Consider the following 69,923-nt stretch of genomic DNA (forward strand, 5'->3'; position numbering starts at 1 on the left):
TGCTATAGGGGCCAGCAGTTGTGATGGCCGAGCAGTTGTGATGGTCCGGCAGTTGTGATGGCCCAGCAGTTGTGATGGCCCAGCAGTTGTGATGGCCCAGCAGTTGTGATGGCCCAGCAGTTGTGATGGCCCAGCAGTTGTGATGGCCCTGCAGTTGTGATGGCCCAGCAGTTGTGACGGCCCAGCAGTTGTGATGGCCCAGCAGTTGTGATGGCCCAGCAGTTGTGATGGCCCAGCAGTTGTGATGGCCCAGCAGTTGTGATGGCCCAGCAGTTGTGATGGCCCAGCAGTTGTGATGGCCCAGCAGTTGTGATGGCCCAGCAGTTGTGATGGCCCAGCAGTTGTGATGGCCCAGCAGTTGTGATGGCCCAGCAGTTGTGANTCCCCTTCTCTTCCCCTTCTATTCCCCTTCTCTTCCCCTTCTCTTCCCGTTCTCTTCCCCTTCTATTCCCCTTCTCTACCCGTTCTCTTCCCCTTCTCTTCCCCTTCTCTTCCCGTTCTCTTCCCCTTCTATTCCCCTTCTCTTCCTATTTATTTCCCCTTCTCTTTCTCTTCTCTTCCCCTTCCCTTCCCCTTCTTTTCGCCTTCTCTTCCCCTTCTATTCCTCTTCTCTTCCCCTTCTCTTCCCCTTCTCTTCCCCTTCTCTTCCCCTTCTATTCCCCTTCTCTTTCTATTTATTTCCCCTTCTCTTTCTCTTCTCTTCTCTTCTCTTCCCTTCTCTTCCCCTTCTCTTCCCCTTCTATTCCCCTTCTCTTCCCTTTCTCTTCCCCTTCTCTTCCCCTTCTCTTCCCCTTCTCTTCCCCTTCTCTCCCCCTTCTCTTCCCCTTTCCTTCCTCTTTTCTTCCCCTTCTCTTCCCCTTTTCTTCCCCCTTCTCTTCTCTGTCTAGCTTTTAAACTTCACTACACAAAATTTTTCGACCTTCAAAATCGCAGTCATATCGCAATCCAAACTTTTCGCATCCTTCACCCGTTGCTCCTTGCATTTCTAACCCCCAATCAAATAAAATTTAATCGTCCCGCGTCCACGCAAAAGTTAAAAAAAAAATTCATAAAGGAAGAATTCAACAAAATTCGCTTGTTAGAACAAAAATTTTGTTGAAAAACTGCAAAAATCTACTGTGTCCCTGGCCAGAAAGTTATTAAAGGCTAACATTAAGAAAAAAAGACGGTTGTGTAAAATTTTATTAGCAAACCGGAAAGACTAGGAACACACGTGACGCTTTTTATCTGGAAAAATTAAATTCATTATATTCATATTCATTAACGTTTTCATTGTTCAGAGGCTCGAGACATCGCTCTTGTTTTCTTAAATCTGATGACCGAATCTTTCTTAGATCAACAGAATAAACTATACGGGGATTTACAAACTATAAAACCGCGACCCTATCGGAAAAATAAACGTTTAATGGAGAAAGCTTTGTGGCTGATGATGTGGCCGAGTTTTAAGTCTTTGTTCTTCCTTACATTAAAAAAGTTTTCTTTTTAGACATCTCTTGCAGACGTCAATTGACTTCATAAAAGAACTCAATAAAAGTCGTCTTTTTTCCAGCTCCCACACACACAAAACACACCCAAAAAAATAACAAAACATATCGAGGATTCACCTCCATTTGAGCAATGAACACAAATTACAAGTTTTAACACTATTCATAAAATATCCCTAATTTTATTTACAAAATTGTATGAAGACATTTCATGTCGCTCGATTACTTTGTTCGCAATATCGAAGGCTATAATTTGTATATTCATTACCTGAGACCATGCAGTTATTTTTAAAAAATGTATATAATTTTCGCATTAACTTTTCAAACTTTATTCTCAATTGTCACCGACAGCTCGTATATTATCTTCGAGACTCATTTGTATTAGATTCGATTCAAATTCTGTAAATGCGTTATGATTTGTGAATACATATATTTTTCATTTAATTTTCAGAACACAATTCAACATAACATTTCTCTTAGAGCAAAAACTTTAGTAGCTTCTTAACTGAAAATTTCTTATAATGTCTCTCATAATCTGATGGCCCGCTGTGTGCCGAGTTAAATAGCAAACTCCCCATTCAAGCTTCATAACAAACAAATTTACAACTCGAAAATATTTTCTTGGACTAGATTTTATTATTGAACCAACTCGAAATTGCCTTAATTATCTCTATGAGCGACAACATATTTGAACACTGCTACAACATTCTTGATTAGAGAAGAACTCTTTGAATTCGTAAAAAACTACATACGATTGGGTGAACATGAACAATTGCTTTTAAAATAATTATCTTGAGCTTAGCTTCAGTTAGTATGGCTTGAAACAATTTTAAAAAGTTCATACAGTATTTTCTTTAAATTTTTATCCATTATTCATTGCTGAACGTAAATAAAACAAAAAATTTTATTCATTTTTCGTTCACGAGTCACAAATACGCAGATATTTGCCGAGATTTCCGTTTCATCTCAAGTTCCACGCCAATATAATTAGAGAACACATAATAAGCTGGTGAACTTTACTCCAGTCCGCACTATACCAGTTAGACCAAATTTTCTACCCACGCTGGCAGCTCGGAAGTTTTTTTTCTGTCAAAACTCTCAGTTGGGAAAAAATTTCCAGTCCACTCACCCAGCTGAGGAAAAATGTTCCAGTCTACACCTTCTACTTTGGATCATTTATCCAGTCCAATTCTCAAGTGGTTTGTCCCCCAGTGAAATTCAGTCCTCCGGATGGATAAAACGAAGGAGCGGCCATCATTTGAGAGAAATTTGAGCCATTTTCATCCAAACCGTGCGGTTGTCCCAAAACTTGGTTGCTATAAAAAGATCCTTGGTAGGGTTGACTGTAGGACACCGTTGGGTGGAAGTTCGATGTGAAGCTCGAATGGTTGAACCCAGCGTGAGACTGAGAACCACGAGCCTGGTTCGAGCACTCCATGGACTGGTGGGAATATTCCAAGAACTGGGAATAATTCCCGACGTTTTGAACGGGCCCCAGCGACCCGTTGAGTCCCGACGATGAGTTGAGTCCCGCTGACCCACCGATTCCAGATGGCCCGTTGACGCCCGTTGACCCGTTTATTGCAGACGTACCGTTCATGGAGGTATTTTGAGTGGGATGGAGACCGGACACGGACGGGTTAACTGGCTGACCGTCCCGTACGAGCACGGGCACGGGAACTCGTCTTGGAGACGTCATGTGTGATAACGGGCCCATCATTCCCCCTAAACATGGCCCGTTAGAGTCCGTTCTTTGTTTCTTTGTTTTGTAGCGGTGGTTTTGGAACCATATCTTTACCTGTCAAATTCAAAGGTAAAAATTATATCAAATGCTGGTGATTCCAATTGAAAATCAATGCAAAACAGTCGAGAAGAACCCAAACAATAAAAAAATTCAATGCAGCTAACAATATGAGCTGAGAAAATTTTGTCGATTTCAAACTTGTATTCAATTTTTATAGATTTTTAAAAAACCATAAGCTGACCATAACAATTTTCGAAATTAATGTTTTGCACTCTATTAGTATTATTCCACAGAAAAATCACTTGAAGACCGCTAATTTCATTCAGTTCATTGATGGTACACATAAGATCTAATCAAATATTATATAATGTAATTGAAAGTAAATAGCATCATTAATGTGAATTGATGGTATGAGCATGTACACTCAAAAAATGAGTGAAACTGCGTCCTAATACAGATTATAGGTTTGTTTCTGTGTAGATAATCGTGACCCAGTTTTGCTCGGCAAATGGAAGCATCAGCACCATGTGCAGCACGTGTATCGCGTGTTGGACAATAGTATCCATTCATTTTCTGGGTGTAAATATCTGCCATTTGATAACTGTGTATGCTAGTGAATGTGGGGGTGAGGGGGGGGGGGGCTTATAGGAGGTGAGGGTAATGAGGGGATGAAGGGGTGAGGGAGACTTATGGGAGGTGAGGGTAGTGAGGGGGTTAAGGGGTGAGGGAGTTACCTGTGTGGGGGTGAGGCTAATTAGCGCTGCTAGGTGCTCCCGCTCGGGCGCCGACAGGTAGCGCTGCTGTCGGAACCTGCACGCCAATTTGCATATCAAAATGAAAATTGATTTACTACGAAATTTATGAAATTCGAAGTCATCAATACAAACAAAATTATTCAAGACAATCAAAAACTGTTCGAAAGTTACGCCTGCCCTGACTTTTGAATGCACTAAGCCTGATCTATTGTCCTGGACTTGGCTCCTCTACATTAACTTCACTATGAATATATCAGGATTAAAGTAATATATAGTTCCAGTGTAACAATCTAGTTACAGCTGCCTAACAATCAACCTCAACTAAAATATTTTTACGGTTTCATTTGACGCTGCAGAATTTTCGAAGCGATACTGCAAGTTACGGTATAGGTAAAGTTTTAATTATGCAAATTTTGTAAATGCAAACGTAGAATTTATAACAGCTCCATACCAATTTGAGTGCGTCTTACTAATCACATATAAATTATGTTGTGTCGTCATTATGATGTAATAATGGTGTAAACTTCTAACTCCCACAGGACAGTGCCAGCCATTGTTCCGTTACTTAATTTTGTTGTATATACAAAAATTTTAAAAGCAAAGAAAACGTCAAGTAAATTTTATCATGTCGTCATTGATCACGTATTGTAGTCTCTGTTTTAGCACAGAATTTTTGTTATCGCTTCTTCACGCTCTGACTTTCACTGTCAGTCACTCCGCATCTGTCACGAGTCATCGAATGGACGTAATATTAATTCATATTCACTATCGTATTTAAATATTCCATAATTCACTACTTGACGAATACCATATTTTAGTTGATGGACCGGCCAGCTTATTGTCGACCGACCAGTGGGGATTTCGGTCGATGGATCGCAATTTAGACATAAGCGTCAAATCGAATATTGGTAATTCTCAAATGCAAATCAGATAAATGTAAGTGTCATACTCGATTTGTATATATTATTTTCTATAGGTTCTTTACGTTGATATATATCACCTCCTCTCGAGCTCGTTGGTCTGTGCCTTGCTGAAGAGGATCCGGCGCTTGCGTTTCTTGCTCGGCGGGTCCGCGTCGCCGTCCGCTGCTTCTTCTGCCTCGCCGTCCGACAGCGCGTCTGTCCGCACAATAATTAATATTGAATATATTGCCCATGAATATTATGCAATTAATATTATTAACATTAACGTCTGTCCGCACATTAATTAAAATTCAATATATTGCCATGAATATAATGCAATTAATATTATTAACATCGGTACCATGATATTCAGCACTGGTCTTATCTAATGTAAGTGGACTGACAATAAGTGTTCAACACATATTTTCCCGAATCCCTTCATGAGGCGAAATGTGAGTATTTTACTCGTACGTAGCACTAGTTTTACTAGAAAATGTGTATTAAGCTCTAAATTTCAGCATGATTTGATTTTTTAGTATTTTGTTTAATTAGTGCGGTGCTTGCGGCAACAGTGCAACGCGGCAAGCTCATAACAGTGCAACGACATTGTTTGTTGCTTCTAGCATTGCTGAAGGAAATATTATTTTATTCATAATTGTTAAGATTGATATCGATAATATCACAATAATATATTTCTATGAGTCTACTTTCTACTTTGTTTATTATTATCCATTTGTAGCTGGTAAGTCTTCTACCAAACATCTGTCGCATTAACAATTAATAGCTATTAATAAACCCCATACAGCACTATATCGGGGAATTTCATGGGATTGCTAAAGTAAAATATTATGTCTACATAATGTAACTTACGCAAATAATATAGCTAATAATGTATTTTAAATAATTATCTACGTAGATTAATGCGAAGCCTATTATTACCTCTTCATCGCGTAAAAAGGACATGTATATAGGGTTAATCGTTTCTGATGATATACCTACTAGAGTATCGGGATATAGACGGTCCTTACAAAGATCAAACTAACAGCTATATTTCTTTACAATTAAATATATTACGAGTACAATAAATAAAGACTAACAACAATAGGTAAGAGAGGCTTATTAATTACTTAAATGGGTTTTTCAACTCAAACATACCCTCCAACTTGGATTGAGTTGAGTCTGGTTGCGAATGTTGTTGATGCTCAGGGGACGTCTTCGGATCAAGATATGTCATAGGTCTATGTTGTTCACCGTCCCTATGTTGATCTACCACTGAACTATTAGCATGGTACTGGCCTACATAGTTGTAAGCTGGTAAATGGTGCGATGGTTTACTACTCAGATGGTTACTACCACTCCTGAACAGCTGGTCGTGATACGATTGGTAGGTTGAATCGTAGGTTGGAAATGGGTTGGGTTGAGGTAATAGGTTCTCTTGGTGTGGTAGAGAGAGGTTAGGAGATGTGATGTGAGCTGGGTTAGGTAGAGAGTGCTGATGTATTTGATGTGGTTGGGTGGTTGAAATTTGGTTGGATATTTGGGTGTAGTTTGGCAGGTTGGACTGCAGGTTGAGATTTGGTTGAGTTGAAGTAAGCATTGAAGCCTGGTGAAGCGGGCGCGATTCACCTGTAGAAGGACTGCAGCCTGCGTGGCAGATGTACTTAGGTTAGTGAATAATTCATTGATTTATCACAATGCAATCGAATTAATAGAATTTTTAATCCAGTAATAAAAAACCTTTGAAATTTATCGTCGAATCAAATAACTATCATTTGAAAATATTTGTTCATTTGTTCATATAAATTAATCATCCCTACTTTCTAGTGGCTTATAATTGATGAAAAAAGGATTCTTAATTCTGGCTATCCTACTCCAGTAATAAGCATCGTGGTTAAATCAATGAATTCATGGTTAACAAACCCGAGTCTAAATACTTATAGAAGTCTTCCACCAAACCGAGCTTCAATAAAATACGCATTTCAAGTGTGGTCGTCCTATTGTAATTCAATAATATCTCAAATGCCTAATATTTGGATAAGAAGATAGTAACTTGTATTAACACAACGCATACTCTGAACAAACCTGGGCTGGGGTCAATGGGTACGCCGACCGAAGAACCAATTCCTGTCTCGACGTTCCGAAAATTTGCACTTGAACTGAAAAAAAGCTCGTTTTGATACGCAGTTTCTCCTGGCTTGACGTCGCTTGCATATAACGAAGATCTGAGTAGACTTGAGGGTAGACTGGAAGTAGATATTGTAGGAGGATCGCTGACGGAAGGAGTAGACGGGACAGACTGTGGTTGAAAAGTTGGGGTGAAAGTAGTTGAGGTGAGTGTGGGAGAGTAAGAAGAAAGAAGGTCTGACTTGGAGAAGGAGATTGAAGAAGGGCACGATGAAGGCGTTAGTGGATTTAAAGGTGAAGTCGAGGATTGAATGGATTGAAGGGGGGAAGGGAAAGGAATTTGCAAAGGTGAGAAGCTGGGATCTGACGTAGGTACGGCCACCGGTCGGCAATCTGGGGAAGCAGAGTTTTGTTAAAGAATCTCTTGATTTTCAGTGTATATTTACATTTTTACAAGAGATTTTTATCTCTTGTAAAACAATTAAACTTTCAGGCATTTACCAATGATCTAGATACTCTAATATTCAATCTTACGATAATACAATAAAGGGTACACTAAAACGAATAACCTGGTCAAGTCATATCATTGGAAGGGTAACTACAAATAAGCTGAAGAAGTATCAGGAGATATTTAAATAAAGGACAAGGGTACTGAAGACGTCTGGAAACCAAAAAGATCGAAGCAAATCGATTCAGTAAAGTTAATACTTCCTTCCTTGCTAAATCATTTCCATGCGCTAACTACTTAAAATTGTGGTTAAGACCATGCAAGCATTCAGAGAAATCAGTGAGAAATTGTCCAAACAGCTAAGCACTTATGCCCTTGTGTGGGTCACCTTGATTCAGTTTTCCCGATAAAAGAACGTATCAGTGCTACATGGAGAAATTGAGTCACGATTTGGACAATATGACTCGTTAATTTTTTTTAATATGTATAAATTCAGCTTATAAGGAAAGGCCGCAGAAGCCACTAATTTCGTACAATTATTAATTTACGTACAAGAAAAAGCCCAAAATATGGCAAACTATTCCAAATGCAGCCAAAATCAGAAAAAAATGGCTGAACTCAATTTTTATCTATTTCAAAATGTTTTCATTCATCATTATCAGAAATTGAATGACATGGAGAAAAATAATCCAGTTATTGTTTTTTATTGAATGCGACAAATTCCTTGTTTAACTTTCATGCATCCCAAAAACCCAAAACAAAGGTAAAATTTCGAGCCTTGGCAATAAATGTTGTTAGAGAAGTGATCGGAAAATTCGAACGAATATAGGTAAAAAAAAATCCGATTTGGTGAAATTATATATCACCGCATATCCCATATTGTGTACTTCATTGTATCATCTAATTCTCTATCTTCGGTCTGTTTCAACAGACCGAAGTCTGTTGAAACAGACTGTTGTTGTTCTTCGGTCTCACTTTTATTCAACATATCGACGATATAGTAAAGATAAGAGATAACGCAACGCTAAATATTCGCTTCATTTCGAATTAATTCAAATACAAATTCCTTCAGAATTAAAACGTCACTTAAATTATGCAATATCATTCAGCAAAGTGTCTTTTCAGTGACACGTTCATTCACTTCATTCTTTATCCTGCCCTAGAGAATGTATATCAATATAAATATCAATATTATTAACTAATAATAGTGATAATAAATACCAATATTATTATTAATATTCAGCAAAAATATTGATAAACAAAAATTAGTTCAAAACACATTGCCTTTTTGCCTCATCTACTACATGATCTTCATTGCCTTATTTCTTCTATATTATCCCGCAAAAATAAACCAAACTCAGGATAAACTATGAAACAAAAAAATCCGCGCTGTTTGTAGCTTATGTTTTAAGTGTAGGAATATTTCAGTGTCCCTCAGTTCCGTCTCGTAGGATATCTTCATCAGAGGACCGAGGACATCCTTCCCTTCTCAACAAAAAGAGAAAGCAATAATATAAAAAAGACGCAGCCCCTCGGTCGGAAAAGACAATTTTGTCGCATGCAGGTCTGTACGTTTCCCTCGGGCGACCCTCATTAAGTAAAAAAGCGTCTTCCCTTTAGCGACTTTATGACCTGGAATTAACTGACCCTCATCCGACACCGGTATTTATTGCGAGGGTCGCATCCTGCGCGCCCGGCCTGACTGTCGTCTGCTGTCTGTACTGTTTGTACTGTCTGTACTGTCTGTACTGTCTGTACTGTCTGTACTGTCTGTACTGTCTGTACCGTCTGTACTGTCTGTACTGTCTGTACTGTCTGCACTGTCTGTACTGTCTGTACTGTCTTTACTGTCTTTACTGTCTTTACTGTCTTTACTGTCTGTACTGGCTGTATACTGTCTGTATAATGCCAGTATACTGTCTGCTATGTACTGTCTGTTGTATACTGTCTGCTGTATACTGTCTGCTGGCTGTGGTCTGCAGTCTGATGTCTGACACTCACTGTTTGCTAAATGTTCATCAAGTTTGGCTTCTTACTCTGTATGGTCTTCTGTTTGCTGTCTTCCTTCAGTTTCTTGTCTATATTACTGTTTCCGGGCTACTGTTAACAACCTACTGTCTACTTGTTATTGTCTGCCGTCAACTATCTGCTGTGTACTGTGATTTACTGTTAACATTTCACTCTATACTGTATACATTGGAACAAGTCATTGCTTACTGTACAACAAAAACGGTTTATTGTTTACTATTTTTTCACAGATGTCAAGAATAATTGCTCAATGTCTGTGTTCTGCAGTGGCGTGTATAATGTTATTATGCCAGTTGTATACCGTCTACTGTCTGCTGTACCGTCCACTGTCTGCTGTACCGTCTACTGTCTGCTGTACCGTCTACTGTCTGCTGTACCGTCTACTGTCTGCTGTACCGTCTACTGGCTGCTGTACCGTCTACTGTCTGCTGTACCGTCTACTGTCTGCTGTACCGTCTACTGTCTGATGTACCGTCTACTGCCTGATGTACCGTCTACTGTCTGCTGTACCGTCTACTACCTGATGTACCGTCTACTGCCTGATGTACCGTCTACTGCCTGATGTACCGTCTACTGTCTGATGTACCGTCTACTGTCTGATGTACCGTCTACTGTCTGCTGTACCGTCTACTACCTGATGTACCGTCTACTGCCTGATGTACCGTCTACTGCCTGATGTACCGTCTACTGCCTGATGTACTGTCTACTACTGTCTGCTGTAGTTTGCTTGTCGTATTATGGCGGTTGGATGCTGCGTCCTGGTTTCTTTATGCATGCATATCTTATTTTTATGTTAGATTATCTATGTACATTCTACGGTGCAATTATCTGCTTTACTACACATTACAGAAATGTTACCCTGTTACTCGAGTAATAACAAACAATTACCCAACGTATATTCAATGTATGAGATGTATATACAGGACGTAAAAATACAATTTATACATGCGCACGAAAATATAATATCCCACCATGCACATGTGATTCGTTATTTCCGGTGCTGCGACACACTCGCCACACATTTACTTCAGTCTCCACTAACAAATTTTCTGTGTGTAGAAGAGCTTGAGGAAAAATCTACGGAATTTGTTACTCATGTTTGGTTTAAATGAGTGGCTTATGCAATTTTTCCCTAACTTGTCCAGAGTCGCGACTGCTCTGCAGAGTCAGCATTAGTTGTTTGTGAAGTCTCAAACTAATAATCCTTAGTTTACACATTAATTATTTAGCAGAGGGGAGAGCAAAGCTACAGTTGCTAGAGAAAGGTAAATTGGATATAAAGTATATGGATTTATCTATTCGAATTATTAAAACTCTTCGTTCACGTTGAATTGTTCATGAAGTTTCATCAATACCCGAAATTGAAGCCCAGTTTTTAGATATGTCATATATTTCAAAATTTTAAACTCGTGTTATGTTGAAGTCCTTTGCGCTCAACGTACGGCGAAACTTTAGAGAAAGTATCCTGGAGGCAACGAATATTGCTTCTGAGTTTTAATTATTATTACGAGTATTACGCAATAAATATAAATATCTCGATTAAGCATGAATATTACGCATTAACTTGGAATATCACGTATTAAGGATGAATATTATGTCTGAATTGCACCTGAAATTTTGTAGGCAATAAGTTCATAATAGCAATAAGTCTGGTGAATGTCAGTAGAAAATGATATTAATTATCAAGTAACTAATAATAGTGATTTAATACTAATTACAATGGAAGTGAATTAGTTTCAAGTCCGGTACCTGTACAAATGAGTGGGTTCAAAATAAGGTAAATATAGAAAATAACAAATATTGACACCGGGTGATATCAAGACTGATTTGAGCAAGTTTTGAAGCATATTAGTTCTGATAAACGATGAATAAATATAAAAATCTATATTTATTGCGTATGTTCAATGCTAATTGGCCTTTTGATAAATAATTATAACATAAAATAGAGCTGATGAACATCAAACCTGATAAACTTCAAGTCTGATAAACTGCTAGTGAACGTCAAAGCCTGATAAACGTCAAACCTGATAAACGTCAAGCCTGATAAACATCAAGCCTGACAAACATCAAGCCTGATAAACATCAAGCCTGATAAACATCAAGCCTGATAAACATCAAGCCTGATAACCGTCAAGCCTGATAAACATCAAGCCTGTTAAACATCAAGCCTGATAATCATCATGCCCAAGTAAAGAAATAATTAACATGCATACGAACCACTGGACGCTGCCGACGAGCCGTCACTGCCAGACGTAAGACAGGACGCTGGGCTGGTTCTGTTGAAAACTTCTGTTGTGTTGTGGTTCCTGTTGTTGATTCTACTGTTGGTGTCGTACACTTCTGTTGTGGTGTTGTTCCTGTTGTTGATTCTGCTGTGAGTGTCGTCACCGTTTTCGGCTTTACTGACCTCAAAGTTGGGGTCAACACAACTCGAGTTCTCATTCAAGTTTAATTCACTTTGAACTTCGGTTTTCACGATGGATTTGGACCACAAATCCGGTGTGACTGCAGAGAAGTTATCATAAAAGCTTCCGTATTTATCACCTTGAGTTTCTAGAAGTTTTATATCCAACTTATTGTCTTTTAATTCAGAAAATATAATGTTTTTCAGAGGGTCTGAACATTCAATAAAGTTTTCTTTGAGGAATTCGGGAGTTTGTGTCGCCTCTATTTTGACTTGGACGTCGGGGGCAGCGAGCTCCGCGGGGACGATCAGAGCAGCGTCAGAGCTGGTGCAGAGCAGCTCTGAGTCTGTGTAGGCGCCATGTCTGCACATCACAATTATGTCAACTGCGACAATAACAATGCTAGCAACAACAACAATGCTAGGAATACCCTTCCGTAATCTTCTTGATATGGCTACAATACAATAGATCGTATTTAAAAATTAATCATTCGCAGAAAAAAAATTAACATGTAAAAAATTTCTTCTCGTGAGAATCTTCACTGAAAATATTGTAATTATTCTGCAATTGCCACACCAATTAATTTTAGATAAAAATCTCCTTATAGGAACTTAGTATTGCCAACTGTCATCACTGGCAACCAATCACAATAACCGACGTTAGCTCCATGTTAACAATCATTATTAGACAATCATTAGCACATGTCTATGTCTAAAATTGTCAGATCGAAATATTAAAGCGAGATGAGAATAACCAAAAATATTTACAATTTTCAATCTCCATTATCTATACTCATTCAGTTCTATAATTTATATTGAATGTTGCTAAGGAGAAATGAACCAAAATGAACCAATTAGTTCATTCTTGCCAACATCATCGAAGTTCCTTGAAACAATAACTTGGCGAAAAGTTTCTCCTAAATTTTGAAGAACTTTTAGAAAATGAAATTGTGGTCGGTCGCTCAACCATACATTTTTGGGATCAAGTCGAATTGAAAAAAAATAGTGTAAAATATATTATATTTATGTTGATAGGCCTTTTGTGCACGGCATTAAAAGTACTGATCGAATTGTAAAAATGGGCACAACTTGATCATAGGTTGTGCACGCCTGTCATGTTGATGTGTTGCTGGTATGTCAACCAACATACACGCACCTGCCATGTTGATGTGTTGCTGGTATATCAACATCTACGCACCTGTCATGTTGATGTGTTGCTGGTATATCAACATCTACGCACCTGTCATGTTGATGTGTTGCTGGTATATCAACATACACGCACCTGTCATGTTGATGTGGTGTTGCTGGTATATCAACATCTTCTACATACCTGTCATGTTGATGTGGTGCTGGTATATCAACATCTACACCCCTGCCATGTTGATGTGGTGTTGCTGGTATGTCAACATTCACGCACCTGTCATGTTGATGTGGTGTTGGTATGTCAACATACACGCACCTGTCATGTTGAGGGGAAAGTTGAGGTGAACTCAGCAGGTTAGTCCAGCCTTGGTCTTGCCCAGGGCTGGCATGTACACTTTTCTGTACACTGAACGAACTGTTCTCACCTCCACTGTACATTACACGACCAACTAATGCTCCACAATTAGAGCATTAATCTAACAAGCGATTAACTAATATTCATTCCAACTTAATTAAAAGTAAATGAACAAGAGTTAATGATGTTCTTGAATAAGACGATAATTTCCATCATGCTTCATCAATAAATTAACATCATGTCAATCCGTGGCAAATATCATCATTAATTTGTCATCACTAATTTTAATTTAATCACTTGAGCATCTCGCTAAAATTTATGACACTTTTCCATCACGCGAGTTCACACATGAATGTTTTGATAGTGTGTTTAGAATGATCAATTCAACACGAGCGAAAAACTGCTAGACTCGTCAGGCCTTAAATCTCACTTTATTTTGCAAGAAAATTCATTTATTATTATTTTTATTTTTTTTAAACAGCGGTAGAAAATACTGCCAAATTCCTGAGCCTGCTAATTATTGTTCATATTGAAACATAAAAATATCTCTCAAGGTTGATGAGTAGCAACTTTTGGATATAAATGTATGAATACACAATAAATTTTTGAGCAAATTAAAGATGAGATGGAGAGCACGCAGCTGGTACAGCCCCTGGGTACACTGTGAGCCGCTGCCGTCAGCCTGATCTCAGAGGCAGTATCTCTGTTATCTGGTCTATTGGAGGCCTTATCTCTGCCTTATCTCTGGCACTATGAGCCCTAGAGTTCGGCTCTGATCTCAATACTACATTCAAGGATCGTTACAGATCTGCGATCGGCAATACAGGATCACGACGATTGCCCAACTCTAGATAAAACAGCCGCCCAGACCTCTTTAAAATATAATGGATAATAGAAGTTTTTTAAAGCTGTTTTACGTGATTAAGTTGATGATAATGCTGATGTTTTTTTAAAGGGTTCAAACTGTTTCATTTGAACTTTTTGATGACTATTAAGCCATTATTGTCTTTACTAAAACACTTGACAAGTCTTGAAATTTTTAGTGTTACTGTGAACGCTTGTAATGTTTTTTGAGACTATATAACATTTATTTCCGATGACTCTCAGCTTATTACAAAACCGTTTCAAATCTACATTACGAATGAGCTTGATCATACAACAAAAGTTTAAATGATATTTTTCAAATATAATTTAAGTGCAAACCTTGGCAATATACAAACTCTCACAAAACGCCTAGATATGTCAAAATTATCAACGAGCCCCAAAAAATATACGCTATATATCTTTTAATTTGTGTTTTTGTTTAAAATACTCAAGGAACAATATGCAGAAACCAGTTTATTTTATTTCCAATATCATCGCCTACGAACCATGAATTTCATTTTTTTAATCAACCGCATTGAAAGTAATAATTAATATTGAATATACTACCATTTTTCCTATTCTGTTTTACTTTTCATGTTGTGCATTTGCTATTCACTGCATTTTTATAATGAGACAAAAGTTTTGTATTCATCTCCTTGTAACATTTGTTCAAAAAATTTGAATAGGAAAACATTCGAACTTTTAGCGCATTTTCTCATTTATGGAAAAAAGGCGCTATTGTGCTCGTCATGTCCGTCTGTCTGTCCGTCCGTGACCACGCTTTAGTCGACGAGAAAATGCGCTCTCTGTCACTCACTGCAGTGAGTACTGAGTTATATTTTTTTTCTTGCTCGTGACGAATTGCGCGTGGCGCCATAGAAGCTAGAGGCGCGTGTGGCGCGTATGGCGCGTGTGGCGCGTGTGGCGCGTATGGCGCGTGTGGCGCGTGTGGCGCGTATGGCGCGTGTGGCGCGTGTGGCGCGTGAGGCGTGTGTGGCGCGTATGGCGCGTGTGGCGCGTGTGGCGCGTGTGGCGCGTGAGGCGTGTGTGGCGCGTATGGCGCGTGTGGCGCGTGTGGCGCGTGTGGCGCGTGTGGCGCGTGTGGCGCGTGTGGCGCGTGTGGCGCGTGAGGCGCGTGTGGCGCGTATGGCGCGTGTGGCGCGTGTGGCGCGTGTGGCGCGTGTGGCGCGTGTGGCGCGTGAGGCGTGTGTGGCGCGTATGGCGCGTGTGGCGCGTGTGGCGCGTGTGGCGCGTGTGGCGCGTGTGGCGCGTGAGGCGTGTGTGGCGCGTATGGCGCGTGTGGCGCGTGTGGCGCGTGTGGCGCGTGTGGCGCGTGTGGCGCGTGAGGCGTGTGTGGCGCGTATGGCGCGTGTGGCGCGTGTGGCGCGTGTGGCGCGTGTGGCGCGTGTGGCGCGTGAGGCGCGTGTGGCGCGTATGGCGCGTGTGGCGCGTGTGGCGCGTGTGGCGCGTGTGGCGCGTGTGGCGCGTGAGGCGCGTGTGGCGCGTATGGCGCGTGTGGCGCGTGTGGCGCGTGTGGCGCGTGTGGCGCGTGAGGCGCGTGTGGCGCGTATGGCGCGTGTGGCGCGTGTGGCGCGTGTGGCGCGTGTGGCGCGTGAGGCGCATGAAGCGCGTGTGGCGCGTGAGGTGCGTGTGGCGCGTGTGGCGCGTGTGGAGGACGTGCATAGAAGCAGTGATCCTTCAGGACTTAAGCACATGTGCTTAGGAGTGCAAGTGCTGGTGCTCGTAACTGTACAAGTCTGCACTCATGTGCTATCTGACCAGCACACGCGATATGCAGTGCCCTTATGGCGATGGACATGACGAGCCATGACAATCAAACATGACAAGCAAAAACAATTAAACATGACATGCAACAACAATCCAACATGACAAGCAACAGCAATCCAACATGACAAGCAACGACAAGCAACAACAATCCAACATGACAAGCAACAACAATACAACATGACAAGCAACAACAATCAAACATGACAAGCAACAACAATCAAACATGACAAGCAACAACAATCAAACATGACAAGCAACAACAATCAAAATGACAAGCAACAACAATCAAACATGACAAGCAACAGCAATCCAACATGACAAGCAACGACAAGCAACAACAATCAAACATGACCAGCAAGAACAATAAACATGACAGGCAACAACAACCATAGTCAATTTAACCGAAAATGACGACCAACACGATAAATGTCCGTGAAAATGTCGATGTTGATCGCTACTGTGCGAGATTATCACGATAACTTCAAGTGTTTATTGATCACGAGAGCCTATCGCGGCGTCGGCTCCAATGATCGCCATTTATCATGTCCAGGACGTGCAAGGGAATTTCTTTATGATAAATAGACATAAAAATTATCTTACTAGATGTTCTGCTTATCTTGATTGCTTATGTTGCGACAGTGATAGTATTTTCTAGATGTACTATTTATTTCGATTGTGTTATGTGATTAGTTATTCAATTTGAAATATTGACAAGCTTTGATATTCCTTGAATTTTTCAATCTTGATTTGCTTTTTATTTTATGACGTGACTGTCTACGTAACGTCGCATCAGTTACAACTTCAACGTTTCATATACAGCGTAATGTATAGCGTTGTATATTGCCTTGCGTATAGCGGAATGTACAGTGACGTGGCTCCTTCATTGTCACGTCAGTCACGACGTACGACGTTTCCATGCTACGTCGCCATGTCAGTCACGACGTTCTCATGCTACGTCGCCATGTCAGTCACGACGTTCTCATGCTACGTCGCCATGTCAGTCACGACGTTCTCATGCTACGTCGCCATGTCAGTCACGACGTTCTCATGCTACGTCGCCATGTCAGTCACGACGTTCTAATGCTACGTCGCCCTGTCAGTCACTACATTCCCATGCTACGTCGCCATGTCAGTCACGACGTTCTCATGCTACGTCGCCATGTCAGTCACTACATTCTCATGCTACGTCGCCATGTCAGTCACTACATTCCCATGCTACGTCGCCATGCTGTCTCTTATACACATCTAGATGTGTATAAGAGACAGGTTTAGAGGTTCTGGATTTGCTCAGCTGAAATTCTCAGAGTTTGGTGTGTTTGATGTTGTCGGTCCAGAGGTTCTGGATTTGCCCAGCAGAGGTTCTCAGAGTTTGGTGTGTTTGATGTTGTCGGTCCAGAGGTTCTGGATGGTCATAGACTCGAGGCTGTTAAGGAAGGAGTCGTTGTCGAGGCTGATGACATCGTCCGAGCAGCCCTGCAATAAAACTTCCATCAAAACCAAGAACTTTTGAGTGAAATGGGAACTTGCATTTCTACTCAACTTAGAATTCACAGTTAAAGGGATTGAAATTGAAATAAATAAATTGCTTATTTTATTTTTCATGTTAAGATGATAATTAGAAAAAAGGAAGATAATGAATAGATTAAATTAAAATCCACAAAATAAAAGGTCATGAAGCAAGCAAAAAATAATAAAGCGTTCAATTTTTAATTATTGTGCACTGAATTGGGGTACTCCAGCCATTAAAAAATCTTGTTCAATTAGCCTATGAAAGAAAAATAATTAATAAAGTTTCAATAACTAACAAAAGCCACAAACAATGATCACGATAGGTAGCGGAATGACTACAAATTAATAATTTCTCTAAATTATCCATGATTAAAAATTATTTTTACTAACTTCAATGAATTACTTGAAATACATTGAAAAGAAGATTATGTTTGCATTCCTGGCCACTGGTCAATATCAATATTCGTAACAGATACAAAATTAAGGTCCTGAATTCAAACTACTAAATAATATATTTTGAGATAAATATTCCAATCAGTTTTAACATATGATGAAGTACGGGTCACCAACAGTCGTCCAGAAGTCAAAGTCACTTTCGATTTGAAAAAATCAGCGCCTACAAGGTTTTTTTTAACAAGCCGAACCGTTTGGGTGTATGTACATTTTACAAAAGATACACCGATGAAGTACAACGTACACTTGAGGCTAGCAATCAACAGTGGCTGACTCAGAGCAAGATTGTACTACGCAAGCGTAGCAAAGTATGGGCCCATCGCCAGTTTTAGCCAAGCTATACGCAATACTACAGAGCGGCTTACGCATGAGATTACGCTGCGCTATACTTCGTTTTCATGAGCAAGTGATACAAATACGAGCACACGAGGACCTATTAATTATTATACAGGCGTACAAATGTTCGAGCTGAGTCAGGGGCTACTTGCGTGGCGGCCGATGAGGCATTAAAAAATAATAAAATACCGAGCTGTTAGTAATTATGCCTCAACTAAATTACTGCAACTGTGGCAAATGTGTGCAGACTACCTTATTGAAAACTCAAGGCGGATTATTGGTGGCCGCATGAATGTCAGTTGCCAATAATTTGCCATGGTTTTCAAGAAAGGTCAACACAAAGCTCGCCCACCTGGTCTCGCTAAGGACACGATGTTCATGGCGTAGTTTTGAACGTCTTAATCGACGTTACTCCGAGCTTTGCATCTTTTACCGAGCTTTTGATCGCGTCAAATTTTCCAGCGCCCGCTTCTAGACTTGTAGTTTTGACGACATTTTTGGGAACCTCTGATTCAGCAGCGGAAGTTTCGAAACGTTTAAGGATATGAGATGTTTTCGGTGAGTTTTTCAGTGCGCCAAAAGGAAAATTTTTAGATTCTGGACGACGTAAATAAATGAAAGATTTTTCAGCTCTTGCATTTCCTTCTGCGGTTTCACGATCGCTTGATTTTTCGAGGACGGCACCTTGACTGCCACGACATTCGTGCGGATCGTTATCGACACTACGGAAAATGTTTTCCGAGTCTTCAGCCTCCTTTTCGGCGCTCGTAGCGATGTTTTCAACGACTTTGCAAGCAGTTTTGACATCTTTAGTCACGTTTTTAACGTCAATTGAACATTTCTCGTCTGTCGTAGGACTGTTACCTTCTTTGAAAATGCTTCTGACGTTCGAGGAAACGTTTTCAACGTCTTTGGCTAGTTTAGAAGCTTTCATACCAGAGTATTTAGACTGTTTGATAGCTTCTGCGTCGGCGCGTCTACCAGAGACGACGTCAGCGACGACGCTTCGTCTACTCACAGCGACTACATCGTCCCGTACGTCACTCATGCGAATGACGTCACTCGCACAGAAATCAAAGTCGTATTCCGGAACATGAATAACGCTTTCAACGTCATGGTCGTTCTTCACAACATTTTTCGTAGGGACGCTTGTGTTCTCTTCGTCTATTTTACGTAACGGAAAAACGTTATGAATGTTAGCCTTGAAGTTAACTTCTTTAAAGGCTCGACCTAAATTGTTGACAGAAGCCATAACCCGCCCGGCCGAAAGTCGGCTTTTAGATTTCGAAAAGAATTCCGTTGTAGGCGCGTAAACAACGCGCGGTGTACTCATTGGCCGATTCTTCTGGCCAATTGCAGCCCTGCAATGTGATATAAAAGGCGGATCTGCGCAATCATCGTCTCTGAGGTTTACGGAATCCAAAGACGGAACAGCGGAGAGGGTGAAAACTGCGGAGGCGCAGCTGCTTGAGGGCGAATCGCAGCGCCGGGTGATTGTCCGTGAAGGTGAATTCTGAAGACAATCACCATCGCACATGGCAATTATTTTCGCACGTGCTTTGAGGTATCAACAAAATTATTTCGCACCCTATAACAAAGGCCCAAGAAACTGTTGATCACACGATGTTAATTCCCAAACCTCAAACGCATATTTCATCGTTTACGAATGGTAATAAGCAACGCTTAGGTTATCTGTATTAAAGGCGTGTTACATCGTAGCGGTTAAATAAATGGATAATTATAACTGCTTGTTTAATCTTCCACTAATTAATATTTCACATCATTATTTTGATGTTAAAAGCAGGAGAACAACATATACGGTTAAGGTTAATCACGGTTTGGGTTCAGCCACACAACACCAACGTGTATGTCTGTCATATAATAATTAATTATCATTTAGTGGGGGCCGATATATTGTTCAGATTAATTACTATTTCACAGCCCAGAATGCGCTCCAGTTAGCCGCGCATAAAAATGAAAAAGCAAAAAAAAATTCTTTCATGGAGTTGGCAAAATAAAATTGAATTAAATGCGTTTACAGATCGATCCGTCGCCTTATCAATGCTGATATCATATCAAAATAGTGACATTGTAATGTCACTTTCATTTCTATACGTCATAACAAAATAGTGACATTGTCCGCACGTAGCACTGATACGCAATCTTTGGCGGGCCAAAATGGGTCAGGATGACCCACTCAAGGGCAAGAAGTGCATCGCTATTTGGATAAATCTCACTAATTTCTATTTACAATTGGACGACGCGGGCCCATACAATATTGGGGATAGCATAATTTACACGAACAAACTATCCGCGAGATTTTTATACGTAGAAAAAAATTGTTTTCCTAGACTGGGGCGAAACATTGGTTTGTTTTGATGTAGGATAAGCTTGGGGATGTCCAGGTGGGAGGTGGTGTAGGATGACTGACTGTCATGAGACTAGGATCACCTTAGGGATGTCCAGGTGGGAGGTGGTGTAGGAGGACTGGCTGTCATGAGACTAGGATCACCTTAGGGATGTCCAGGTGGGAGGTGGTGTAGGAGGACTGGCACTGGTCGTCCAAGTATCCCCCCGAGTCTGAGTTGGCGTAGCCGCGGTCGCAGCCCAGGGCTTTGGGGCGGTTGAGGCTGCGGCGCTGGTTGAACACAAACAACCCCAACCCTGGCCACGGTTGATAAGTTAATGCCTTGGTTAGATCTTGAGAATAAATTAATGAAGAAGTGAAAGATGAAGACAAAATAAGCGCAAGTCTTGCGTGCTGCCCTGCTCTTGTTCTATTTTATGAGAGACAATAAGTTCAGTAAGTAGTAGGTACTAAGGGTGCATATATGAGGCCAGCTCATCTGAATATTGGCCTCATCGTTAATTGGATTTACCGAGTTCAGAATCAAGAATTAAGCTATTAAAACTCATAAACAGGTGACAGAATTTAACCACTTCCAACAATTTATTGTATTAGTAAGCTAGCGATAGGTAGTAGGCAATAATTTTATTTATCTTTTTATGATATTGGCTAGTCACAGCTTTTTTGATAGGCTCTATCATTAGGTCCAGACGGCGACGATTTCATGCTGTAGTTCAATAACTAGCGTCAAATAAAACGATCTCGAATTTATATATTTTGTCGAAATCTTTGTATTTGTGAATTTGAAAGTTTTACGCTTCATGTGGGAGCTAAGCGAAAATCTGTCGCTTATTCCCATAGTTACTGAAATGGTTAATATCTTACCGACTATTTCAGCACACTATGTCTATTGACTGTATGACTATGTCTTAGCATATGACTATGTCTTACCGACTATTAGCAGCACGGCTACTACCACGCCACTGATGATGGCCGCCACAACGCCGACGCCGAGGTCGACCTCCGCTCTGGCCGCCGAAACGCCGCCCGACAATTTGGGACCGCCGCTGGCCACGTCGGGTGAGGCCGACGGCGCCTGTATGGCGTGGATCTGCTTGTCGGCTGTCAGTCGGGAGTCCAGCGACCTGTAATGTCGGCAGTGTTACGGTACGTCGGCAGTGTTACGTGTGTGGGATATATGAGCATCTCTGAGGAATGTAAACACAAAGTACCGAAAACACTGAGGGTTTCAACGCCAGCCAACCCTCACATTAATGTCGGAAATGTGTGCTTACGCCGGCAATGTATCAATAATACGGTGTGTAATGCCGGCATGTTACACATGTCATTATATGCAAGGTTTGAATCGTGCAAATGCAACATTTATACGATTCATAAATCATTTGAGTTTAAATAAATAAGGATATATCATTGGCATCACAATTAACCTGGCATCCTTGGAGCGATCCACCGACGAGTGAGTGAGGACCGCCGCCTCCGCCACGGCGGCGGCGCTGGGCGGCGAGACGAGGTCTTCCTCCGACGATGAGGAGATCTCGGGATGACTGCCTGATGATCGGGGATCCGCCAAGTCAGGGGATCCCGTATCTTGAATGAGGTCAGGTGAATCTGGACCTAGGGATTCATTGAAGTCCGATACTGCAGGCTCCGAATCGGCTGTGGTTTCAGCGAATGGGGGTTCAGGTACTTCTGATTCATTGATTGGGGATGGGGATAGACTCGGGGAGATTAGTTTGGTATTCGGACTAGAAATTGAGGGTTGGGGGTTAAGGCTCGCCGAGTTAGTCTCAGAATTTATTTCTGGCTGCGGATCTGGTTCTAATAAATCGTCATCGCCTGTTTCTGCTCGCTCGGTATTCGTGGATTCCTCCTCCAAGTCTAAGCTCCTTTGAAGCAAAGCCACGTCTTGCGCCTCAGTAGAAGTTGACTGCGCTGCACCCGTACGAAGAAAAGGATTTTCCACTGGCATCTCGAGTCCCGTGCGAGATGCCATAATGCTATGTCCTTCTTGGGGAATGTCTTCAATGTTTTTATTCGTCAATGATGGCAGCGACGACAGTGTTTCGTCGTCACCATCAGCCTTTGAAGCAATTTCTTTCAAAATTGTTCGGTTAAACTTCTCCTTCATTGTTAAATCTGATGTATCTAAAGTTGCAGGTGTTTGAACAGGATCACCATTAGGCGTGAATAATTTGATTTCATCGTTTTTAACTTCATTATTGTTATTTTCCACGACGTTTGTCTTATTTATTTTTAGAATAGAATCACGGATAATAGGATTATTTTTCTCTGCGATAGGATGACTCACAGGAATTTTGACTGGTTTCGCTACATCTCCATCAAATATAACAGTTTCGTAGGTTCCTGCAGTTTCGTTGTGTTTCTTCAGCTTGTTCGATACTGGAGGTTCTTGTGTATAGGGCTCAATCTCGGTGAGCCTTGAAAGCGGTTTGGAAAGTTTGCCGTGGCCTTTTTTCTGTTTAGCCAATTCTGCCTCAATTTCACTATAGTCGATATAAATTCTTGGATCCCTACTAGGTGGATCAAAAGAAAACAGGTTTACATCTTCTTTTTCATAATCGGCATAGGATAAAGCATCTGAGATACCCACGTTATTCAAGGGCTTGTCAACGGCCTCTCTCTTGAAGGGATTCTCGTGAAGAACCAGACTTGCTTTTTTCTCTAAACTAGGAGCCGTCGTACCAAATTTCCCTATTGTTTGCACATTTCCACGCTCGCTAATTTTGGAAGACGAATGAACCTCGGTGTTGGTGGTCGACGTTGATGACGGTGTGGTAGATGGAATGTACCGGTATGCTTCTGTATTATTCCTAACATCAACCGGAGGCTTTGAAATCAAGGATTCAATAACACGTTCGTCCCCCACCAGATCCAAAATCGTGTCGTTAGTTTCATCTTCTGGCTCTGATTCTTTCTGAGGATCAGAGAAGGGATCTTTGAGATCAGATTTTCTCTTCGACAAATGTGACTTATCTATGATTGAATGCGAACTCTTTAATGAGTTGCTCTCATTTTTTGCACTGGTTTGAGTGTTTACTCGTGACGGCAGCGAGGCAGTGACATGGTCGTCAGCCAAGTAAGGATCATCAGTATTGCTCTGCTGGTTTGGTCCAAAAGCCATCGAAGAATAACCACTGACCACCTTGAGGGATGCAGTTTCCTCTCCCGTTGGATCCGCAGGCATAACCGTCGGTATTGGTCTTCTTTCGTCGTCGATGTCATAACTTTTCTTCTCCGGCAGAGGCCGACCATCAACGGATATTCGAGGCTGAAAGACTGGAGATAAAGGAGTAGTTTTCGTGTTCTTAACAACGACAGGTATTGGCTGGGTGGCCTCCATGATGACTGTTGGGAGAGGTAAAGTGGATCGACTTGGCCCTACCTCACTCACCTCAGCAATCACATGACTCACCTGATGAGTTACTTTAGTTTGGGCAAATGGAATTAGGTCCTGTAAATGCTCAGAGCTTTTGCTGTAATTTTGTTCGATAATGGAACTGGAATCAAGCCCCCGCTGATTTCTCCCTCCATTTCTCACACCCAAGCTTGAGGGCGAGATCTCGCGCTGTTTTGTCGGTAGTTGACTGATGTTATCTTGATTAAAATTATCTATATAGGTAGTCTTTTGATGATAATCGCCGTCTTCTTGGGTTTGTGAAGTGAACAGATCCTTGACAACAAAGATGCCACTGGCATCAGGGCCCCGCGTCGCTGGCACCTCAGGTCGAGGGGTCCCCAGCTCGATGGTCCTCAGGGGGGTGGGCTCTCCGTGTGGGGGGATGGTGGTGGGGGGCAGGGCCCCCGGCTCGATGGCCCTCAGGGGGGTGGGACCCCTATAAGGGGGGACGGTGGTAGGGGGCAGGGGCGTCCCAGAGACCACTGCCACTAGCACCACAAGCGCCAACACTGAAAATAAACAATTTCGATGAAATCATTGAAACATCAAATTATTCAATATGCTTTTAAAATGGTGAATTTAAACCGTATATAATTATCTGGTGGGATGACGTCATTCCTGCACGTTGCTACTGGCAAGACTCCTTCATCAGCGCCTCAAATACAGCAAGCTATTATCGTATTTTCCATTACAAAACACATTTCAAATGTTCTCAGTTATAGTGGCTATCGACGTCGTTAATATCATCAACGCTTCATCCGCATGCCTTGCATCCGCAGCAGTAAAATAACACTTAAAAATAACGGCATCAATCATATTAGGCATCGCAAGACGGGACGGTCGGTTTCCGGTTAAACTCGCATTAAACATTTCTAAACTTGCCTAATCTCCAGCCTTATGAGAGAAACATAATAATGTGAAGGTAATTATTATACATAACCATAAATGTAAATATTCATATCCTCACTACTTTACAGCGATACGTGGAATAATTCAGTTCGTTATAATTTCCTGGGCCGTCTTGAGGTAAAGCTAAGCAGGCAACCACATCTTCGAAGGGAACTTCAAGGAACGCTGCATCGTGTCATGTGAAGGCATTACATGAAATTTATGAGCGGTCGTTAGACTGGGTATATTGGGGGAGCAGTGCGAGATATTCACGCTGCAGATCAGCCCGTTAGATCACTAATCACTCTCAAGATCACGCAGCAAATCAACCCGTTAGATCACTAATCACTCTCAAGATCACGCTGCAGATCAACCCGTTAGATCACTAATCACTCTCAAGATCACGCAGCAAATCAACCCGTTAGATCACTAATCACTCTCAAGATCACGCTGCAGATCAACCCGTTAGATCACTAATCACTCTCAAGATCACGCAGCAAATCAACCCGTTAGATCACTAATCACTCTCAAGATCACGCTGCAGATCAAAAGCCAAAGGTTGAGGTCGTCACACAAGAAGCAGCAGTCTATTTGACCCTCCAAGACCTTGTATGGAAACTCATCGCCGGTTTATGAGCGGCCATCCTTCCCCGTCCTCCGACATCATCACTGCCGACAAGAAGAGCAGTTTTTTCCCGTTTTTACTCGCCTGAAAACCGTCATTGTGTTGGTGCAACTGTTACACGGTGACTTAATTTGCGTGTGGCGCCTGTGGAGAAATAATATTTATGCCTAAAATGAAAAATGGATCTGTATTTTACGGATAATAAAAGAATAAATAATACGGATGTTCTCATACAAGAATATTTGTCGCCATAATATAGTAAAAGAAAGTCAGATCGGCATCGTAGGACAGGTGATGTAATTTTCTCAAAATTAGCACGCACAATTACGACTTCATTGGAACTAGACATAATTAGCAGTCGACGCGATCCACGTAACTTTTATAATCAAACGCCGCTGCTCTGTTCCGTTCATCCGCCACTATTTGAGGCTAGACTGCTGCGTTACTCTGTTGCTTTATAAACGTTTTTATAACGTTCTACTTTTTTGTGTTTCATGTGATATATAGAGAGCTCTAAGTTACAATTATTCGGAAGTCGCAGCACCACAGCGAACAGAAAAACGTCAACCAATAAATCATCTCCATGCCTCCCTCGAACTTATCCCACTTAATGGACCAGAAAACACTCGTTGAATCCTAGCAATGAAGATGGGTTCTGTAACAATATGGATGTTTTGGTCTTCAAGTTAAACTTTTTTCGTGATGATCACTTATTAGCAATAGAAGTCAGTAACTAAACATCTATAAAAAAATTCCGTTCCGTTCTTAAGGTCGTATTGCTGTTCGTTTGATCATAAGATGACATTCATTAGGCTCGCTGGACTGCATGACATATAAGTGATCGTTTACGACATGAATGCATGGCACTAATTTAATCTACTGAAAGAAAAGAGACTGTTATAATTTGGTCTTAATCTTAACAATAAACTATAGGTATCTAAGCCAGCCACCAGAAAATATTAAAAATTTCGAACTCGATTGTCCGTGAAATTTTTAATCCTATTTTAAGTCTTAAACAATCGTTGAATTTCACAACCATGATAACTGTTACCACTTGATTGTTTCCCGTCAGCAATTACCTTGAACAAGCAAGAATTGGTTGCAAAGAACCTGCGGCAGGGAGTGACAAGGCTCGATGTTTTACGAACGGATGCTTCCGTTTTTCATTGAGCTTTCGTCTCGCGGTTTGAGGTGCAGGCGTTGCTGTCCTTCACCTCGACTACGGAGATCCTGACGTAGGATTTCCCACACTCCCAATTGCTTCAGATACTGACGTGTACGTGACGATAACGTGTGCGTGACGGTGGCGTGTACGTGACGGTGACGTGAACGTGACGGTGACGTGTACGTGACGGTGACGTGTACGTGACGGTGACGTGTACGTGACGGTGACGTGTACGTGACGGTGACGTGTACATACGTGAACACGACGTTCTCATGCTACGTCGCCATGTCAGTCACGACGTTCCCATGCTACGTCGCCATGTCAGCCACGACGTTCCCAAGCTACGTCGCCATGTCAGCCACGATGTTCGACGTTCCCATGCTACGTCGCCACGTCAGCCGTCGATCAAGCGTCCTTATCACGTCAATTGACCGGCATGACTGATACCGATAGCCGCGCTATCGTATCGTGCTTGATAGCTCATAGTCCTGTCACTCATATATTATATACCGTTTATACGGGCCTCTATTGCTAGCTCAGAGTATGTATCATGACAACGACACTTTTATTATATTCTGTCTGCGTATTTTTATTAATAACTTTGTGTGTCATTGCAAAAACACTTGTATATTATATTCCATAGAGGTGTCTCCATTGTGAACCCTGAGTATGCAAGGACTTCGAGATGTTAATTAAGCCTTCTCTGCACAAGCCTCAGTTTTATTAATTTGAAGAGTGTCTCTGCAGCTTTGAGTCATCTAACAAAATTCCTTCAAATCACTCAAACATGAGTTTGAGTGATGTGGTGTGGCTGGGTGATGTGGTGTTGCTGGTTTATGTGACGTTGCTGAATGATGTGGTGTTGCTGGTATTATATTCGTGTTTGACTTTAACACCAGCAATAATTATAGTTCGCTAAATAATTCTTGATTACTTGAATCCTATTTCAGCTTCCGAATCTCCTTCTGTTCTTCCTTATACTCTGTTTAAAGCATACACCAAATACAAATTTTTTTATTCAGATATGTCTTATCTTCAAAGTACGTTAGCACATTGAGTGACAACTGGAACTTGAATTAATTCACATGAATGAATTTTGCGGTATTTTGAATTTTCCATTTATGAAAGATTGATCGTTTTCGTGTAACGAAACGCAAGACTGGTGCTTAGCTTTCGGCGACGACGCCACTCACAGAGATGAATAGGTCATATTGTCTAAATAATGACACACTTCTATACGTGGCACTGATACGTCCTTTTGCCAGGGCAATCTGGGTCAACATGACACATACAAGGGGAAAAAGTACATCGTTATTTGGACACCGTCTCACTCATTTCATTGAGTATCTTGAGATGATGTTTGGAACTAACTCGAAATGAACTGCCTAATTTCGAGCTGCCATGTCAAAGTTGCAAAGAGGCGGAACCAAAAATCTGAAGTCTAATTTTGTGCCATTCTGGTCATAAAGGCGTAACTTATCTTCCACCTTGACACTCAGAGATAAAAGTGAGACTGTCCAGGTAGCGATGCACATTTGGCCTTTTTGTGAGTCATTCTGATCCAGTTGGGCGACAAGAAGGTGTATCAATGCTACGCACAAAGTGTGTCACTGCTTGAATAATATGACCAACTTATTTGCCTGAATAGATACTTAGGAATTACCTGGGTTCTCAGAGTTCGCGGGGTTCTCAGAGTTCGCGGGGTTCTCAGAGTTCGCGGGTTTCTCAGCTTTCACGGGGTTCTCAGAGTTCGTGAGGTTCTCATCAGAGTCCGCGAGATTTTCAGAATTCGCGGGGTTCTCAGAGTTCGCGGGGTTCTTAGAGTTCGTGGGGTTCTCAGAGTTCGCGGGGTTCACAGAGTTCGCGAGGTTCACAGAGTTCGCGGGGTTCTCAGAGTTCGCGGGGTTCTCAGAGTTCGCAGGGTTCTCAGAGTTCGCGGGGTTCTCAGAGTTCGCGAGGCTCAAAGTTAGACTACTAGTGTTGTTTTATCAGCAGCGCTAGTAAATGGAAATATGCTCGGCTGAACGCTGGTCGTATGATGAATTTTTTTAATCTTTTAACGGTCAGAAAAAAGAGCTAATATTATATCAACTCGACTGATATTTGAATGAATCAAATTTGAATTAAAAACTTCTACTTGTAATGAGCAGCAAGGCAATATTTTTCAAGACGATATATTTTTTTTCTCCGCTATATTTTTCAAGAAGATTATTGACACCGATAATTAGGGTATAGAAAGGCATGAAGCATATAACGGCTTAATGCCCTTTATTCTAAGAGAGAAGGAATGCTGTTACCGACTTACCATCGAAGAGGAAATGTCTTTGGCTTGATGCACGTTTAGTGTGTTACACTCAGAAAAAAATGAGTGAGGCGTTGTCCATATAGCGATGCAGTTGTTGCCTTTATGTGGGCCATCCTTCATAAAGACCTTTTCATTTCATTTTTTTCATAAAGACCTTCATTTGACCTTCATCCTTCATGGTCAGGCAACAGGACATATCAGGGGCAAGTCCCTAAGAAAATGTACACGTTTCGCTATTTGGACAATATAAGCCACTCATTTTTCTGCGCACAAACAGTGCCAGCCATCAGCCCACACTAGGAATATTGCATTAGATTAATTTTTATTATCAAAATGTTTGTTGATTATTTGCTTAGGAATTTATGAACAACTTCCTATCAACAATTCAAATAATATAATTAATAGAAAACGAGTCGCTCCTCCACAGGAAATTTAATCAAAAATTTACCGAAATATGTAAGATCAAACAAGTTTACATTCAAAACTAGAAGTGTTGCGAGATTATGCCTGCGTAAAATATTCTATAGATGGAAAATAAATACATAACCAATTAAGATTAAATTTTGCGTTACACAACAGACAAGAATTCAACACAAATTATGCAATAAAAGTCAACACAGAAGCTCTGGGTTAAACTCATCGCTTCAATAATAGGAATGATTGACTTAGTCTATATCCGGTATATATTTGTATAAACTACGACGAACATGAAATACTTAATATCTTGATAAATATAAGATAATGATACCTAATGAGCCGCAGCAATTATCCTACTAAGTAGCCCGTATCATCGTACCTGCCGAGTCATCATTCGTCATTTATTACTTATCATTTCTCATCATTCCGACCAATTTAAGTAGATTATTTCACTATACTTCTATTAAATTAAAAAAATTTCGCTTTATCCACACGAGTGGGTCATCCTGACACAGTTAGGCCCGGCAAATAGACGGATCTGTGCTACGAGCAGAAAATGTGTCATGATTGTGACAATATAACACATTCATTTTTCTGAATGCAGCAGGATCATAAATACAATGACATTCATTGTTCTGAATACAAGTTCATGGATATTGCATGACAGAAATGTGAAGAATTACATTTAAAATCACGATATAACGATTGTTAATAACAAATTATTGGCCAGATGTTAAGATTATGAACCGATTAGACAAATTTTGCACGAATTTGGGGCTTTGAAGAAGGAACCCCATAGATATAACCCCATGGACTGAATTGAAGCTTATTCATGTAAATCATTTACAGATATAATCATCTAGACTCCAGATACAAAAAAAAATTATTTCGAATCACAGATTAATGGGTTACGGATAACCATAAGACAAGCTATACAACAGAGACAAGATAATATTGTTGATAGAATTAACCTGAGAAATCATTTCACAATTATACACATTTTCAACACATATGTGATGGTTAACTAAATAGGCTGCCAGTGAACTATATACAAACTAATGTACTATATATGTACACGCTGTGAACTGTACAAACTACTTTGTATAATATGCCTCACTATCATAATGAGACTGAAGCAATAAGCTACACAAATATAAAGAAACGTGGGTCAAAATATACACAAAAAGTGGGTCAAATGAGTCACATAACATGGGTCAAATGGATGCACTTGTAGTGGCCATGACAAGCAACCTTTCAATGGCATAAATTTGACGCACACGTTTTGTAAGCTGCTTTTGTAATTGATTTTATAATTTGGTTACAAAGAATCATATTAATTTATTGATAAAATAATGTATGTACAAATTGAATTAACTTTATTTTAATTTCAATAAAGCCTTAAATACGCCATATGGCCTAACGTTTCAATGTGAACAGAGAGATTCTGTTACCAGAAAATATTTTTCATGATAAGCATAGAATTATGGGCGAAACATCGGCTGATGCTCATAGTAGATTTGGAGGCCGCTGATACGGCGCCTATAATTTTATGGCGGTGTTGTAGCTGGTGCTGGTGTTACTAGCAGGACTAGTGATCTGGCTAGTGTTTGTTGTAGATGTAGTGGCAAGTTACTGTGTTGGTTAGTGGCTGTACTGTAAAGTGAGTTATTGTACTGGCTAGTGACTGCAAATGTACTCATCTGTGGCTCACTGTACATGACTGTACTGGCTAGTGGTTGCACTGGAAAGTGACTGTTATGGCGATTGACACTACTGGCTTAGTGACTGTACTTGCAAGTAACTAAAGTGACTGCACTGGCTAGCAAGTATTATCGCTAGTGACAAAAATTAACTGTTACTCAGCACAGTTTCATCAATTACGAAAGAGTTTTGGCATCAAGAAAGTTGTTTATCATCTCATTAATTATAATTTCGTACTAGAAGAGTTAATGTTATTAATGGTTTAACGCTGCCACTGTCGGAGCATAGCATCGTGCGTCAAGACACGCGTCGTGCACAGAAGTATGATGATATAATTGCGGTTATTAATGGTATGCGCTTGAAGGATATGGATAACATGAGAAGATTACGGATAAAAATTTTAAATAAAATATCCAAGAATTAGCAATAAATCAAATGACTTCTGAACTTCAAGAATTATGAACGTCAATCGGTAAATTATATGTTTACTTGATAAAAGAAATTACACTTGTTGTTTATTTATTGAAACATTCAAAGAATAGCATAAGATTTGTATATAAATAACCACATTTCTCGGTCTTAACTAAGTCACGATCTCAAGTCTTCATGTTTATTCTTTGGCATAGCATCAGCTGTTCAGAAAACATCAATGACCAAGCGAAGAGAGAGGAAAACTCTCTCTAATTATATAGTCTTCTTAATATATTAATTCATAGATAGATCAAAATAGAAATAAATTATATACACAATGAATAAGAATGGAACTAATATTTGCACAAGTAGCTGGTATATTAATGGGAGAAAAATAGAAATAGTGATGTGAATTTGATGAGCCACTGTCGGGGTCATGGAGGACACGAGCCACCGTCGGGGTCATGGAGGACACGAGCCACCGTCGGGGTCATGGGGGACACGAGCCACCGTCGGGGTCATGGGGGACACGAGCCACCGTCGGGTTCATGGGGGACACGAGCCGTCGTCGGGGTCATGGGGGACACGAGCCGTCGTCGGGGTCATGGGGGACACGAGCCGCCGTCAGGGTCATGGGGGACACGAGCCGCCGTCGGGGTCATGGGGGACACGAGCCGCCGTCGGGGTCATGGGGAACACGAGTCGCTTGGCAAGATCACTTAAGTAAAACATTTAGTAATAAAATACGATGCCTCTTCAAATTATCCAGGTTAAAATTCTTCCCGATTTCATCAGGAATAAAATAGATTAACTTATATTGAGTAACTTGTAGTGAATAGTGAGTGCGACAAACGAGGAAACGATCAACAAAAAATATGAAAGTTACACCGATGCCAATTCGTTACCGGTACTTTACTCAATTATAAATCAGCACTATATTTATTTGTAAAAAATTAAATTTCAGTGAAAATTTTCTGGCACGCGCCACCCGCGCGCCAGTGTGATTATAAAGAGCCTTCACAAAAATGTATATCCAGTACGGGAGGGTAGCGATCATATTACTTTTTACTTTTGACAGAAATAAATTTCTATCAATAAAAAACCTAGCCATCTACATTCAGAAGATCAATTTTAAAAACATAATAAAATATGGTGATTTGTACGCGATAATTTTTGGATCTAGGAATGTTCATCAAGCTTATAAAAAACTTAATTAAGATAAAATTGTAAATAATACACCTCAGATAAAATGCATGAAACATAAACGCAATTATTGACAAACGCTTCAGATAAATAATGAATGAAACAATTCAACTTTCTTACGGTGCCCAACGATGCCCCTGTTGACCGCCAGCTCTTAAATCCAGTTGGGGGTGCGAACACTACCCAATATTTTAATTAAAGTTCAGCCTCAGTTGAAGCCTTCCCGTCCATTCCCAGATCCAGAGGTTCTGGATTTGCCCAGCAGAGGTTCTCAGAGTTTGGTGTGTTTGATGTTGTCGGTCCAGAGGTTCTGGATTTGCCCAGCAAGTGACGTGTACGTGACGGTGACAGGATTGTGATAATCAATTTCTAGGCTTATATATCCCAACCTAGATATATAAACATACACGAAACATGTAGGAACTATAAAGATATACTCATGGCTCGCTACGACCAGCACAAGACTCGCCCCAAGCCACAATTACGCGAGAATGAAAATGTCATTTTTAATGACGACTAATCGGCCTTCGAAACGCCGCGGATGATTTTCAGTAGGGGACTCGTACAGGGAGCAAGGATCAGCATCAGCGGCGCGTCGAGGTCACCAATAAGAATCGGTGCCTTTGATTGCAAAATACAATTACATGACAACTGATTGAGATTGTGACGGCATCTGATTGATACGGTAAAAAATTACAGCCGTTGTTCCTCCATATGATGCCATGAGCTCCCTCTGATGATGCCATGAGCTCCCTCTGATGATGCCATGAGCTCCCTCTGATGATGCCATGAGCTCCCTCTGATGATCCCGCGATGGTTGGTTGAGTTCCCCAAATACTCACTCAAGAATATAAGTGTAAGACTGTCCAAATAGCGATGAAATTTTTCACCTAAGCGGGTCATCCTGACTCAGTTAGGCCCATAAAGAAGGCTTATCAGTACAACGTCCGCTCTCTGCTCGTGTTATGGCTAAGGAAGTGAGTCTTTATTTGCACAACATTACCCATTAATTTTGCTGAGTATACACACTCTGCCCTGGGGCATGTGGGGATGTACAGCAGCGTGCTTATCTTAATTAATATATTTAATTAAGATATAAAATCTATGAGATATGAAAACACTTGCGATTTGTGATTTACAATTATAATGAAAGTATGGTGAAAGTTATATAAGCAGCGTGTAGCGTGTCACTGGTGCATGCAGGGGGTCACTGGTGCGTGTAGCGTGTCACTGGTGCGTGTAGCGTGTCACTGGTGCGTGTAGCGTGTCACTGGTGCGTGTAGCGTGTCACTGGTGCGTGTAGCGTGTCACTGGTGCGTGTAGCGTGTCACTGGTGCGTGTAGCGTGTCACTGGTGCGTGTAGCGTGTCACTGGTGCGTGTAGCGTGTCACTGGTGCGTGTAGCGTGTCACTGGTGCGTGTAGCGTGTCACTGGTGCGTGTAGCGTGTCACTGGTGCGTGTAGCGTGTCACTGGTGCGTGTAGCGTGTCACTGGTGCGTGTAGCGTGTCACTGGTGCGTGTAGCGTGTCACTGGTGCGTGTAGCGTGTCACTGGTGCGTGTAGCGTGTCACTGGTGCGTGTAGCGTGTCACTGGTGCGTGTAGCGTGTCACTGGTGCGTGTAGCGTGTCACTGGTGCGTGTAGCGTGTCACTGGTGCGTGTAGCGTGTCACTGGTGCGTGTAGCGTGTCACTGGTGCGTGTAGCGTGTCACTGGTGCGTGTAGCGTGTCACTGGTGCGTGTAGCGTGTCACTGGTGCGTGTAGCGTGTCACTGGTGCGTGTAGCGTGTCACTGGTGCGTGTAGCGTGTCACTGGTGCGTGTAGCGTGTCACTGGTGCGTGTAGCGTGTCACTGGTGCGTGTAGCGTGTCACTGGTGCGTGTAGCGTGTCACTGGTGCGTGTAGCGTGTCACTGGTGCATGTAGCATGTCACTGGTACATGTAGCGTGTCACTGGTGCGTGTAGCGTGTCACTGGTGCGTGTAGCGTGTCACTGGTGCGTTTAGCGCGTCACTGGTGCGTGTAGTATGTCAGTGGTGCGTGTAGCGTGTGACTGATGGCAGTATCAGTATCAAGTTTTTAAACATGTAGCGTTTTTACACGACATGTAGCAGCAAGCAATGTAGTTCGTCTCGGGAGCGCGGGCTGAGGAAGTGAAAGTGACGGATCGTCTCCAGTGTAATTGAAAGTTATAGGGTGCGCGCTGAGACAGGGTGAGACTTCGATAACTTAATTAACAACTTCCGTCTCTTGGTGTCTGGTTTGGGCTAAATGAAAGAGATCAATGAAGTGATCAAATGAGATCAATGACGTGATGAATGAAGAGAGGAATAAAGAGATAAATAAAGTGATCAATGAGAAATGGAAGCAGATTTGAATAAAGAGATGAATGGAGGGTTAAATGAAGAGATCAATGAAGAGGATGATAAACGGTGCTATTGTTTCATTATAGATGACACGGCTTGATTCATGTTCAGAGCAGGATTATGGCCAAGTCAAGGCCGGCAAAGCGCAAGACCTTTGCAGGCAGGGCAATGTCGTCGCACGCACTCTTATCGAGCTGACATCGAGCTGACATGCCGCTGAAGTCGAGCTGACATGCTACTGATACCCAGCTGACATGCCGCTGACATCGAGCTGACATGCCGCTGACATGCCGCTGACATCGAGTGGACATGCCGCTGACACCGAGCTGACATGCTCCTGGCACCGAGCTGACATGCCTCTGACATGCCGCTGACACCGAGCTGACATGCCGCTGAAACTTCGGCAGAATCAGGGTGAAACTGCGCTGAAAAAAAACACAGATCAGATACTTCGTAGCGAGTGCGCCGAAACGGCCTCATGCAATGAACGCCTGCAATGACGAAACAGCGGCAGAACTGCGTGCCGAACTATTTCTAACCCACCACCACACAATGATTTACCAGAGATCCTATCACCAAACAAGGATATCTACCACCCCCACAGGATCTATCAGGATTTAGGTGCCTGCCGACAAGCGGCGGTAAACATAGCGGATAACGCCGCCGCCGGGCGCCGTTACGGAGGCGGACGCTTCCGCCATCGCGGCGGATCGCTGATCATCGCCGCGCCATCGACGGCCATCGGCGCGGCATTGGCAGCCATCGGCGCGACATTGGCGGATACCGGCGCGGCATCGACGGCCATCGGCGCGACATCGACGGCAATCGGCGCAACATCGACGGCAATCGGCGCGACATCGACGGCAATCGGCGCGGCATCGACGGCAATCGGCGCGACATCGACGGCAATCGGCGCGACATCGACGGCCATCGGCGCGACATTGGCGGATACCGGCGCGTCATCGACGGCCATCGGCGCGGCATCGACGGTCATCGGCGCGACATCGGTGGCCATCGGCGCGACATCGGCAGCCAATACGTGGCCTACCGCCGGCCACGGATTATTACAACATTCCTATAGGATCCCCAAGTGACTCCTGTCATAAATAAAAAATAACCCAGAGGAAAAGATAATGGTGAGGATATTTGCGCTAATACCGACAGGAATGCGACAGAACACAAGGACAACTTGCCAGCAACAATACGGCAAAGATAAATATTTGCGTGCTATTTATTTAGGAGTACTATTTATATAGGCGGGCTATATAGGCAGACTATTTATATAGGCGTACTATTTATATAGGCAGACTATTTTTATAGGCGTACTATTTATATAGGCGGGCTATTATAAGGCATGCGTGTCATATATTACGTTATATATAAGCGTGTTTTTGTGTATTGCTTGGTATTGTCGGTGAGATCCTGCCTGCCGCTAGACGCTAGGTGTGACAGACACGTGTAGTGTTGCATGCATACGTTGCGTGTAGTGTGCATGTTGTGCGTGTAGTGTTGCATGCATACGTTGCGTGTAGTGTGCATGTTGTGCGTGTAGTGTTGCATGCATACGTTGCGTGTAGTGTGCATGTTTTGCGTGTAGTGCTGCATGCATACGCACACACTAGCAGGACGTGTAGCTGCAAGCGCACGCAGCGTGCGTGTAGCTTCGTATACGCATCGATGCGTGCAGCATGATGTGCGTTGAGGCCGTCGTGGCCTCGAGGGAAGAAGGCGGCCACGAAGGACGCGATGGTCAAGCGTGACCATCAGAGATCAAGCGTGATGACCATCTCGTTGTCTGAGATCAGCTCGTCCATGACAGATCCCGCGGATCAGAGATACGCGAGGCTTAAGAGTCCCGAGGATAATTTTAAAACATTTTAAAGATTTATAATTATATAAAGATTATTTTATTTTAAAAACATTTTAAATATCTTACCCTTTCAAAACCTGCAGTACCGATTGAATATTTGTGATCACTCGGATTAAAGATTGTCCATTAGGCGCTTCGACATCTGCAATATGGAGTTTGTACGGCAAAGATTTAGACTTGTGCGTCAAATTTTCGGTGTTTGTACGTTGAAGATTTTGCGTTGGGTCATCAAAGAGGCGGAAGGATCGCGTAGGAGCGCAAACGCGTATTGCTTCCTTGGCTGCAGTTTGCGCGAAACATTAAAACTGTCATCAACCACATCACCCCCCCTCCCCCACCCCGCCCCCTGCTTCTCAGCCCCTACCTCCCACGAGCTCTTCCTCAAATCCCCTGATGAACCCACCCTGCTGTGTAATACCCCCACATCCCTCCCACATGACTCACAGGTGATGACATTACCACCTCCCGCCACCCAATTACATTCCTCCTAAAATACCCCGACACTCTCTTTTCCTCCTTCCCTTCAGACTTTTCCTCCTTCCCTTCCCACTTTTCCTTCTTTACTTCCCACTTCTCTTCTTCACATTCCACTTTCTTCCCTACTCCTTCAGCCAATTTATAAGTTTACCACCACTACCTTCTGTCCCTCCAATGCACCCCCCCTCTCTCTCTCCTTCGAGTCCCCCCAGCCGATGACGTCACCAGCTTCCTGGCGTCAAGGTCGCCAGGCGCTGCGTCGTCTTCCCGTCAACCGCAGGTGCGCTGGCAACCGCCATGTCTTGTCCGTATTGAAATTATCGCTGGAATATCGGTGGCCAGGCCGTGGCAACGGTAGAGACGGTAGGCATTATTACATACATTACCTATATAATAATGTGTATATATAGAATGTTACTAGCAGTTAAGCCAGGCATTATACGGGGCCAATAATCTCGACAATTTTATAATGCCGTTATATCGCATCCGGGTCTTACGAATAGAGCTAATGTATGGTGATTAAAAGCCAATCCGTTCAAACTCACGTTCTTCATTAGAACATAGAATTCCAATATGACTCCTTTTTTCGATGCAGCTCAAGCATTGCGGTGTATCAAGTTGTCAACATTGAAAATAGAAGAATAGAACAGGTCTAAGTAATATCTTGATATTGTGGACGCGCGCTCCAATAGCTCATGTATATTTATGGCAGCTTTCAACGACCACCCAAACAAACAAGCGAAGCCATGGACACCGTTAAATTTTTTATATTTATAATAGAACACAGCAAGTAAGTTTGTCGCATAATATAATTCTGCACAAGCCGCGGGACGACCTCGGCAGCATCCTATGTCCATCCCATGTTCATCCTATTTTCATCCTAGGGTTCATCGTATATTCATCCTTAGTTCATTCTATCTCCATCCAATGTTCATTCTATGTCAATCCAATGTTCATTCTATGTCCATCCTATGTCCATCCCATGTTCATCCTATGTTAATCCTATTTTCATACTAGGGTTCATCGTATATTCATCATATGTTCATCCAATCTTCACCCTATGTTCATCTTATGTTCACCCTATGTTCATCGCATGTTCCTCCAATGGATGCTCACACGCCCATACAGGATAACCCAAGAGCTGGACGTCGAGCAACAGTAGAATCCTTTCTCTATTTTCGACAGCACCTCGTCTATATTTGCAAACGTGTTTACTCTCTCTAGTCAATTGCGTTCACTCGCAGAGCTTACCTTGTCATCTTGAAGAGACCTCGAGTTGTTATTACCAAAGCCCAGACTGTTGACGTCATCGCAGACAACAGCGTCACGGTTTCTTTAACAAACTCACACAGTGATTAGGCCGCAGTCATGTCTGCTCTGTGCGAATAATGAATCGTAAAAAGTCAGTTAACACAATAGCCAACAATAAATTCCGCGTCAGCAATCGTGTTAAAAACGTGTCGACGTTACACGGTTGAAATCTCATTCGCAAGCCACTTGTATAATTGTATAAAGCAATTGATATTTGTATAAAGCAAGTTGATAAGATTTCTATTCAAGGATTTAATATAACACTGAGTTTTCATTGACAAATATTGAAGACCAGTTCTCACCAGAATCTCAAAAGACACACCTTGGAGTTTTTATTATAAAATAGGTACGTGTAAGTTAATTTATACAAAGAATGAGTACCACTTAAGTCATTCACTGGAGCTCTAAGTTCAGTAGGCACGTTACGTGTCTTGTAACCCAAGTGTCCAAATAAATGAAGCAATCTATTGCAACAAGTCAGTACTGCAACTGAAAGTGCACTCACTGCTTCACACAGTGATTACTCACTGCATTCATTGCCGTGACTCATTAAGTCACGAGCAGCGCTGCCGTGCAAGTTAGTGCACGTCGCGGTCATGGACACAAACGTCGTGGATTGTTCTTAGTTGCACTTCGGCAATTGTTGCGGTTGTCTTCAGTTCACGAATGTTTGTTTGCTGGTAAGTAACGGCCAATAGTCGGCCAACCATCGACCATTACACGATGGTTAAAAATGACACTTCAGTAATAGGCAATGAATAAGGTTCAAACAGTTGAATACACTCCCATAAAAATACTGACATACTTCACTGAAAGGCAGTGAATATTGTTTAAATACTTCAGAATAGGGCTTTAAATTAAGATCTAAGATCAAATGGTTTGAAAAATTCTGTTCGAAAATTTGTCTAAATTGATTTTGTTTGTGTAAGATAAAAATGTTAATGTTAAGCGGCTCTGAGAGCGCCTATATGTAGGCGTGTAATGACACCTTGCGATGCCTGTATGAGGACGCCTGTATAAGGTGAACATGAGACGCCAGCTTGTATATACACTGAACTTGTATGTATAGAAATACATGTATCTGTACATGGTCTGCCCAGAACCCTGCCGCCTACAGGGACTTGTAGGGCTGCAGGGTCAACGGCCCAACGCCCTCGGTCGCTCGGGTTAACTTTTGTGCGTTCGGACAATTACGTGTGCCTTGCAATTACGTATTGTGCGCCTACGCATGTTTTGTGCGCATTGTGCGCACTTTTTTTTTAGTTTTAATTTTTTTATTTTTTTCTTATTATCGTAAATGCAAATCATCTCCTTGAGAGAAAAAATATAACTCAGTACTCACTGCAGTGGGTGACAGAGAGCGCATTTTCTCGTCGACGAAAACTTGAGGTCACGGACAGACGGACAGACAGACAGACGGACGGACATGGCGAGCACAATAGTGCATTTTTTCCATAAATGACAAAATGCGATAAAAAGAGCGATTCAGCTGAAGTTAGAATATCTTGAGGGACGTCAATATAATCAGCGAGCGGCGCGATTGCGCACGACCCTGCTGTAGTTATTCAGTCTATAAAAGAGAGCACAGAGCGGGAAATGATCAAACTTTCAAACAAAAAGAGGGGGAAATTGTGACGATACACGATGAATCGAAAGGGAAATTGCTCAACTAAGTAAAGAAATAAAATTAAATTTTAAAAAATTCGGCGCAGAAAAATCATAATTAACCCATTTCGAGACGGAGAGAAATAGAAATACAGTTTTTGAGGAAAAAAAGTAATAATTTGCAAATTTCACGCGGACGTGATCTATTTGTAACACAAGGTTGGAGAGTAATAGAAATTTTAAAATTTCGTGACTTCGGGGAAATTGAAATTACCAAATAAGGCGGCGAAAGAACTTGAAATGTTCTAAGTTAGAGACGACAGAGAACTTGAAATTGTTAAATTTTGATCAAATCAAAATTGTAATTTTTCTCAAAAGAGATACGGTATGGTTATCAAATTTCGCAGCGGTAATTAATTATAATTTGCACTCTTTTGTATTGAATACAAGTTCAAACTTTTCGAATTTCATTTCAAAGTGAAATTGAAATTATCAAACTATTCACCGTCAAGAAAAAATATATTGAAAACAGGACATCGAAAAATCAAATATTGAGTCGAAAAGAAATGTCAAACATTGCCAAGGAAAGAAACCTGAATTTATCGATCTTTGTGACACATTAGAAAAGAAGTTGTCGGACTTTGAAAAGTTTAGCTCTTCAAGGCTTTGAAAAATTTAGTTTTTCGAACTTTACAACAGAAAATATGAAAAATACAACTTAGTACTCACTACAGTGAGTGACAGAGAGCGCATTTTCTCGTCGACGAAAACGTGAAGTCACGGACAGACGGACAGACAGACAGACGGACAGACAGACGGACGGGCATGACGAGACCAATAGCGCCTTTTTTTCCATAAATGAGAAAATGCGCTACAAACTGAAATAGAAAGAAATTAGATCTGTCGAGCCTTTGCTAAAATAAATTGTTCAAATTTACCCCTGACAAGTTTTTAGTAGGTCAGACTATAAACATAATAAATAAGGATTGCCGAATTATGTCATGGAAATTAATTGCAATTGTTAAACTTTTTGGCGGGAAAGAAAGGAAAGCATTTACGGAAGAAACTCGAGGTGTGGCCTGACGGCGAGATCGAGAACAGGATGCGATCCTTTAACCCGATTTCAAGAAGGAAATCTGATCCCATTACCGCAGGATTATACAGCACCTGATCCTATGTCTAGAGGCGTCGACAAGAGGATCTAATTATAATACAAAGAGATCCTGCAGCAGCGCACCCACGTCTGTAATTATACTGCAGGATGTGATGATTAACACTGTGCACAGGATGTCATTACGTAGAATGATGTGTTGCCGCACACTGTACATTAATGTGCACATAAATATCATATTCAGACGAAATTAGCTATAGTAATACTAAAATTGTATTGATTAGGTTCATGTCGATGGACGTATAACTTACGACTTCCGACCAGACACCACTTACGATGACCGTTTAACCAACGCGGCCACCGCTCTAACACCACTTACGATGATCGTGATCGTAGAACCTACGACCACCACTCTAACACCACTTACGATGATTGTAGAACCTACGACCACCACTCTAACACCACTTACGATGATCGTAGAACCTACGACCACCACCATAACACCACATACGATGATCGTAGAACCTACGACCACCACCATAACACCACATACGATGATCGTAGAACCTACGACCACCACCATAACACCACTTACGACGACCAAATAACCTACTACTAATGGGGTGACTTGATAGCAAGACGCGCAGGGCGGCAAGTCACGACGCAGGGCGCGGCGCAGGGAGCAGCTTTCTCTTGTCCCGCGCCTCTCCAGTGACGTGGCGACATCGTCATGTGCATCCTGCGCATCATGTGCATCCTGCGCACCATGTGCATCAGTGCATGACATTATGCATGCTGCACATGACATTATGCATGCAGTGCATGACATTATGCATGCTGCACATGACATTATGCATGCAGTGCATGACACTAAGCATGCTGTGCACGACATTATGCATGCTGTGATCATGTTAGCATGATATGCGTCATGCGCCCGTCTTGCAAGTAGTACAACCAGCGCTCCCTGTTCACTGCAGTGCTCCCTGTTCTGAGGATGCGTACATCTGCCTGCGCTGTGCGCCGTACGCGATGCCTGAATGATGGCCGCTCAACTCAGCTGAATTCCAGGCACAGGATTCACCATTAAAATAAAAAGTCAGAATCTCAAACAACGAGCAAATTAATTGATTTCTTAGACCATCGTATAAGTTGAGCGATTCATAACAGTTTTTCATTTGTCCGCTACAATTAAGGAAGCAGGAACAATTTTTGCTCAAGAGAAAAATGAAGAAAACTTTAATTTTCCAAGCATGAGTCGACAGTCAGTCATGCTTTGGACATGGAAGATTCGCAATATATTTTCGACAAGCTATATTTATTTCGCATTTCCATTTGCACAAAGATTACGAAGGTTCGTACAACTGAGGAAAGATATTGATTATAAGTTGCATTAGCAACTATTGAACTTTTTACTCAATATTTCAAACCCTATTCTTTTCCAAAGATTAAAAACTACTGACAAACAAATTAATTTACACGCTGTAAATTTGAACAGGTCACGGCGTTCTCTGAGTAGCATGTATTTGAATGACGTCACGCAAGGCTAAGCGAAGTGTACGCTTTCATTCACGATCTGAAGGCCCGGATGACGCAGCACCTTGTATTATACAAACGAAAGTCCAGTACAATCTCGAATTGAAGAACAATATATGAAGTCCAAAGCTAGCCATTAGCATTGAAAATAGAAAGTGAATACAAATACGATGTCTTAACAGGCGTTCATTTTGATTACAAGTTCCCTAATGATATGCTTCATATTGCAATATTTATTTACACTCATGTTCATTAGAGCGTTTAATTTAAAAATAAATTCCTTACCTTTCGAAGAGTTCCATTTTTTAGGACTGAAACTTCAGTACTCGAGCATTGCCATTCACGGCATGCACCAAGCAATGCCATTCACGGCATGCACCAAGCATTGCATTCACGGCTCGTATCAGGCATTCACGCCTATATCCTGCAACTCAGTACACTATTGGATGCAGCCACAAGCGGTCAAAGAATACCTTCGCGTTCCTAGATTAAAATTAAGAGGTGAGCCATAAAGCGGTAGTTTCGACATCACTTAATTAACCTTCTATTCCCTTTAATCTTGCTCAGCAGAGACCAACAATAAGCCTCCATAAGTGAAATTTTACTCCGATTTAAGAACATCAACTTCCAAGTCCCATCACTAGCGTGAAAAACTTAGAAGAAATCATTCACTGTATCAACATTCAACAATTTCAACATTCAACAATTACTATTAATTATTCTACTCGTTATTGAGATTATTATTAATTATTAATCTCAACACCGCAGCTCATTACGATGGCGTCAAGAAACTCCTGCTATACCTGCTAAATTATTCAAGCAGCGTCCGTCGCGACTGCATTCAGTATTGTGACCGTGATGGGATTCTAAATACTCACCTACTGTATGGTAATGATGCCATCCGAGATACACAAATGAAATGTATACATTATGTATATCAATTGTCGCATAGCAATTATATGAGCTTAGCGCACCTTAACGCTGAATTCTTCAGCGACATAATATACAATATGAAGAAACTAGGTAGAATGAGTTCGATGAGTTTTTGCATATAAATGGACTTGTTGTGGTAAGAGAAAATTATATAGAGAAACACGCTTATTTGAATTTATCACAGATTTTTTTTTTCGAGGATAATAGTGATTATCTCAAGACATTGGCAGACATCTTGGAATAAATGGCTCAAGCAGCGCCTCGCTGTTTGCTTTCGTATCAACACAAAAGCTTTGCCTAGCTTCTTTGTGTCGCTTTGGTAATTTTATTTGCGTAGGGAAATGCATATTGCATATTTGGAACGTAATTTGTTCTTCAGATCAATATCGGTCTTGTTTCCTATCATGCAAATATATTCGGCATTGTCTGCGAAGGTGTACACAAGGCTACATAATGCCTTATTGTTTCAATTAAGTGGGCATGTAACAGTGCGCCGTGCCGTCCCATGCAAACCTAATAATCACTAATCGATGGTATGACTCACTGTTCGGCGCCATCAGCAGCACGTGGACCGAGGTAGCGGCATTTCGGCGGCCGCTTACCAAGATAAAACGGAAATAACCCAAGACTTCGGCGGTAAAACAGAACCAATCACGTTCCGGGATGACGCAAAACGATTGTTACAGCAAACAACACTCTCGGCAAAGGGTATTGAGAGCCTCAATGTTCCATTTGGGTATTAAATTTATCTTTAAACTTCGTCTCTACCCCCAAGGAATCGTCACTCGAGAGACGCCATACAAAGACAGCAGAGCTCCGACTCGACACACCACCACTCACAAGGTCTGCCAGGCAACTGACGGAACTGCCACTCGGCCCACTCCTGCTTCACGCTCAGGTGAGGTCGCTCCTAAAATACAGAAATCTCTTTGTGAAAATTCTGCATATCCGGTACAGACATTTCTGGATATCAAGAAAAAACTTTGGTATCAAAAGTTTTAGCGTCTTTGAAAACACAATTTTTTATACTCATTGGATCAGAGATTCTATAAATTTGATTTTGTTTGTTAACTTTAATCATAGTTCCATGTCATGCTTATGCAAAGATCTAAAGACGACTAATACGTTACTAAATTCTTTTGAAGTCTTGTTGGACTAGACTCACTATAGTAATGAAATTCAGTGTATGGCCTACCACACACAATTCTTATATAATAATTGAGTTTGTCTACCATAATTTTCATGAAACTGTCACATAAAACCATTTAGTTTTCATTCTATACACATTGAACGTCCTTTACATCATGCTTGTGAGCAGTGGCTGTCGTAGCACTTCGGTATAGGTATGACGGCAAATGACTGAAATGTTATCAAAATGTCTGGCATTGCCAGTATTTTTACGTTTATAGTTCCTTGTGGAATAAACTTAGACTATTTCACTACAGGACAAGAATTAATATAAATTTTTCAATGATTTGATCATTTTACAACACTTCTCTTTAACTTCACTTTTGTTTGTTTGTCTGCTACAAATCTTATAATCAATATTTAACACACTTATACCTGTCCAATCGATCTGAAATTCTGCACACTTGCGTAAAATTGGAGACAATGCATGAATCAGTTGACAGAATAAATAATTTTAAAATTAAATAATTTTTTCTCAATATTAAGAAAAATTTTAAATTAATTTTGTCTTCTACAAATCTTATAATCCATATTTAACAAATTTCTACCTATTCAATCGATATGAAATTTTGCAAACTTGCATAAAGTCAGAGACTATGTATGATTCAGTTGACAGAATAAATGAATTTGAAAATTTTAACAAATTTTATATATTAAAAAATTTGAACACTACTTTTTTCTATATTTGAAAAAACTTGAAATTATTGTACATGTGTAACATTAACGTCAGAGATACTGGATTCTTTAGAAGTGTTGTCTTTAAAAAAGTAATTTTTAAACGCATATTATTTATACTACTGTCAATAACGCGAGAGTCGACACTGCACTCACTTCGCCAGCTGACAATAAATACACGTGATGCAGGTCAAAAATAATAGTCGTTTCTCATTGAAAAGAAGAAAAATTAAATTTAAATCTTACAAGAAAGTTCCGAACCAATTGTATTACAAAAAAATCGCTTGCATAGTCAGTCGGTTTCACTCAAAAACAAAAACGATTCAAGGGTCGAGAAACGCTCAGGAAAATGAACGAGACCTTCCGTCCAAATATCGATTCACTTTTTGCCTTCGGGTGGGTCATCTTTAACCAATTTGTCCCAGCTGAATGGGATATCGGTGCTACGGCTGCTTTCTGCTCGTGCTGTGGGTGTGAAAGTGTATTGCTATTCGGACAACGAGACACTAATTTTTCTGAGTGAAAAGCATTCCACCGCGCTGTAGTTCAGGTAACATTCTGTCTCTTCCAGCGGGCATTACCAGTGACTATTTATTAAATTTGACAGTTTAAAGTACATGAAGAAAATTAAGATTTTTACATTTACATTTCGCCTCAGCTTAGTCAAATATTATTAGATGAAGGAAAGTGCCTAAAACGAATCAAAATCGCGATTCAAAAAGTTCACCTGACTGTTGAATTCGAGTCGTTCATATTTTGAAAGCAACAAAGCAATCACATTTTATTTGCAAACCATCTTGTTTAACGCTACTACTTAACTCTCATTTATTGCTCATAAATGTTTTGTTGTTGCAAAAAGTATCATTTCGTCCGTCGTTGCTTGAAAACGAAATGTTTGGGCTAAAAAATTTTAATTATTAAATTCTTACTAATTTTATCGATAGAAAATCATTTTTAAATAGTAAAAATTATAATTGAATAGAAACTATACGGTCTCAGCTTAGGCTAAATTAATGTATTTATTCTTCTGTATTTCGACAACTCAGCATCAGATTATGTAGGAAATTAAAGGAGAGATCCTACTTGACATCTAGTAACGGCATACATTTTACCCCGAGTTATCGAAGCGACGGCTAACGTTTTCTATCAGAGTGACCGAAGGATAGCGGGAAGCGTCCGCTACGCAAAGTAGTACGCGGAAGCACATCGATTCTTCCCCTGACCTTCCATTAAGCACTGGACTCGCCTTATTAGGTCATGTGGATCGAGACGATAGACGGAAACTTGCTCTACTATCGCGCTAGCACTCAACTCGTAACGGAACTCTTTCTCGAGTGCAAAAACGTAGCTACACCGAACACAAATCAGCCAGCTCGAAAAAAGTACCTAATTTTTTCTCTTAATTCGTGCGGCAACAATATTTCTTCATTTAACCATCAACTCAAATCCACCTATGACCGAATAAACAATCTATATTTTTTATAGTAAAACATGAGAGTTGCAACATTCGTTCAAGGTTTAACCTTGATCAAAAAGTCATCAAGTAGGCACTAGTCTCCCTCTCAGGAAGCTATTATAATTAGAAAGTGTCTGCGTGACCGGCCCTACAGGACGTGATTGTTGTCGTACGTGATCTTGACGCGGATAAATCTACGGCGGAACAATACGTGCGCGGCGTGGCATACCCGCATGGGCATGAATGAACCGCTCCCTTCTGTGTGGTTTGCCTCAAGGCTACTTTATAATTAGACTGTAAATAAAGAATTAAGTATTGTGGCCGTCGACTTGTTAATTGGACTGTGGATGGAACAATGAGTTGATTGGTTTATTACCTGTTAATTAGGCTATAAATAAACCATTAGGCTCAGATACGATCTCATTGTTTTTAGAATGGATGGAAGCGGCCGGCCAAGAAAGTGTTTCTTCTAACATTTTGCTGCGTCATCCAAATTCAATTATAATCATTCATATCCCAAGCAACTTGAAATCATCAGCGAAAATTCCGAAATTTCTTTTGTTAAACGAAATTTCCTTTTTTACATTTCGTTAGACTTTACTCGTATTTTATCTATGGTATTAAAATTAGGTTATTACTGCTTACTGTAAATAAAAAATCACTTATAAGTGCAACACTTGATTCTTTAATCCGCCCCCGGCCTCTGGTAGGTGGCGGTAAGTAATAGAAATTTGATTCTCATTTTGAACCGCAAATTTAATTAAAAAATATAAAATGTGCGATGTTCTTGAATTTTGAAATGGCAGTAGAATGGAAGTTATTCGCTAAATGTGGGTTGGAACGGACTCTTCCGAAATTGACACATTCCGTAGTTTCAAAATTATTTACTTGATTAGGGAGAATTCCTTTCGAGGCAGTGAATTCCTGAATTTAAAGAATTATATATCCCGGACACCGCCGGGCTAGCTTAATAGTAGTTATACTATAAATATTCTTGAAGATTTAATGAGACATAAGAAAGTTTGTTATTGTGATAGGTTATGATTAGTGTTTCCTAATGGTAAAAACACAGCAAACGTGATAAGTGTGCCACGAGCGCACTTGTGAAGCCCACCCTGTGCACGCGGTATATATGGAACTCTAAGTCGTACTTAACACGACAAGAAGACTTAGAAACGTTCATAGTCTTAGCTGCAACTTAGGCTTCACCGACGATGACTTGCCTTGAGTGATGGTGAATCACCTTCCGACTTCCCGGTGCTTCTCGTTCTTTATTATCTTCAAGGATACATTTATCATTAACAGTAATGTTGTGTGTGGGTTACTCGCATTTGTGCACAACGCAAAACAATCTTACTCATTAATGACGATATATCTTCATATCGAACCTGCTTTTAAAAAGATGATTTTTAAGCGTGTTAAATTGATTTTGAATGACAGTGTTCAAGTTATTGATTATCTGGATTTTCTTCGTTTGGAATGCAATGATTCTACGTAAAAAATTTTCAAAACATTATTTTGAATAGACAAGCGAGTTACTCAATTTTGTTCATTTGATTTACTGAGTTTGCTCGAGGGTTTATATATCAGGTTAGGTCATGAATGATAGCTTCGACCCAGCGGCCAGGATATCGCTAACAGCGTCCAGACAAAAGACGTACAGAAAATAATGAACAAATAATTTTACCAGTGTCGTACGACACTGTTATATAATTATATAATGGTAGACTACAGTTAGAGTCTATAACAGTTAGAGTCTACCATTAGAGTCTACCATGACGAAGAGTCACGTTAGAAACTGGCGAGATGGAGACATCATGCCATGTCGCTGCTGGGAGAAGTGTTATTAGTACAGCCACTTATAGATTTCATGAATGAGTGTACTCACGTGGCCACCGAAAAAGAAATGTCGTCTTGGTACAGTCAGCTGAGGTCATTCTAGAGGAGGCAATGACTGGCGGCGACTGTCTGGTGGGGACGTGTGGGGCATCGTGGGGCGGCACAGTCCACCGCCCTCCCACAGTCTCTGTGGGGAAACATCGTGCATAAGTATTATTGACATGAATTTCAACGCACCGACCTACGACACAACTGAATTTTACAGATGCAACTTAAATTTTACAAGTTTAAAAGTGATCGTGAGTGTAACTTTTAGTTTATCGAGTGTGGAACGAAGATGGAGGACTGAAGTTTCTCTTCGAAAAATGGCCTAGCTAGTTACATTTCATGTGCAACTTGGCGCATTAAAATGATAAATTCATCTTCACATTGAATATCACAGAGCCAATATCACAGCCCAGCTGATGTTATTTCCTGCTGCACATCGCACTGAACATCACTGTTCATCACAGCCAAGCTGCTATTATTTCCTGCGGCACATCACACATCAATTGAACATCAATCAATATGAAGACTAGCAGCGGCGGTCTCCATGCTCACAGGTAATAAGAGCTGCTGACAAGCCCAGCCTCGAATGAACCAAAAATATTAATAAATTTGAAATTATATGCAAATAAATATTTTAAAAAAGCTTGATGACAGATGGTAAAATCAGTGAAATTGATCCTGTTTGTTCAATTGTTTTCTTTACGCTGACAACGCTTTTTTACTTTAAAAATTGAGACATTATGTTTTCATCGGGATTATTCTATATTTGTAGTTTATGCTAGCGCAGGTTCAGAACACAGCTAATTCTGATCAACAGGTTCTGAACACAGCCAGTCCTGTTCAACAGGTTCTGAACACAGCCAGTCTTGATCAACAGGTTCTGAACACGGCCAGTCCTGGTCAACAGGTTCTGAACACAGCCAGTCTTAATAAACAGGTTCTGAACAAAGCTAATCATGATAAACAGGTTGTGAACAAAGCTAATCATCATAAACAGGTTCTGAACAAAGCTAATTCTGGTCGATAGGTTCTAAACAAATGCCAACCCTGGCAAACTGAAAGGCTTGATTTGTCATCAAATCAAGCAGATCTCTTAAATCTAACATGAACGCGCAGCTAGAACTGTGCTGTATGCAGTAGCATAGAAAGCTTGAACTTCGTTAGAACGCACGCTTAAAACTGTGCGTTTTCCTGTAACTCAGCACTTGTACTATCCACAAAACGCAGTCTCAGAACTGCTTTTAATCATGCAACGTAAAATTTATTAGCCTCGTAAGAACGCAGTCTCTTAACTGTGCTGTATCCTGTAACTAAGAACTTAGCATAACGTAACATAACATGTGATCTCGGCGCTGAAGTGTAGGCCTGATGTGGCCTGTCGCCTATTCTTTTTCTTTTCGTGCCTTGTTCACAGAAGATCTAAAATCGTGTCATTTGACCGGATCTTTTCAGGACTGACGATAGTTTGAAGTAGCTACTCGACTTCCACCGGGTTCGATATGGTGCTAGGCATTTCAAATCTGAACATATATTTTTCCATAGCTTTATATAGTCTGATCTTGAACGCGTTCATACTTGGAGCGCCAACGATGTCATCGGGGAGGCTGTTCCTTATATGTCGGTGATTCGAAGCGAGAAGAAATGTTGGAGAGTGGAGAAGTTGCAGCGCAGTTTTTTTAGTTTATAGCCGTGGCCCCTGGTGTTGGTTCTTGTTTCAAAATTTAGTAATCCTTCGGGGACCTTGTATAAACCACCATGAGTATACTTGTATACTTCAATGAGGTCCCCCCGCAGAGGTCGATAACTGAGGCTTGGAAGCTTCATAATCTCTAATCTTTCTTCATATGACTTGCCCTTCATGCAAGCCTGGAATTATCCTTGTTGCACACCTTTGAAAATTCTCTATTAAATTTCTGTCCTTTTCAAATCTCGGTGACCACACAACGTTTCCAAACTCTAGACTCGGGCGTACGACAGCAACAAACAACTGCTTCATCGTTTCTGCATCTAGGAATTCGTAAGAGCATCTAATTAGACCAAGAAGTTTGTTGGATGTATTAGCTATCCTATCAACATGCTTACAAAATTTCAGCTCCTTGTCGACATAAACTCCGAGATCATTTTCCACACTAGACTGTTCAATCATTACTCTCTCATTGCAACCATGTCTTCTCATACTGTAATCTTGCTGTTCATTGTTCTTCCCGAGGTGATGTACTTTACACTTGTCAGCATTAAACCGCAGCTTCAACGTATCAGCCCAGTTAACTAAACTGTCAAGATCATCTTGCAATTGCACTTTATTTGACGCATCCTTAACTGTATTATAAACTTTTGTGTCGTTGGCATACATGGAGCACATGCTGGTTACAGCTTCTGGCCGTTTATAAAAGCAACGAACAAAATAGGCCCAAGAACGCTTCCTTGTGGCACGCCACTGTGCACTGATGCCCAGTCTGACACGGTTCCGTAAATACTGACACGCGTTGTCGTCTATCTACTAGAAAATTTCTGATCCATTGGAGTACGTTTCCCTCAATTCCCAAAAACTTCACTTTACGCAACAGCCGCTCATGCAGAACACTGTCAAATGCTTTGGCAAAATCGAGGTACAATGCATCCACTGGCTCCTTTTCGTCCAGCAGGCGAGTCCAATCGTTCAACGTAGATAATAAGTTAGTGGTGCAGGATCTGCCGGCAATAAAACCATGCTGACAATATGACAGGAGATGATGAGCAGTCAAGTGATCGATAATCCTATCCCTCACAACAGATTCCATCGCCTTACAAAAAATACTTGTCAGACTGACAGGGCAATAGTTACCGGCGGGGCTACTTTTGTCACCTTTTTTTGAACAGTTGTGTTGGGCCTACTTGAGATTCTTTCCAATCGGACGGCAAAGTTCCTTCGTTCAAGGTTTTTTGAAAGAATACTGTCATTGGGCCGGTCAGAACGGTTGCTAATTCTTCGAGCAATCTGGGATGGAAGCCGCCTGGTCAACATGACTTGTTGGGATTTAGAGCTACCAGGCGCTTGAGAACCTCTTCTTCGTGTATTTCAAAGCATGTTAACTTCGAGCCGACTGGGCGCTCCTCAATATCTGGAATACGCTTCAAGTTCTCGTCTGTGAACACACTGCTGAAGAACTGATTAAGAACGTTAGCCTTGCCCTCATCAGAGGAAATCTTTCGTTGGTCTACTTTCAAATAAGATACACCGTCGCTTGTCTTACACTTCGAACTAGCGTACAAAAAGAAGGCTTTCGGATTTTTTTTTTGCATTTTTAGCAATATTTTTTTCGAAGTTTTTCACTGCAGTGCGACAGACTTTCTTAGCTTGATTTCGAGCTCTTGCTTACAGGTTATAATCAGAATGGCAGAACTTGCTTAGGAGGCCTCCTTAGAACTGCGCAGTATTATTTACCTAAGAACTTTCTTATCTCACATGAACGCCATCTTAAAACTTTTCAGTATCATACAACTAATAAGTTTCGAACTTCACAAGAACGTCGTTTCAGAACTGTGCGGCATCCACTGCACGCCGCGGGCCGAGCGTTCCTAAACTCCTGCCAGGAGTGGCGGCTCTATAAGCGTCTGTTTCTTCCTCGTAAATAATACTTGTAAACGCACATGAATTAAATTAACGCCTACTTAAAATATAGTAAAGACGTCAAAAAATATACCGAAAATCAAAATGAAGACATTCAAAGATTCTAACCTGCATTTTGGCGGGTTTGGCTGAGGAATTCAAACGTGGTTGCGACGCTCCGTAGAGTTCCACAACTCACCGAGGTCAGAATAGCACTGACCGTCCGCTGGATTCTGGCATCTGACTCAGAGTTGCCAGATGCTGACGAGAGAAAACGGTCAAATCCGCTCATATAGAGGCCAAAACCGGACACAATTCAATGCTTACTTGTTAATTTTGAATTTGTGGGGTAAAAATTAATGGTTTAGTTTTTTTATACATTGGAAAATAAAATTTATTTCAGGTCATTAAAGAATTTTACCGGCTAACGCAATCAAAATAAAGAAGGCCCAAATAGTAAAATTTGGACGGGAAAGGGCCCATATGGCAATCTTGCTCTCCGCTTGCCTCTTCTCTTTGCAGATATGATGACGCACGTACACACACACGTACATGACACACGACCTCCTTACATCGCAGGACAACTTTGCGTACACGTAACCGTGTGCGGTGTACGGACGTGCATCGATCCGATGAGGGGTCACAGAAAACGGCGGCATGCAATGAAGTTCATTGAATATCTACTGTGTTGCCATCAGTGCTACTGAGAGGCAGTAAAAAAATGGATTAAACCTTACTATATAAATATTAACGCATTTTCTCAACCATAACACTAATTAAGAGCGACCGTAGCACTGACATTCCGTATTGGCGGGTGAACTGGGTGAGGACAACACACACGGGCAGAAAATGCATTGCTGTTTGAACGAAGTCTCTTTTATTTCTCTGAGTGTACGGCTTACCTTTTAGTCTCATGTCTCCCTGAGAGGCCGACAGAGCTGTGATAGGCTGCCGAGCTATTGGTCGTAGTTCGGTATGATGTTAAGTAGTCACTAATGTAATGTTTGGTGGTGTAAGCGTTGAATGGGCTAAATCTGGCATGTCGCTGATTCTATAATCCGCACAGCTTGCCGGCATTTCGAACCCACAACTCACTCCTCCTATCTTGGTATATATTCTGACCTTTAACTACTTGGCCACTCGAATGTTTATATGAAATTATTGGGTGGATAGCTAGAGGTCAGCATAGCCCAAGTCCACAGTGCGATTCATATACCTTCCTGAGCGTAACGCAGCCGGGCATCTACACGGCTTTTGACACAAAGCGCCCACCACAACAGCGCCGTTCAGTCATAGGCCGGAGCGCATACCTGCCGGAGCGCAGCAGGCCCTACCGCAACAGCTACTCCTAACGTAACCTATCCTAACCAAACCTGCGCCGCCTGTTGCGGTAAGGCCTGTTGCGCTCCGGCCAGTTGGGCGCCGGCGCTGTGAAGCAGTGGCTGTGTTGTGCAAAGCGGCGGATTTACTGTTAGCCGGAGCTACCCACAGCTCATTGATCTGAGGCTATGTGTAGATATTGCATGCTGATGGTTGGCGTTGGGCCCAGGGCCTGTTTATGAGTCAATTTTGTTACCCACGGCTGCGCTCCCGAATTATTTGTGATACTATTAGTTTGATGTCGTGCAATTCGAAATTTTCGATGTTTATTGACGTGTTATTTTTGTAGAGCAGGGCCGGCCTCTCGCTCCCTCTCCTTGCATAATGGCCTTTAAATGGCCATCAAGGAAGGTAGCCATAGGAGGCTGTAGGCCTTAGTTTTCTATAGGCCATCAAGGAATGTAGCCATAGGAGGCTGTAGGCCTTAGCCTTCTATAGGCCATCAGGGAAGGTGGATGCCAGGATGGCATCCATTATGGATGACTCAGTCCTCGATGCCAGGACAGCGGATGCAATAATGAATTTTTACTTAGATTTTTGTTGAAGTTTTACTTCGATTTTCTGAACATTTTAAAAGTAATTCCAGTTGATGAGCCCCGCTGGACGTCATAGATAGTTTGATCTCAGACCAGAGAATTCTCCCTCCATCTCTGGCTAGAGAACTCCCCATTTAGCTCAGAGGTTAGAAAAACTCCCCCCACCACTAGCTAGAGAACTCGCCCTCTCGCTTGAGGACTCCACCTTCACCTCTGGCTGGAGTCTCCTCCTCAACTCTGAATAAAAACTCCCCTTTCACTTCCGGTTGGACAACTCCCCCTTCACCTCAGAATTGCGAACTCGAACTGAGAAGCCCCACGGTTTGGTCACCGCGCCACAGCTCTTTCCTCAGAGATAATGCTACAGAGTCTCCCGGCCACAAGAGCCCCTGACCCGCAAGAAAGCTATCAAGCCAATAATAATAATAGAGCGGCTAAGCAATCGTGGGGCCAATCACTCACGGTTTATCAATATAAACCCAATCACAGACAAGAAAGCCGCCTCTACGAGACCAGACCATCCTAAGACTTTGTTTCCATTACAGTGATCGTAAGCTCCAAGATGATCCCAGAGCTAGATCAGCAGTGTTCAAAGAACTCCTTAGGTCCTGCAAGATGTAGCCAAGGGTTAAGAACGTGGCAAAGTTTTCTAGGTTCGAAACTCATCATCGTCTCATCGTAGCAGATCCTGCAGATCTTGTACAAGATCGGCAGCCTTAAAAATATCAGGTCAAATGACAAGATTTTAGATCTTCTGTGAACGAAAAGTTAAAGATTCAATATTTTTTTTTTTTTCAAAAAAAGTTCAAGTCACGAAAAGTTCAAGATTCGGCGACAGGTCACATCAGGCCTACTCTCTAGCGCCGACATCACTATGTTATGTTATGATGGTATCATGGTAGACATGGAACCTGAACTGACAGTCGCGAGTCACCGGCCACCGCGAAGCTTTAACCATCGTTACGAGCTCCCAAGCTGCAGGAAGGTTATAAAAAAGTAGCAATGGACTGAAAAATTATGTGATATTTAATTACGTAATTTCTCATTTGCCCACATATTCTAAATTTTTAGGCGTTTAATTACAAACCAAAACTATTTGGTTTCGACTCTAATTCCCAAAATATTCCAATAGAAGTTATCAATTCCAATAAACTTTATCGATTCAGATTGGCGATGAAACTTTGAAATACATAAATACATTTTTATAACAAGAAACTTTTAGCTCGCGACTACACAACACTTGCAAACTAGGGTAATGCCCGAGAAACATAAATGTCAAGTGACGCCACCCGATAAAAACTGTTAAGCTCAGACTGAGTAGTTACTAGCAACAATTAAGAGGATGACTAAAGTAAAGAAAAAAGGCAAGAAGTTGAGTTCCAATTCTCTACTTTGCCAGAGTAACCCTCTTGGAATTCTAGCTTGGTATTTAAAAAAAAGCTACAAATACAGAGGAGTCGGTGTTGCTGTAGCTGGCCGCAGTTGCCACCTGAACTGCAGCCAAACATGCCACGGACGTGCCGCGCTTGTAAGACAGTCGACTTCAGCAACTAGTACCATAATATTAATTAATTTAAAGCCACCATATCGGCAAGATAATGGACATAGGGTATATAAGGCGGACATCTAGGAGATTTAAAACGAAGAATTTTCATCGCGCGCGCCCGAGCACAACACCAATGTTTACAGAGCGCACAATAAGATATTGATATTTAACTGTAACTACATCAACACATGAGCGCGCTCCTGCATCACTAGGCAATGCCCCAGTGTAACTACATCAACACTCAATAAATGGAGGATGAGAACTTTCTTAGTGTCTGAGCTAACGCCGCGACAATTATTTGCCTTGTATACGGTATTCTGCCTGTCTTAATGATTTGCCACAAAATACGCAGGCGATTATCAATTATATTAATTATTTATAGTGGGAAAAAATACTCTGATTGCCGATGTTGATGTTCGAATACTCTAATTAGAGCACTAACTAGTGTAACTGTCATTACTATAGCCAAACACTTCAACAGAAAACATACATCAGTAAATAACTTTTAATAGATATCAAGTATATACAGTGCTACGAGAAAATTCCTATTGAAGATCTACACCTCGTGATATTTGCCAAGACGGACGTAACCTCCGTTAATATAATCAAGTGTCATTTCAGTTCACAATTAATCACATTGCATTTCGAGAATCAAACGAATTCATGTATCTATGCACGTACTTAATCTTCTTTCATAATAATTAATAAATAATACATAAATCTATGCACATTCCAATCTTGGACGCCTCTTCTTTTCTTTTTGTTGCCTCTCTTTTTTTTCTTTTTGTCGCTTGATTGCTTATTTACAAACCTCGAGTAAGAGGAGAGCATTAGAGCTACTTGGCGTCCGACAGAAGCTAAATGTTAATAAATGTTTCAACTTTCTTCACATAGAGTAACATTGCTAAGCCAGATCGGCCTTCATGTCGTATCTAGATGATCCCAGGTGAAAGTATTCACAAGTGCAGCACGCAACATGCAAGTGCATACCTTGAGAAACTTAAATAAGAAATAATTTTTTATACTAATAATCGTACGTCATTGCAGCTCCCAATAATTGAAACCCCTTCCCACTGTTCCGTAATTTATAGATTCTTCAAGTCTGAGGATTTTGCACATTTTGAATAACAGCAGCTAAACTTCAATAATTTTCATCTCTGGAGAAACTTTAGATGTTGGGACCAATAACGGTGATCGTAGTATTATTGGCGTTTTAATAGACACTTGCGCACGATATTAAAATAAAAGTAGTTTTATTAGATATGCAAGATTTCTATTCTTTCTCGACCTCCATAGCTCCCTCTGGTCATGCAACACAAGCAATATTTTAAAGGGTAATTCTTTATAATCATAAGACGGAATATTTGCAATATTTACAATAGCACAAAAGTGCACATCACGCGCGTGCGATTATTTGAATAACAAGGCTCGAGGAGGGCGAAGTAGTAATAGTAGGTTAACTACCAACTAGTAATAGTATAGGATAACTAGACGTATCCTGAATAAACTAGCAGTCAAGATATCCTTGGTCGGTAACTTGCTGAGAGTCGCGGCTTAGTTATCGGGACTACGATACACTAACTTAAACGCTGACAACTAGAGGGACGAAATTCCAGATGAATTTGACCGATAATTTTTATGTACAACATTTATTCATTTCGGTAAGATTTAATAACCTTGGCGCTTACTTTAGAGTTTAGAATAACCCCAGCGCTTGATTTATAGCGCAATATTCACTAGTGTAACATTCTAAGCCACGCAGGAGATCGATCAATATCGCCACAATTGACTCGTCAAGAAATCCTTCCAGTGTCAACAATGACTAACTTCATCATTTAGCCAAGACATTGTGGACAGCTCTCTCATGTCTCTGATTGCTATTGGCTAAAGTTCGCGATGTTCCGACCAAGGTGGGCACGTGGCGTTGTGTTTATCTAGAAATTTGCAGCAAAAAATATTCCAAGATGATCGACGTAAACTGTGCACATTTACGCAAATTATTTCACTTTCTCTGCCCAGCATTTTTAAGAGGAAAAAATCTCAATAACTCACAAGTATACAGCTTTCATATCCATTGCAAAATTGTAATGCAGCTGCGCGATGTTTACCTCCGCGGAATACCAAGCTGCGTCGCACTAACAAGCGAAATTGGGCGCCGTGCTACATGACATAACTGCAGAGGCACCGCAACGCTACATTTTGATGATATAAACTGTATTAGAGTTACGAAGCTACACTGTGATGACATAAACTGTATAAGAGTTACGAAGCTACACTGTGATGACATAAACTGTATAAGAGTTACGAAGCTACACTGTGATGACATAAACTGTATAAGAGTTACGAAGCTACACTGTGATGACATAAACTGTATAAGAGTTACGAAGCTACACTGTGATGACATAAACTGTATAAGAGTTACGAAGCTACACTGTGATGACATAAACTGTATAAGAGTTACGAAGCTACACTGTGATGACATAAACTGTATAAGAGTTACGAAGCTACACTGTGATGACATAAACTGTATAAGAGTTACGAAGNTAAGACGTCACGACACACACGCCACCCCGTATAAGACGTCACGACACACACTCCACCCTGTGTAAGACGTCACGACACACACGCCACCCTGTGTAAGACGTCACGACACACGCACCACCCTGTGTAAGACGTCACGACACACGCACCATGTTCGCGTGGAGCGCCTTGTGGTGTGGCAGGGCCGTGTACTTGGTGTAGGTGTCGAGGCTGTCGTGCAGCTTGAGCGTCAGACTCTCGTAGTTGGAGCGCACCACGTCCAGCACCTGCGCCTCCGTCAGCGTTGAGATGTTCTGCTCGTGGCTGAAGCGGTCCAGCGCCGGGGAGAAGTGCCCGATGATCGACCTGCAGCAACATGACATGATTATCTTCCATTAAACATGTTCGATGATGGACCTACAGCAAAATGACAATGATTACCTTCCATAAAACATGCCCAATGATGAACCTGCAGCAACATGACATAATGATTACCTTCCAAAAAACATGTTCGATGATGGACCAGCAGCAACATGACATAATGATTACCTTCCAAAAAACATGTTCGATGATGGACCTGCAGCAACATGACATAATGATTACCTTCCAAAAAACATGTTCGATGATGGACCTGCAGCAACATGACATAATGATTGCCTTCCATAAAACATGTTCGATGATGGACCTGCAGCAACATGACATAATGATTACCTTCCAAAAAACATGTTCAATGATGGACCTGCAGCAACATGACATAATGATTGCCTTCCATAAAACATGTTCGATGATGGACCTGCAGCAACACTACATAATGATTGCCTTCCATAAAACATGTTCGATGATGGACCTGCAGCAACTTGACATAATGATTAACTTAAAACATGTTTCTAAATACTAAAATTCTAGAATACTAAAATTCAACCATTAAATAATAGTATACATCACCATGGTTCTACTCTAAGTAAACCGAAAGTAGGAACCGCTCGCACTGACATAGCTATTCAGGAGAGAGGTTCACACTGTACAAGACTGACAAGAAACTGTCCTTCATATCCGTGACCCACCTAATGTTGGCGAGGCTGTTGGTGAGCTGGTGGGCTTGGTCCTTATAGTCGCCGTCAGAGCGGGCGTAGCGGAGGCCCAGGCTGTAGAGGTTCTCGAAGACGATGTGCATGCGCATGATCTCGTAGTAGAGCTCGTCGTAGCACGACGCGCTCGATAGGAAAGTGTCACCGTACGTGATGAACAGGTTGAAGATGTTCACAATCTGGGGTGGAGGATATCACTGAGTGGTATATCAATGAACAAGGAACGTGCATGGACACGTATTTAATTAAATGAACTTATGAACTCCATAATTAATAAACAAATGATGGTAGGCAGTTGTAGCGGCCGAAATAGCGCTTAAATGGCAATATTGATGCAACTGATATCAAGTGAAAGCGTAGCCAATAATACAGCAGTTGTAGAAGACCTGGTAAGCGAGCTGGAAGATATTATGCCGCTTGACGAGCTGCGTCTCGTTGGCTACGATGAATTTAGTGAGGGCGATGAGAGCCGTCCACAGCTCCTTCCAGGCGTAGGGCAACCGCACGGCGTTGCGCTTCTGGTAGCACAGCAGTCTGTGCACGATACCCACGCACTGCATGAACTGCTCCACGGGCAGCTTCTTGAGCATGTGCGACATGGTGAACTCCACCAGCAGATCTGCGGGAAGGAGTACATGCTGAGACATGGTGAACTCCACCAGCAGGTCTGTTCGAGGGAACACATGCTGAGACATGATAAGTTTCTACAAAAGTATAAATGCTGGATCAGGTCACAAGTTTCCACTTACCGTAACAACTGCAATTGGCCGGGTCTCAGAGGCCCACAAAAGCCATGATGCCCACTAATGCCCACATGGCAAGAGGTCGTGCCCTTAGTGCCCACCTATGACGGCACAAGCAAGAGACCGTGCCCGTAGTGCCCACCTATGACGACACAAGCAAGAGGTCGTGCCCGTAGTGCCCACCTATGACGGCACAAGCGAAAGGTCGTGCCCGTAGTGCCCACCTATGACGGCACAATCGAGAGGTCGTGCCCGTAGTGCCCACCTATGACGGCACAAGCAAGAGGTCGTGCGCGGTTCGTGGTGCCGTGTGGAGAAGCGAGTTTGCGGTGTCGCATGGGGAGCCTGTGGAGCTGTACGGCGAACACGAGGTTTGCATCGTGCAGCAGCAGGTTGCTGTACTGGTCCTCACTGATGCAGGTCAGGATTATGAAGCACAGCTGCACGTTCTGGTGGCACTCTTCGCTCTTCGTGTCCTGCATCACGATCGAGCTGCACGAACATGAGAGACAAAGATGATATGTGATGAGAAACTTTGGAGATGAAAGTACACGATTCATTCATTGAGGAAACTGTTCATTGAGTTTGACATAGTGAAAGAACAAATCAATGAGTTTATGGCAAGCTGAGATTGTTCAAGACGTTATCCTCAAGAAAAGCATGTCACTAAATAAGCTAATAAGTACCAGCTGGGCAGCTATTTGCAGGCAGTAAATGTCTCACCACTCACCAGTACTCGAGGAAAGTAACCATGAGGTTCGTAGGCTGAACGTTTGCCTCCAGCAAGAGCTGTAGTTGCTGCTGTTCATAAGAACTGTTCTCTTCCTGACGATCATGAGCAAGGCTGGTGTTGAATGTGTTGTTGTTGATAGTGATTAACTGAGGAGCTGCTTGTTGAGATAGACCTTCTGAGGGGGAAATGGCAGCGGTGTTGGGGCAAGGAACGGACGTGTTGGTGGTTGGCGAGGAGGGCGAGTCTATGGGTGCCTCAGATGTCGAGCTGTGAGTGCTGCTGGTCATGCCTTGAGTGCCTGTTTCTGCCAGCTGTACCTCAGAGGACATTTATTAATAATTAGATCATTTATAGAATGGTTCAGTCACGAGATTCGTAAGCATTTAAATGCATGTCATTTTACCTTCGTGGCTTTCAACAGAACATGGGAGGCTCGGATGCAAGCCACGGCCAAATGGCCTTCTTAATTCTTACAGGTTACTGCCCATCCAATTTCTCATGGCTATTTGGAGAGGAACAGTCCAAGTCCCCTGGAAATTTTTTAAGGAACAGTCCCAGTCTCGTGTGAATTTGGAGGGGAACAGTCCTAGCCTCCTGGCAAGTTGGAGAGGAACAGTCCTCAGTCTCACATAAATTTGGAGAGGAACAGTCTCAGTCTCACGGCAGTTATAGAAACCGAATAGCAAGGGAGTAAGTAGTAGTAGTCTCACCTCGTACTTAAGACAGACAGGATTTCTCACCACATTCTGAGGAGCGGAATGAAGAGACTGTGTGGAGGTGGAGGGACTGGGTGGACTGGAGGCTTCTGTTGCTGCTGTTGTGAGGGCAGTGATGAAGTTCCTGTTCAAGTGCACCGCCTCAAACAGACCCAACAGATACGCATCATTAGCCCTGCAGGAAACAACAGTTGCTAAATAGCAGCCAACAATTACTTGCTGAACAGCTTTCACAAGATTAATTTATTTTAGAAACTATATATATTTATATTCAAAGCTCAAAAAAATTTTCATAAAAAGATTAATCATTTAGGCAAAAATCTTGAAATTTTATACTTGAACATGATTATTTAGACAAAAATTATTTGTTGATATGCAGTAGGAAAATCTAAAATATCCAGGCATTTGCTCAAGCTTTTCTAAGAACCGAGAAACATAACTAAAAGGCCAGACAAAAGTCACAAGAAGTAAACAACAAAATCCTTCTTCTACATGGACATGAAATAAAAGTAAATATTAACAGCAATATTATTATTCACCGCAATATTAAGCCAAAGAAGTGAATAATTATCAAGACTCGATCAGACATTAACCCACTTGATTTGATGAGTGCGGTTGGTGTGCTCATCAGACACAAAAAGTCCCCCCACCATTGACGTGATGGACGCCAGCCACCCTGATGACTGTGCCTCAACCATGGTGGCTGCAAACTTACGGTTGAATGCACTTAACCAGCATCGTATGACCTGCAGCAAATATTACACTTCATCATAAATTGATCACATGAAGTATATGTCATATATATATTAAGTCAATATTTATTAGGAAGAAGTATATGTGACTAGTGTGTACAAGTATATGTGTGTGTATTAAGTACAAGTATATGTGATCAATCAAGTACACCATATATTCAGCTTCTACTTAATTGAGGGAATATAATTGAGGGAATATAATAATCGAGGATTTAAATATATTTATCTCAGACAAACTTTCATGTTCACAAACTTGATGTGGGTAACTTGAAAGTTATTTTTTGGTGCATTATTTGTCTAAACTTTAAACCAACTTTCCTTGAAATAATTTATTAATTGAAAGTGCAACACATTCCTAGGATTTTAAATTTCAAGTAAGATTCAGTCAAAAATTTCTCCTGTTAATAACTTTCTTAAAGCTAAATTTCAAAATACATTTCTGAGAAAGTTATCGTGGGAGCTAAGCATGGCCAATTATCAATATTTTAATGACCTGTCCATATCCATTGAGCACGAGCTCATTGTCAAGCAAGGAGAGCTGCACAGTGTAGGGGTTGACCATCTCATGTGACCGATATTGCACCATCAACAGGATGAACATTACTGCATCACCTCCGTACAGATGGCGAGAGCAGGAGTCCGCTAATAACTGGTAGAGTATGAAATTAAAATTACTTCATTATTTAGGTTCTATATTGTCATTCTGAATGAGAGTACAGATGACAACATTTTGTTACAAGCTGTGAAATTACCCAATTGTTACAAATCATTTATTATGAGTAAAAACCACAGATTTACCATCTCTTCTTAGCACTGTAATAACTAAGCCTATTTTATGGAGTTCCATAGATTATGGCTAGTTAATTTGTATTTCTGCTCAACCAGCATGTAATGAGTAATTTCAGGTAAATAACGCTTAATACTATAAATAGGTACCAGATTTCACAATAAACGTTAACCTGATGTAGACTAGTAGCAACAGTATGAATTAGATTCTTTATGTGAATAAGAAATCTTATTAGCTTAAACTTATGGCTGGAATCAAATCTTGATTGATGAAAAATCAGATGATGAAAATTGGCAGGAAGACTGGGAAGACTCATACATCTGATACATTAACAAAGTTGAAAAAGTCAATAGTAAAAAATTGTGGGTTGATAATTTTTGACAAAATAAATATATTTTGGATGAATTTTTATTGATACTTTTGATAGAAATCTACCTGCATGACTGGGTGAAAGACACAGGTGATGGTGAGGTACTCCAGAAGCGTGTTCTGGTTGATGTCGTCAGTAGCGGTACACAGCACCAGCAGTAGCTTCAATGAGACTCTCTTTAAGCACCCGGGACTTTCTCCTGAAATTAAAGTAGAGATAAACAATACCATCAAACATGCTAATAACGAACGGGTTTGAGAGTTTTTTGTTAATAACTTCTTACCATGAAAAATTTCATAAACAAGTTTGGGCTCATTTTAAAGAACTTTGCAAGGACTAAATGTGTGGCATCTCTGAAAAAATTCCATATGCTATTCGTAAGGTGCTAGACACAATATAATAGCATCTTGAATTACCCCTGAGAATGGGGTAATCTGAGACACTTGAAATAAAACTTAATTTTAAAACATTTGAAGCATGCAAAGTGTAGTACCGTACTCATCCATTACTACAGAGTGCATACTCATTACTCATCCAGCATACAGAGTGATCTCATTTATTACTAACAGTACTCTGAAGTCCTCTCTTCCTTTGTAGATGATGTAGATGTAGAATAAATGACATTTTCTGTGATTTTCACTTGTTTTTCCTCTCTTGATATGATATTACCACATCCATACCTTACTGTATTATTGATGTGATATAACGAAAGATAAAGTAAAACAAGAACTTTGTTATATTTGATAATAGGACCATTTCTAATAAGTAAAAATATTTAAATGGGAAGTTTTTGCATCTAAAACATGGGAAAACAGCCTGCATGATCAGATATACTAAGATTATATAAATAGTGACAAATCTCACTTACCAGTGAGGAACTCGGAAACCTGTAGCAGAAGTTGTCTCATGAGGTCCTCTGCAGCATCAAAGCCAACAAGAATATTTATTACATCACAAGCAGAGCCACTCATTGAGAAGGGAGATGACCCGGGCAACACAGCAGTGGGGCCTCCTCCCTCACACTTCCTGTACACACCTCGGATCAGGCCACACAATGTCTGTTGGGTTCAAAATAGAAATGTCAGTTTATTTTGAGCTCTAAATAATAATGAGGTATTTAGTAATTCTAATGAATTTTGAATGGCTAAAAATATCAATCAGCACATAAATTAGGCACATTTAATGAATAAGAGAACAGTTAAGCTCTAATAATAATAACTTATATCCTAAAAATTTACAATTAAAGATAGGTACTTACAAGCATTGCATTGATGGAGCGAATGGTGTGTGAGGGTTGCAGGGCATTATTCAGTGTGCCCACACACTCAGCAAACAAACCATTTAAATTAGGCTTCAGAGCTGCCAACTGCTCCACACTTAATCTATTTATTTCTCCCTCCAGTGCTGATAGTTTTGGCTGAAAAAAATTTAATTCCATCAATTGCAATCAATTAATTATTTGGAATAATTGTTAATTCACTAGAACTTAGCATTAGAACTCCAGTTTATTTCATTGTTCAAGTTTTTTAGGCAAATGTTAAAAATTTATATTTCTGCTCAGAATCTACACTTACTCTGAGAAGAAAAAAGTCCTCCCAAAATCGAGATGCAGGAGACTTGTTGGGCAGAGAAGGAGTACCCATACTTGGGCTAAAGGAGGGATGAATGGCTGGATGTAGGAGTTCTTCATACATCTGCACAACTTTCTCCTTCAGCTGCCCACGGCGGACACCCCCTCCTTTAAGTTTACTAGACATGCTCGACATTGTTGTCATTTTTATTCAATGTGATGTTTTAGAACTTCTTTGAGACAATATCAATGATCTCACAACTTCTAATTAAAAGGCCAGGTGAAAGTAAGCAGGGAAATTATATATTATTTTTTCATGTACCAAAATATACTGACTTCCATAACATTAATCTTCTACATTGGACAATGCATCTGCTTACTAGTTAAAATTTGCTCTAAAAATAGTGTTAAAACATTTCTAATACATAAAGCATTTCTGTTGATAAAATCAATTGTTGCTTTGTTATCTTAGCAGATTGTGTTATATGGGCCCAGTATGCAGCAGTTTTTTCAGTTCTGTGGGAAAAATTAAGTTAACTTCAATGGAATTAACAAATTCTGTGGTATGATTTAAATACTCCCTTCAAATCATCTATGCTGAAGCCCAATTTGACTGAGGTATGAAAATTGAGTAAGTCTGCCAGGCAAGCTGGAATTCCACTATAATGCATAAAGCTTGTCATTTTTTGGGCATTGAATTCTCAATATTTCCAGACTGGGATTGGCTTGGTTGTGATGTCATCCACTCCAGACTGTAATTGGTTGATGGGATTGTGATGTCATCCTCTTCAGACTGTGATTTGTTGTGAGATTGTGATGTCATCCTCTCCAGACTGTGATTGGTTCTGGTTGTGCTCTGGTTAATTTAATACCTCTCTAGAATTCCAGGCTGCTGTCTGGGAAGCAAAATTTCCAATTGGGAAAGATGGTTTATTCATTAACAAAATTGTACCTCGTCTCTCTAGCCCAAATTGAAATAGCTTTGCCATCACCATGTGGTTATCTGACAGTATTATTTGTTTTTGTAGTGATAAGCAGCAAGGTAAATGCTGTCTCTACTGGCTGCTGGTGGCAACTTATGTGGCATTGACAGCAAGATAATTTTCTTACTTATCACTGAAATCTTACTTCTCCTAATTGACAAATGTGCAATATATTTGGAATCTTGTGGCCTAATTGTGTACTTTTGTTAACAATATGATAGGAGATAATTCATCTATCAGAAATCTTGTGGACACAAAAATGGCAGGACAACTCTAGTTGTGGCCTTTAAGGTAGATAATAGATAGATACATTTCACGCCTTATTGAAGGTAGGGCTTTCTTCAGTTTCCTTGAAAGTAGGTATAAGTATTCCATGACTTCTTATTTAATTTTTCTTCATAAAAAATGATAATAACACATTTTTGCCTGTAATATAAAGAAATGCCTATATACGGTAACAATAGTGTTTGCTACCTATACTGTTAGAAAAATTTTGCTTTTACCATATATCATTTTCAAAAATTAGTCAAGAGCTGTATGTGAATGAGAAAAAAACACCCTTGCTTGCATTCAATTAAACCTGTTTTAAACCTGTTTGTTTGCCCTTTCCTAATTTCTTCTTTAAAAATATATTTTGAAAAAAATTAAGAATGTTAGGTCTTGTCCTTATTTCTTAATCATCACTTGGAAAATGATAGTTTTTACATGCAATTTCAGGAAAATTCTGCCTGATATTCCAGATTGAGCCCAATGCCCCAATATTATAGCTTCTACTAAGGTTGCAGACATGAGTCTTAAGGTATAGGAATAATTAAAAGGATCAAATATATTAATTCAAGTTTTATTCAATCTCATAATATGTTTCATCTCTATAGTTTATGATTAATGATGCAGTGATGCAAAGAGTACTGTACAGTATAGTATACCTTGCTACCACTACCAATAACCAATTTTGAATATTGTCATGGGCAAAATTTCCTGAAACTGCATTTAAAATTGATTGTTTTGCAAGTGATTCTAAAAAATTGCTGTTAAAAAAATAGGCATTTTTTATTATTTCATACTGAAATGAAGAGTGAAGAAATTGGAAAAAGGCCATAAATTAATAATGGGTTAAATAGGCAAGATTCATTGGCATTTCCGTCTAATTTATGGGTGGCTTTGTCCCACTTTTACAGTTTGGAATTATTGGGCATCAAACAGCCAATATGTTGAAACAATTGCCACATAAGTTGTCATTCAGCAGAAACTGAACATGTCTCACTGCTTATAACTAATTCATCTAAAAACTATATAATAGTGGTCAGTATGGTGAAATAATATAGGTAATATAAAAGTATATGCTATTTAGAGATTTCAAACCAACCAATGCTTTTTCCGGACCATTCCAGTCATTCCACAACACAAAGGCACAGTAGCACCTTCCCTCAGAAGACCCACCAGCGCACAGAATAAACAAAAGGACAGCATCAGCCAACAGCCCAACAACAACAACAACAGTTCAACAGACAAAAATGTGAACATTGTCAAAATAAATCAACTCACTCCAAGTCAGGTTTTGAGACATTAAATGCCTAATAAATATTGCAACTTTATGTTTTAATATTTATGTTTTCATTGAGAGACTACTTGTTGACTAAATTTTATTTTGGTTAACTTCTCTTATCATATATATTTGTAGAATAAATTTTATTTTGGTTATAAATGTCACTCAAAAAAATCAGTCAGTCCAGCTGGTCCATGTGAAAAGTAAATTTACAAAGTCACTTGACATTGATTGCTAATTTCGCTCAGTAGATATGTGTTCATGCTAAGAATTTATCAAAAAAGTTGTATACCCGTATTTTCGTGCTTTGTTCATGAAATTCATCACTTTAATTAAAATTTTCAAGGTAAACTTATAAAGTCATCATGAGAATTCTCCATGACAATTCTGTCTCAATGACGTTTTTAGGAAAAAGTTTTCTCTGAATGGCAGCCAGGAGAAAAAGAAAAAATTTATGAAAAGTAATATTCATTCTACTAAAAGTAGAATGAAATTAGTAATATAGAATTAATTTTATATGTTGATATTCAATAAATATAATCATTAATTATTCAATATTACAAAATTTAAAAAGAAGGGAAGCAAATTTCAAGTCTAGACCCAGCAGGCAGGAGGCATCTGACATTGAAACAATGTTGATTAATTATTGGTTGATTTCAGGTTAAAATGTTGAATAGCCAAAATTAAACATCATATCAACATCAAAATCTGTCCAACACTAGGAGGGACGTATAACAATTTTATTTCAATGTTGAAATAACATCAATATTGGTATGTAAAATTTTTACTAATTTTTAAATGTTGATTTCAGGTTGAAATGCTAAACAACCAAATTAAACGTCTGACCAACGTCTGAGTCTGTCCAAAACTAGAAAGGACTTAAAACAACCTTATTTCAAGGTTAAAAAATGGTCAATATTGGTATGTTGGAAGCTTAGTTATTTACCAGCATGGAACTTATGTTATCACACCAACAAACATTGAATGATATACATAATACATATATATAAGAGTACAATTGATGACCAGAGAATGCATTACAATTTTCAAGGAGTCAAACAATTCTTCAGCTTCTTTTTATTGCTCATACACGTGAGCTACGGTCAGCTACCATGGTCAAGGTTGCAGCTAAGGTGTCATGCAATCTCCAGCAATCCTGGGTTTGAATCCTGCTACATTAAAAAAAAGTTGGTTCTTCAATGTTCAATCAACCAGAGAATTCAATGTTGCATTAGCCATAGCAACATTGATTCAACTTTGCATTGTAACATCAGTACGAGTGTTATGAAGTGTATGACCTTTCAGGCTTTCATGATGATGAAGGATGTTGCTGCAATTTTCATTCCACATTTTCACCCTGAGCTGATTCCAATGTCGTAATAGTATGATTGTGCAGCCAACATTTGTTCCAGTTCTAGTTGACCAACTTGACCTGATTACCTGAATCTTGTCATGGACTAATCTTAGCAGCCATAGTCAGGAAGGTGCAGCATGTACGCCGGAGGTTCGTTTTGGGATGTACGCCAGTACGCCAGGGAAGAAAGTTGCCAATATGCTTGCTAAAAATGGAAGTTTAACCCTCGCCAATGCTGCATGATCAACACAGGCACACGTACTTTACGATTGATGCCTGGCGATCGTCACAAACACATGTGCTTTACGATCTATATAGCCGATGCCCAATGATCAACACTGATGCGCGCTCTTTGCGATCAAAGTGGCCGATGCCTAATGATCGACACAAGCGCGCGCGATTTACGATCGTTTTGGCCGATGCCTAATGATCGACACAAGCGCACGCGATTTACGATCGTTTT

General features: G+C 40.9%; 3 protein-coding genes across 3 annotated transcripts; all 3 read right to left on the reverse strand.

Annotated features, from left to right (window-relative positions):
* Positions 1 to 2,354: 2,354 nt before the first annotated feature.
* Positions 2,355 to 13,755, reverse strand: LOC108673726 (homeobox protein unplugged-like). Its single transcript, XM_018161593.2, has 7 exons — positions 13,349 to 13,755; positions 11,703 to 12,253; positions 6,968 to 7,402; positions 6,041 to 6,529; positions 4,984 to 5,101; positions 3,963 to 4,038; positions 2,355 to 3,282 (listed from the first exon to the last, which is right to left on the reverse strand). The coding sequence occupies exons 1-7, from the start codon at positions 13,468 to 13,470 to the stop codon at positions 2,677 to 2,679; spliced, it is 2,397 nt and encodes a 798-aa protein (XP_018017082.1). The 5' UTR covers positions 13,471 to 13,755; the 3' UTR covers positions 2,355 to 2,676.
* A 3,632-nt stretch (positions 13,756 to 17,387) lies between these two features.
* Positions 17,388 to 53,038, reverse strand: LOC108673728. The gene is made up of 6 exons (XM_018161596.2): positions 52,966 to 53,038; positions 49,249 to 49,386; positions 22,133 to 24,632; positions 21,636 to 21,829; positions 20,850 to 21,001; positions 17,388 to 17,512 (listed from the first exon to the last, which is right to left on the reverse strand). The coding sequence occupies exons 2-6, from the start codon at positions 49,295 to 49,297 to the stop codon at positions 17,402 to 17,404; spliced, it is 3,006 nt and encodes a 1,001-aa protein (XP_018017085.1). The 5' UTR covers positions 49,298 to 49,386; positions 52,966 to 53,038; the 3' UTR covers positions 17,388 to 17,401.
* A 5,935-nt stretch (positions 53,039 to 58,973) lies between these two features.
* Positions 58,974 to 66,088, reverse strand: LOC108673727 (armadillo-like helical domain-containing protein 3). Its single transcript, XM_018161595.2, has 12 exons — positions 65,582 to 66,088; positions 65,266 to 65,424; positions 64,876 to 65,065; positions 64,073 to 64,206; positions 63,344 to 63,499; positions 62,696 to 62,844; positions 62,123 to 62,273; positions 61,380 to 61,693; positions 60,915 to 61,141; positions 60,293 to 60,525; positions 59,883 to 60,085; positions 58,974 to 59,184 (listed from the first exon to the last, which is right to left on the reverse strand). The coding sequence occupies exons 1-12, from the start codon at positions 65,780 to 65,782 to the stop codon at positions 58,974 to 58,976; spliced, it is 2,328 nt and encodes a 775-aa protein (XP_018017084.1). The 5' UTR covers positions 65,783 to 66,088.
* Between the last annotated feature and the right edge of the window lie 3,835 nt (positions 66,089 to 69,923).

Source organism: Hyalella azteca, unplaced genomic scaffold (assembly GCF_000764305.2).
Source record: "Hyalella azteca isolate HAZT.00-mixed unplaced genomic scaffold, Hazt_2.0.2 contig17243, whole genome shotgun sequence".
In the NCBI taxonomy this organism is placed as follows: domain Eukaryota; kingdom Metazoa; phylum Arthropoda; class Malacostraca; order Amphipoda; family Hyalellidae; genus Hyalella; species Hyalella azteca.

Excerpts from the sequence above, each read along its gene's own strand:
- LOC108673726 (XM_018161593.2), bottom strand. The coding sequence starts at position 13,470 with ATGTACAGTGGAGGTGAGAACAGTTCGTTCAGTGTACAGAAAAGTGTA. Across the intron at positions 6,530-6,967 it reads ACCCATTGACCCCAGCCCAG|GCTGCAGTCCTTCTACAGGT; the intron begins GTTTGTTCAGAG and ends TCTGCCACGCAG. Across the intron at positions 3,283-3,962 it reads TTAGCCTCACCCCCACACAG|GTAAAGATATGGTTCCAAAA; the intron begins GTAACTCCCTCA and ends TGAATTTGACAG.
- LOC108673728 (XM_018161596.2), bottom strand. The coding sequence starts at position 49,297 with ATGACCTCAGCTGACTGTACCAAGACGACATTTCTTTTTCGGTGGCCA. Across the intron at positions 21,830-22,132 it reads GATCGCTCCAAGGATGCCAG|GTCGCTGGACTCCCGACTGA; the intron begins GTTAATTGTGAT and ends CCGACATTACAG. Across the intron at positions 21,002-21,635 it reads AGCCGTGCTGCTAATAGTCG|GGTTGGGGTTGTTTGTGTTC; the intron begins GTAAGACATAGT and ends AACCGTGGCCAG.
- LOC108673727 (XM_018161595.2), bottom strand. The coding sequence starts at position 65,782 with ATGACAACAATGTCGAGCATGTCTAGTAAACTTAAAGGAGGGGGTGTC. Across the intron at positions 62,274-62,695 it reads AACCGCACTCATCAAATCAA|GGCTAATGATGCGTATCTGT; the intron begins GTGGGTTAATGT and ends TGTTTCCTGCAG. Across the intron at positions 60,526-60,914 it reads TCTTGCTTGTGCCGTCATAG|ATCTGCTGGTGGAGTTCACC; the intron begins GTGGGCACTACG and ends TCCTTCCCGCAG.